Source organism: Phocoena sinus, chromosome 15, assembly GCF_008692025.1.
Source record: "Phocoena sinus isolate mPhoSin1 chromosome 15, mPhoSin1.pri, whole genome shotgun sequence".
In the NCBI taxonomy this organism is placed as follows: Eukaryota; Metazoa; Chordata; class Mammalia; order Artiodactyla; family Phocoenidae; genus Phocoena; species Phocoena sinus.
This window is the reverse complement of record NC_045777.1, coordinates 48,456,462-48,527,442: the sequence shown is the minus strand read 5'-3', so window position 1 is coordinate 48,527,442 and position 70,981 is coordinate 48,456,462. Positions and strand designations below refer to the sequence as shown.

The window sequence follows — 70,981 nt, the reverse complement described above, 5'->3', positions numbered from 1 at the left end:
TTCACATACCCATTAGATGTGGTTGCTCCATGTCTCACCAACACTTAGAACTTCAAGCACTGATTCTGATCCAGTTGGACTTTGCTGAGAAGCACATAGACCACTTTTCGTTCTCAAAAGTCATAGGATGCCTGGAGAGACACGTGCAATGTATGATGAGTTTGGCGCCTCATCCAGTGCTCTCATTCACTGGACTGGGGAGCTCAAGTGGAAAGCCCAACATATTTTATAGCTCAGATATAAAATCTGGAGATTTCATATAAAAATCTGGCTATTTTGCTTTGGGGAAAAATGGAAGATCCAGCAACGCACGATCTTCAAGACCACGTTCCTTCAAGACCATGATTGGCTGGAGTTGAGTGCAGGTGGCTCCCAGTCCACTGTTCCCACTGTTCCCTACCTGCCGTCACTGACCTGCGTCATTCGTTGACCTGAGCTCCCCAACCGACGGGGGTGGGTAACTGAGTTTCAACGTGCAGGGGGCTCCCCAGCTTCCCTCCTAGCCCTGATCAAGGCATCCAATATGACCAACTAAGGCACACCTTACCCTTCATAGGATACGAGGAATGTGTCAGAAAATTCTTCTCTGCCCGAAAACATCTCCACTATTACAACTTTTACTTTGTACTAAGAATTGCTCTCTTTTCACAGGCATATCTTGAATCGAGTAAAAGCTACTGAGAATGATGAAACAATAAATTGTCCTTTTGCTGGTGAATACTTCCCGTTTCAGGTATCTTTTGCTGTGCAACAAACCATCCCCACACTTAGGGGCTTAAGACACCATTTTGCTTGAACACGATTTTGTGGGTCAGGAACTTGATGGCAGCACAGTGGGAACAGCTCGTCTGTGTTCTGTGCTATCTGGGGCTTCATCTGGATGGGCTTTCCTGGTGGCGCAGTGGTTGAGAGTCCGCCTGCCGATGCAGGGGACACGGGTTCGTGCCCCGGTCCGGGAGGATCCCACATGCCGCGGAGCGGCTGGGCCCGTGAGCCATGGCCGCTGGGCCTGCGCGTCCGGAGCCTGTGCTCCGCAACGGGAGAGGCCACAACAGTGAGAGGCCCGCGTACCGAAAAAAAAAAAAAAAAAAACTGAGGTCTTGTTAGAACAATTCAACCAGGGTCGTAAAGTCTAGACTTCAGTCCTTGTTCTTGGCTGGGTTCCCTCCATTCTGCTCTGCGTGGCCTCTCCATGAGGTGATCTTGGGCTTCCTGACAGCATGGTAGCCTCAGGATAGTTGGACTTCTAACAGGGGGCTAACTTCCCACAGGCAGCAAAAGCAGAAGCTGCCTGACCTTCTTAGAACTTAGGCCTGGAATTGCATCACGTCTGCCCCATTTTATTGGTACAAGCACGTCACAAGACCACCCCATGTGAAAAGGGGGTTTGAGGGTCTCAGTGGGAAAACTGCAAAGAATGGGTGGCCATCTTTAACCCACCCCACCCCTTCTTGCCTCTCTTTCTCTGTCCCCCCTCATCCTTCTCTGTGACTCTGCTTTTGGCACATGTGTATGGGATGTTCCAGGCACTACGCTAGTTATAGAAACACAGAGATAAACACAGTGTTTGCCCTCAAGAAGCATACAATCTAATGGGCAAGATAAACCAGCAAACCGACAATTACAGTAGAGTGAAAAATGTAATGAAACACGTGCATGCAGGGGCTTTAGAAGAGAGGCCAATATATTGTTCATTTTGTAACCGCCCCACCTAGTTTAGAGCATGGATCAGGCCCCCTAAAAACACTAATTGAATTAGTGAATGTCATTAACACCTGAGTATGGATGAATTTCTTTAATCACTTCCTACAAAGAGAAAGAGCTAGATGGATGTTGTGAACAGTTTAATGAAATTAACTGGCTAGTTATTAATTTACCTCCTGATAACGATTTCAGGATTTTAAAAAATTCAATTGTTTGGCATAAGATAGTAATTCTTGTGTGCAAAGTCTTTGAAGCACCCCAAGAACCTGAAAATTCTCAGGGGGTACTCTTTGAAAATGGAGTGAACGTTCAGAGATCATGGGGACTCATGGAGGGAAAGCAAGTAGAAGGAGGGACCCACACGGGCAGGGCGTCCTGGAGAGCCAGTGAGATGGTCAAGGGTAATTTCATTTTTCTCATAGTTCTGCGTGGAAACATGCAGCTTAACTGGCACTTGTCACATTGATGCTTGAGAAAATAAACAGACAAACACTTGTTTGTTTAAGCTACTGCTTATCCGGTTTTTCTATCAGTTGTAATCAAATGTCCAGTTTTTCTAAGAAGACAGTAAAACAGAAAGCAGACCCTTTGGGGGCAGAGGACGGAGAAATAACCACAGCAAAGCTGTCTTGGGTCAGGGTCCCTAGAAGCAGAAGCAGAGCTGAAAATGGAGGGTTCTTGTCCATGTGCTTTATTGGGGGTGCTCAGAGGACAAGCCTGTAAGGCGATGAGGGGAGCAGGAGACACAAACATGAACGTGGTTTCAGGCGAAGTCAGTCTCAGCCCGATCCTGTGCGGAGCACTGAAGTATAAACTGCAGCATCGGCAAGGGAACCGGCCTTTTGCACCCCTGGCTGCGACCACCCCAGAGTGTATGTGTGTTTGGGGTGGAGGCGTGGTCGGGGGTGGGGGGCGGATGAAAACTGCGTGGCAGCTCTCATGATCCAAGGGCAAGCCCTGGATAAAGTTGCAGGTATGAACCTTTAGCAACAGCACCTGCAGCAGCGGGGGGACAGTAACAGGGATCCCAGGAGACCGGGGCAGGGCACCAAGAGCATCCGCTACAGAAGATGACTAAATCTTTCTATGATTTAGGACAAACTGTAAAACCTAATTTACATTCCCACCTACAAGAATGGCTAAAGCGTACAATCAGACTAAGCAGAATGTTCCCACAAGCTGGTGAAGACAGGGAGCAATCGGAATCGCCTGCATTGCTGGCTCCACCACTTTGGAAAAATATTTAGCTGTACCTACTAAAGTTCAACATAGGAAGAAAATCTGATCAAGCCATTCCACTCCTGCAAATACACCCAGTAGAAGTGAGTGTTGATGTCCACCAAAAGGCATGTAACCTGTCAGCAAATGAAAAGGGATGTACTGTTGATGGATATCAAAGTAATTACGTGAGTGAAAGAAGCCGGTCTCCAGTGGTTCCGTACTATGTAATTCCATCTGTATGACATTCTCAAATGGACACAACTGTAGTGGTGGAGACTAAATCAGTGGCTGTCAGGGTTGAGAGGTGAGGGGTAGCACAGAGTTCTTTGGGGTGATGGGACTGTATTGTGGTTGTATAAGTCTACACACATGTGAAGATTCATAAAATGGTACAAACACACAAAAAAGTCATCAAATAAATAAACAGAATTGTTAAAAAAGATATGTATGAGAATGTTCATAACATTCTTTATTTATGACAGCCTAAACTGGGAGCTTCCCAAGTGTCCGCTCAGGAGAATGGGTGTGTAAACTGCAGTATGTTCGTACTATGGAAAACTACTCAGCACTGAAAAAGCACTAAGTACTGGTACATGCAATGGCAAGGATGAAGCTCACAGAGTGGTAAGTGAAAGAGGCAGGACCCAAAAGAGAATACATTGTAGAATTCCATTTCTATAGTGTTCAAAAACAGGCAAGATTAATCTAAGAGGATACAAGTCATATCCTCTTGGGGCGACATAAAGAAGGCCTCTGGGGTGTTAGAAATGTGCTCTGTTCTGATCTGGGTGGTGGCTTTGCAAATGCATTCATTCGTAAAAGTTCATTAAGCTGCTAACTTAAGATTTGCACTTTTACTTGTGTAATACTCCCATGTTTTAAAATGCTTAAGATTTTAAAATTATTTTAATCTGACTTATATAATGGTGTACAAGGAGCTAAGGTTCACTGTCAACTGTTGGTTCCTTGGAAGCAGGTTTCTTATCTTGGCTCGACAAACACAGACAGGACACGGTGCTAGGCTCCAGGGGCACGAGAGCAAAGATGAGGTCCCTGCCCTAGATAAATATTTGCTGTTGATGATAAAGGGGGTGATGATGTTTGGAATCCACCAAATTCAGGATTGCGTTTTGTCCTGCTTGGTGAAAATGCAGCTGCATGAGAAGAACAAGTGACTGTTTTCCCCAAGAGGAAAAAGGTTTTTAAAAGGACCTATAACCCCCTCGTGGCATTGGGAGGGGATTAGACCTTCCTTACTGCAGACCACTCCTAAAGGAAAACCTTACCATGGACTGTAAAGAGCATAGATTAAAATTCATACCGGAGCCATCGTGAAGCAGGAGCTCTGTGTGCCATTTAGCTTCTAACAGACTTCCTGAGGACGTCTCATTCTTTCTTTTGTCCCCACGTTGGTTTGATTTATGCTCTCTTTGCCTTATGCCTTCGTGTTCCTCACAAAAAGTTCCCAAATAAGAATGTAAGCCCGTTCCTTGTAAGAAATATACTAAACCTTGACTCATTTTTTTGAGGAAGCTATTTATATATGTTAGGTTTGAATGATGTTCTGATATGATTTTTTTAATAAATTTATTTTATTTAAGTGTATGGTATTTTTATTTTATTTATTTATTTATAATTTTAAATTTTTATTTGTTTAATTTATTTTATTTTTGGCTGCGTTGGGTCTTCGTTGCTGCACACGGACTTTCTCTAGTTGTGGAGAGCGGGGTCTACTCTTCTTTGCAGTGCGTGGGCTTCTCATTGCGGTGGCTTCTCTTTGTTGTGGAGCAGGGCTCTAGGCGCGGGCTTCAGTAGTTGTGGCACGTGAGCTCAGTAGTTGTGGCTTGCGGGCTCTAGAGCACAGGCTCAGTAGTTGTAGCTCACAGGCTTAGTTGCTCCACAGCATGTGGGATCTTCCCGGACCAGGGGTTGAACCCGTGTCCTCTGCATTGGCAGGCGGATTCTTAACCACTGTGCCACCAGGGAAGCCCTGATATGACTTTTATACTTATCTTTTTCCAAGTTCCCAAATACTATCAGCCTATCCTTAAAATGCAAAACAACAACAAAAACCCATTCCAAACAGAAAGAAACTGAGACACCTGTACATGCCTTTAACTATTTTAAGAGTACAATGAATATGAAATTGGTTACTATTGGAAAAGGATAGGCGTTGCACACGTTTCCCTAATATTAACTCATTTATTCCACAAAGATCTGTCCATCATCTTTTTCACTTTAGCTCACTTTTTTTTTTTTTTTTTTTGCGATACGCAGGCCTCTCACTGTTGTGGATGCGCAGGCTCAGCGGCCATGGCTCACGGGCCCAGCTGCTCCGCAGCATGTGGGATCTTCCCGGACCGGGGCACGAACCCGTGTGCCCTGCATCGGCAGGCAGACTCTCAACCACTGCGCCACCAGGGAAGCCCACTTTAGCTCACTTTTACTGACCATGCGGGAAGCACTGTAATAGGTAAAGCACTGTCAGAGACAAATAATACACAGCTTTCACTTCCAGCAGTTTAAAATACAACAGGAGGGGCTTCCCTGTTGGCGCAGTGGTTAAGAATCTGTCTGCCAATCCAGGGGACACAGGTTCGAGCCCTGGTCCAGGAAGATCTCACGTGCCACGGAGCAACTAAGCCTGTGCACCACAGCTACTGAGCCTGCACTCTAGAGCCCGTGTGCCACAACAATTGAGCCCGCATGCCACAACTACTGAGCCCATGCACCTAGAGCCTGTGCTCTGCAACAAGAGAAACCACTGCAATGAGAAGCCTGCACACAGCAACAAAGAGTAGCCCCCTCTCGCCACAACTAGAGAAAGCCCGCTCACAGCAACAAAGATCAAAGGCAGCCAAAAAATAAAAAATAAAAAAGACAGGAATGGAGAGATCTACTGGTGTGGCAGATTAAATAATAACACAAGAATTAAATGAACTACATATGACTATATAAGAACTTATTAAAATTCCTACAAACACATCAAGAACAGGAAAAATGACATCATTAGACATGAGATGATTAAAAGCTATTTCAGTGCATATATTATGCTGCCTTTTTGATAAAAAGGAGGGAAAATATTTGCATTTGCTTGTTTACTTAAACTCTGGAAAGATTCATGAAAAATGAAGACAGAGGTTGTCCTAAGGCGGTGGGAAACCTGGACAAATGGGAAGAAGACCATCTTGTACTTGGAAACCTTCAAGTTTAAGGTCCTGGATTAAAAGAAATCCAGGATTTGTTTTAATCAGGTACGTTAAGACACACAGACACAAAAATGACCATGATGAAGGAAGAAACTTATACTTACAGACCACTAGAAACAGGAAGTACAATACACAGGGCCACATGGGGAAGCACCAGGGCTGGTCAGGAGGTAGAGGGAGGGGAGGGAAAATGTAGGAAGGAGGCTTCACTGTGGTTTCCAAGGGGAAGCAGGCTTAAGACTGGCTACTTTGACTTCCTGTTACAAGATAAATAAGTACTAGTGATGTAAGGTACAACATGATAAGCATAACTAACACTGATGTATGTTATATATGAAAGTTTTGGGTTTAAAAAATTTTTTTTGGCTACACCATGTGGCATGAGGGATCTTAGTTCCCCGACCAGGGATTGAACCCATGCCCCCTGCAGTGGAAGTGCAGAGTCCTAACCACTGGACCACCAGGGAAGGCCCATGAAAGTTGTTAAGAGAGTAAACCCTGAGTTCTCATCATGTGCAAAATTTTTTTCCTATTTCTTTAATTTTGTGTCTACGTGAGATGATGGATGTTCAGTAAACTCATCGTGATAATCACTTCATGATGTATGTAAGTCAGATCATCACGCTTACACCTTAAACTTTTCTAGTGCTGTATGTCGATTATATCTCAATTAAACTAGAAGGAAAATAATGAAAAAAAAAGATTGGCTAGTTTGGTGACCTCAGTGGGCTCTGGGGCATAGGGGCTGTTCCTAGTTTCCTCATCCCTGGCCTGAGTGTGAGAGCCTGACAAAGGGGTGGTTGGGGCATGGATTGGTGGTTTGCACATGAAAGGCACACTTCCTTGCAGGCAAGTCCTTTACTATCTCCAGGAACTGGCCAACCCTGGGAGGGGAAGTACAGTATCTCCAGGTTCAGCAAGGCCCCAAGATGTCAAAGCAGCAGGAAATATGGAAAATAAAAGACATGATCACTACAATGCTGCATGACAAAGATTAAATATTAACAGAAAGGTGCATTTTCTCCCTCTTAGGATATCTGCCTGACTTGCAGCTCCACCTTCATCCAAGATGGCCCCAGTGGTCAGTTCTTCAGTTTTACATCATGGTCCCTGGCCATGGCTGATTGGTCCAAAGTAGGCCCAAGATGAACCAACGAGATTCTATCTTCTGAAAACCTGATACTTGAAACATAGAGACACAGGCAAAAAAATTTCTGGAGCTGAGTCCCCTCAAAGTCAATAACAATGATTCTCCATACCTGACTGTCCAGTATTGTAGCTGCTAGCCACATGTGGCTACTGAAGACTTGAACTGTGGCTGGTCTGAATTGAGATGTACTGTAAGGGTAAATTACATGCCAGATTTTGAAGACTTAGTACAAAAACAAAATGTAAACTATCTCATTAATAATTTTTTATATTGATTACATGTTGAAAGGATATTTTGGATATATTGGGTCAAATAAAATATATAAAAATTGGACTTCCCTGGTCGTGCAGTGGTTAAGAATTTGCCTGCCAATGCAGGAGACACGGGTTCAAGCCCTGGTCTGGGAAGATCCCACATGCCACAGAGCAAATAAGCCCATGCACCACAACTACTGAGCCTGCGCTCTAGAGCCTGTGAGCTACAACTCCTGAGCCCATGTGCCGCAACTACTGAAGCCTGCACGCCTAGAGTCTGTGCTCTGCAACAACAGGAGCTACCGCAATGAGAAGCCCGTGCACCGCAACGAAGAGTAGGCCCCGCTCGCCACAACTAGAGAAAACCTGCTCACAGCAACGAAGACCCAATGCAGCCAAAAGTAAATAAATAAATAAATTTATTTTAAAAAAAGGTGGTCACAGGTGCCAACTGGGCTGATGACCTCCACCTTCTTCCTAAACAAACTGTCGCCTCTCTGCCTCATTTCTTCCTCAGCCCTGCCCACAAAACCTTCTCATTCATTGCCTCATGCCTCCACCCTCACCTGCACATTTGTGCCCACCATCTATTCCACTTTAAACCCAAGCCTCCCTATTAATACCTCCCACTAGAGTAGGTGAGTAATATTCCCTAAGACAGAAGTGACTTGGAAACCCAGCTCTCCCCCAATAGCTGCGGGGACCTGGCCCTGATTCAAGCCCACACAACAGAAGCCAAATTACACACTCAGTGGTGAAAGCATTTTTTCAAATCCCGCCCTTGTGTGAGTGCAGGTGGAACAAGCACTGGGTGACCACATTGTTCAAACACAGGGAGATGACTGTACCCCCTGCCACTTAGTCTCCATTGCGTGTTTCTTCTCCAAGCCGCTGGTCTCCAACTGTCCTTCTTTTTGATGTTTCCTCTTATTTTGCAGAGACTGCAGGGGAGTGCAGAGGGTAGTATGCTATTCTAAAGAGTTTGGGGCTTTATCCTATAGGACTGGGGAGCCACTGAGAGGTTTTTAAGAAGGTCAGAGTCATATTTTTGTCTTAGAAAATAAGTGCAATCTGATGGCATTGGTTAGGTCTCCCAGTGGTTTTACTTAGCAAGAAGTATCGTGCAAGCAATCAATTTCAAAGGGACTTCAAGGTTTGAAAACAACTCAGCAAGGGTGCGGGAGCCTGCAGCTCCCGGGCTTCCAGAGCACCTGAGCTCCTGAAGTTTGCATGTCATCATGAGCCTCTTCTCCAGCTCTAATCAGAGCTGACTTTAAAGGGACAGGAGCTGTGAATGGAGCACCGCTGTCCCCTCCAGGAGAGCAGTGGTCACTCTGGGCACATCTGGGTCAGTCCAAAGCTGAAAAAGGCAGGAGCTGACATGATCACTGGATAACCAGGATACTAGAATAAGGGCAGATACACAAGGTTCTGAAGTTCTGTCTGCAAAGCAAATTGTGTTAAATTAGCCATGCTCCCTAATCTTTGTCCCATCCTGATAAACATTTAAAAAAAGGATATTTGTGCATCTCACTGGAATCAACTTGAGGGAGCTTAGATAATTCTAAATGGAGCTTTGTGGATAATAATTACTTACATTTTCTTTACTGATATAAAAAATAAAAATAAAAATCTATGATACTATAAATTATTGGGAAAATAATAAAAACAAAGTATTGGGTAGATTTAAATTGATAACAATTCTGTGATTTTTTTTTTAAATGAAAAACTAGAGCATGCTTCCCTGCATCTAACTTTTTTATATCAAGTTTTCTGTTTAAAATGTCTGCACACAATTCCTGATTCAGACATTTTTTTTAAATTCCTTAACTATTTATTTATTTATTTTTAATTATTATTTATTTATTTTTGGCTGTGTTGGGTCTTCGTTTCTGTGCAAGGGCTTTCTCCAGTTTTGGCAAGCGGGGACCACTCTTCATCGCGGTGAGCGGGCCTCTCACTATCGTGGCCACTCTTGTTGCAGAGCACAGGCTCCAGACGTGTAAGCTCAGTAGTTGTGGCTCACGGGCCCAGTTGCTCCGTGGAATGTGGGATCTTCCCAGACCAGGACTCGAGCCCGTGTCCCCTGAATCAGCAGGCAGATTCTCAACCACTGAGCCACCAGGGAAGCCCCCTGATTCAGACATTTTAAATGATAATCTCTTCAATTTTTTTAAGCATAGTTAATTTACAATGTTGTGTTAGTTTCAAGTATATAACAAAGTGATTCAGTTATATATATACATAGCTATACAGTAGGTCCTTCTTCTTTACCTATTTTATTTGGTACATTGTGTATAGTACTGCACACATGTTAATCCCAAACTCCTAATTTATCTCCCCCACCCCATCCCTTTTGGTAACCATAAGTTTGTTTTCTATGTCTGTGAGTTTATTTCTGTTTTGCAAATAAGTTCATTTGTATCATTTTTTTTAAAATTCCACATATAAGTGATACCATATATTTGTCTTTATCTGACTTACTTCACTTAATATGATATTTTCAATCCTTGATAGTCATCATGGAGAAAAAACTTTCTTGGTGCACGAAGTGGTGATATAATGTGAAGCCATTCATAATTTTAGGTAAGATTTTGTATAGCAGTAGGTCATGCATATAGGTATGAGCACAGAATCCATGTACCACTTGATTAATCTTCACGGATACCCAGTAGCAGCACCCAGATCAGGAAACAGAATGACATCAGCATCCCAGAAGCCCCATTCACACCCCATTCTCCCAGTAAATACTCTCCCGCTGTGCCCCCCCGCCCCGCCCCCCCCCAAAGTAACCACTGTGCTGACTTGTGCAAGTGGGATTTATACAGATATGCTTGCACGTGTGTTCGGGTGCATACACGTAGCAGTTCTGCAGGGCCTCCATCTGGCGCCGAGGTTTCTGGGTCACCAGGTTCGCACCTGTTCAGCTCCAGCACATTCAGCTGAAGTGGTTCCAACAGACATTCCTACCAGGAGTACAGAGCGTTCCACCTGTTCTATGTCTTTGCCAACATGTGATATTGTCAGTTAAAGCCATTATTTTTTAACAATGATTCATAAATTCACAGCAGTCAAAGTTACATTTAAAGCTGTTACATTTAACAGCTCTTTTCTTCCATTAACAACCAGTAACGCTGACGTTTTTCTCTGACTATGTGACTGGATTTTGAATCCAAAAGAACTCAGCCACACCAAGTATTTTGAAACCACGAAACTCTAATGCACAGTCTGGGCAAGCAGGGCGAGAGCGCTCCCGCTGCAGCCAGCTGGGATGTCACCGAAACGCCCTCCAAGCTGCAAATGAACAGACTTTTCCTGAGGATGCAAAGACAAGGATTCCCCTCCCCCCAGGCCGAGGGGGGGGTCCCCATCTCATGACTCCCGGGGAAATACTGAAGGCTCACTGGCCGGGGCGTGGCAGGCATCACCGCCCCACACCTGGCTTGGTGCACTCACGCTGCTGATTCCTCCTCTCAACCAGCAAGCCCAGGAGGCAGCAGGCATATCATCATCCCCACAGTACAGAGGGGGAAACCGAGGCCCCAAGAGGTCAGGGACTGTCCCCACTGAAGCCAGAAGCCCTTTGCTGCTGTAGAGCTTCGCTCACAGATGCCACCTTCTGAGAACAACATCCCACTGGAGGACTGCAGGCTCCTACAAAGGGAGGAATGGGAGACCTGAAAACTGAACCCCAGAGGCCCACGTGAACGGGGCACAGAAGTCAGGTGAATATCCCGAGAGGCCAATGCTATGACCTCAGGACCTACAGATCACCTGTGTGTCCATTCTTAGCGGCCTCCCTTTCTTTCCACTCCTCCCTTTCTTTAAGTAGCTGAAGTATGGAATTGGAAGAGTCTACATATACACGTTTTCCCTATCCACCGAAGATATGTTTTCTGTTTTAAACTTTTAAACCAGGTGAGTTTAATCTTTTATGTCTTTTGAAAACAAAACAAAAAACCAATTAGGTCGCTCTGTAACTTTCAGGCTGTGGACCCTGGGCAAGTTACCTACTGCTCTGTGCCTCAGTTGCCTCATCTGTAAAATGGGGATAATAATAGCACCTACTGTGAAGATGAAATAAGTTGATACATATAAACGGCTTTATGTTTTTTCACCTTCTTTTAACAACTTTATTGAAATAGTAATTAACAAACCTTGAAGTTTACCCTTTTAAAGTGTACAATTCAGTGGTTTAGTAGATTTACAGAGCTGTGAACCCATCACCATGATCTAATTCTAGAACATTTCATCTCCCCAAAAAGAACTCATTAGCAGTCACTCCACACCTTCCAACACCCCCTGCCCTTGGCAACCAGTAATCTACCTTCTGTTTCTATGGATCTCCCTATTCTGGACATTTTATATAAATGGGATCATACAATACCTGGTCTTTTGTGACTAGCTTCTTTTACTTAGCATAGTGGGTTTAAGATATCAATATTCATCTGTGTTGTATTGGGTGTCAATGCTACATTTCTCTCTTTTTTGAGTGTGTATATGTGTGTGTATGTACATAATTTATTTTTCTTCTTGGTCCTTAAAATTTTGTCTAAAATTTCTTTTTTCCCCAACTTTATTGAGATATACTTACAAATAAACATTGTACATGCTTAAGGTGTACACTGTGATGATTTGATATACATTGTGAAATGATTACTACAATCAAGGTAATTAGTACATCCATCATGTCACATAGTTTACCTTTTTTTTGTGTGGTGAGAATACTTAAGATCTACTCTCCTAGCAAATTTCCAGTATACAAGTATTTTTAACTATAGTCACCCCTGTGTATATTAGATCCCCAGAATTTATCTTATAATTGAAATGGTCAACAGGCCCATGAAAAGGCACTCAACATCAGTAACCATCAGGGAAATGCAAATCAAAACCACAATGAGATATCACAGACACCTGTTAGAATGGCTATTATCAAAAAGATAAGAGAATTCCCTGGCGGTCCAGTGGTTAAGACTCCACATTTTCAATGCTGGGGCCCGGGGTTCAATCCCTGGTTGGGGAACTATGATCCCTGCAAGCTGAGTGGCTCGGCCAAGAAAAACAAAAACAAAAAACCAAAAAGATAAGAGATAACAAGCATTAGTGAGGATGTGGTGAAAGGGAACGCTTGTGCACTGATTGGTAGGAAAGTAAGTTGGTACAGCCATTGTGGAAAATAGTATGGAGGTTCCTCAAAAAATTAAATAGAACTACTGTATGATCCAGCAATCCCACGGTTGGGTATATATCCAAACAAAATGAAATCAGAATCTCGAAGAGTATCTGCATCCCCACATTCATTGAAACATTATTCAAAATAGCCAAGATATGAAAACAACCTAAGTATCCACTGACAGAAGAATGGATAAAGAAGGTGTGGGATATGTATACAACGAGATATTATTCAGCCATAAAAAAGAAGGAAATCCGGGAGGACATTTTATTATGCTAAGTGAAATAAGCTGGACACAGAAAGACACTATGCTGTCACTTATATGTGGAATCTAAAAATGTCAAAGTCACAGAAGCAGAGAGTAGAATGGTGGTTGCTAGGGGCTGGGGGGTGGGGCAAGTGAGGAGATGCTGGTCCAAGGATAAACAGCTTTAAAATGTGCATGGTGCCTGAATGTGCTGAGGGTTTGCACATCATGAAGTGACTCTTTTCACCCTCCCTGTGGGTGTGTGGGCCTCAATTTTAAATCTTCCACCCTATAGTAGAAGCTCTGCCTGTACTTATTTCTGTGATTACTTCAGGACCACCTCTCACGCAGTGGTTAAGCAGGACTTTTCCATTGAGTAGGCATTAGTGATGATTTACCACAGAGAGAAAGGGAGTGAAGAACTCAAGACAATCTGGCACCTGGCTCCCAGAGTGCTGGAAGGTCCTGACAGAGATCTGGGTCTTGAACCTTCTCCTGTGTCAGGTGATGCTGACTCTGGAGCAGTAGATCCACACCTGGACTTAACTTTGGGGAACAGATAATTGCTGTCTTAGTCAGCTTGGGCTGCTATAACAAAAATACCATAGACTGGGCAGCTTAAACAACAGACATTTATTTCTCACAGTTTCGGAGGCTGGGAAGTCTGAGATCAGGGTGCCTGCCTGGTCAGGTTCTAGTGAGGGTCTCTTCCTGGTTTGCGGGTGCCATCTGTTTGTGTGTCTAGTCTCTTTTCCTTCTTATAAGGACACTAACCCCCTCATGGGGGCCCCACCCTCATGACTTCATCTAAACCTAATTGCCTTCTAAAGGTGCCACCTCTTAATACCATCCCGTTGGGGATTATGATTTCAACATAAGAATTTGAGGGAGACACAAACACGCAGAACATAAGAACTGCTACTTGACTGATAACAATCACCTGTCTCCCTGTCTTTTTTATTGTGTTTATTTGATACTAGTCTGTCTTCCTTCCAGGTGTTCAGCTGTGTGAGGGATGGGGGCTGCCTTGAATCTACTGCTCCTGGTAATTTCAATCAGGGTCTGTTGGAAAAATATGAGCCAACCAGCAAGTCTGGACTTTCCATTTTGAAAATGTATTCATTGGTAGAAACTCTTCAAGTTGTCTCAGAAAACTGTTTTTATTCAAACATACTGGACACACTTAAAAATATACTGAGACTAGATGGAAATTGTTTAATGAAAAAAAAATTTGGTTTCAATGTTTGATGATGTGCAGTCACTCTCACAACTCTAATTTATGTGACAATAACCACAGAAAACATCCTGCTTAGGTTTACAAATAGTTAAACAGATAGTCCATTTCTGAATTTGATACCGTTAACACATAAAGGATTTTTTTTTCTTTTTGGGTGGTGACTGGCAGCTTGCGGGATTTTAAGGTGTTTTTTTGTTTTTTTTGCGGTACGCAGGCCTCTCAGTGTTGTGGCCTCCCCTGTTGCAGAGCACAGGCTCTGGACATGCAGGTTCAGTGGCCATGGCTCACGGGCCCAGCCGCTCCGCGGCACGTGGGATCCTCCTGGACCGAGGCACGAACCCACGTCCCCTGCACCGGCAGGCGGACTCCCAACCACTGCGCCACCAGGGAAGCCCGCTTGTGGGATTTTAGTTCCCCATACAGGGAATGAATCCAGGCCTGGGCAGTGAAAACGCAAATCCTAACCACTGGGCCGCCAGAGAATTCCCCATAACGGATTTTATTTTTTATTTATTTATTTTTTTTGCGGTACGTGGGCCTCTCACTGTTGTGGCCTCTCCCGTCGTGGAGCAGAGGCTCTAGACGTGCAGGTTCAGCGGCCAGGGCTCACGGGCCCAGCCGCTCCACGGCATGTGGGATCTTCCCAGACCGGGGCACGAACCCGCGTCCCCTGCATCGGCAGGCGGACTCTCAACCGCTGCGCCACCAGGGAAGCCCTTATTTTATTTTTTAAATTTTATTTTATTTATTTGGCTGTATTGGGTCTTAGTTGCGGCATGCAGGATCTTTGTTGCGGCATGAGGGATCTTTCGTTGCGGAGCATGGACTTCTTTCTAGTTGTGGTGTGTGGGCTCCAGAGTGCACAGGTGGGCTTCTCTCTAGTTGTGGCACAAAGGCTCAGTAGTTGCAGCACACGGGCTTAGTTGCCCCATGGCAAGTGGGATCTTAGTTCCCCGACCAGGGATATGAACCCATGTCCCCTGCGTTGGAAGGTGGATTCTTAACCACTGGACCACCAGGGAAGTCCCCCTATAAGGGATTTTAAAAAGTAGAATAACAATACATTTCAAGAAAACAAGCTGAAACATCAGTCATGATAGAATGAAAGGCCATCTCACTCTGACATACATTCTAAGGACATGCAGCTTTATTGAAGATGCACTGAGTTAGAGGAAAAAATACCTGGAATCTACCACAAGTAAAAAGCAGTCGAATATAGATTTTTTTTTCTTTAGAGAATAAACACCCAAATATGTCCTGAATTAAATTGCTTCTAACTCCAAGGTCAGCACAGGGACCCCGTTCTCCAATTCAATGGTGCTTCCTCCTCTGCTGAGAAAAATGCTGCAGACAAAATGACATTTGAAAAGGGCATTTGCGCTTTTTAAATTTATTTTTATCTTATTACATTTCTTTTTAAAAGTAATTAATTAATCCATTTATTTTTGGCCGCGTTGGGTCTTCGTTGCTGTGCACGGGCTTTCTCTAGTTGTGGTGAGCAGGGTCTACTCTTTGTTGCCGTGTGCGGGCTTCTCGTTGTTGTGGCTTCTCCTGTTGCAGAGCACGGGCTCTAGGCGCGCAGGCTTCAGTAGTTGTGGCACGTGAGCTCAGTAGTTATGGCTTGCGGGCTCTAGAGCTCAGGCTCAGTAGTTGTGGCACACGCGCTTAGCTGCTCTGCAGCATGTGGGATCTTCCCGGGCCAGGGCACGAACTCATGTCCCCTTATTGGCAGGCGGATTCTTAACCACTGCGCCACCAGGGAAGCCCTTATTACACTTCTTGAGAGCAACACTCACCTCAAGCCATTGACGCTCTCACAACAGACGATGGAACAGCAAGGCACTACAGAGATCAATGTCGAAGATGCCCTGGGGTGAGGCTAACGGAGACTCAGCCCAAATCAACAGCGTCCACAGTTGCTTGCCCAGGAGGAAGTTTGTCCTTTGGGAATTCTAGTGGGAAAGAATGACTTGATGATAATACCTTTTCACTGGAAAGCCCACCCTCTGTGTGCACCTTGCACAGTACCTTCTGCGGCGGTTCTCGACGCTATGCTTCGCTCGATCATTTCGGGCATCTGAGGGCGGGAACTGGGTGTAGAAGGGATGCCACAAGGATTATCTGGGCGACAAGGGAACAGCGCCTTTCGTGCCAGCAGGCGAAGACATGCCGCTGCCCAGAGAGCTTGCTCTGTAGCCAGAAGGCTTTTTGATGTCAAGAAAAACCAGACCTGACCCGCCACCCCACAGCGTCAAGGTGAAAGCAGGTGACCGTGTCTACAGCATCTAACGAGAAAAACTCCATCTCCTGGCACCTCCCCGCCGAAAGGGCAACGAGGGCTGCGTTTGGTGAGGCTGGCGTTGAGCGAGGCAGCCCCGCGCTCCGAAGGGATGCGCGCGGTCAAGGGTCCGCAAGGTACCGGGTCCGGCATCCCGCCCCCCGGACTCTCCCGCCGCTGGGGGCAGGTGATGAACTGAGAGGGCTCAGGCCTGGAACCCCGCCTTGGGTGGTGCTGGGGCCAGCTCTAGGCCGGGGCTCTTGGAAGTGTTATTACCCGCCCGCCCGCAGGGCAGGGAGGGGATGCCTGCGATTCCTTGGCCCTACCGGAAGCCGCGCTTTCCGCGGAACCTGGGCATTGCTCGGAGCTCGGCTCTCGACTGCTCGCGCCTGGCGGCAGCTGGGGCTCTACGCTCGAGGGGTCGAGCCTGGCCCGCCCCGGCAAGGGCGCGCGCTCGGCGGCGGCCCTGGGCCTGGGGCACGGGGACCGGAGGCCGCGGCGGCCGGCGTTGGAATGTCGGGGAGCTCGAAGGTGGTGCTGGGCGTCTCGGTGGTGCTGACGGCGGCCACCGTGGCGGGCGTGCATATGAAGCAGCGGCAGGACCAGCAGGTAGGTGTTACGTGCCCGCGCCTTCGGGCCCGCGCGGCGGCGGAGGCCTGGGGCCTGGGGTCCGGCTCCGCGTGGCGCCGCTTCCTCCTCGCCTTTCCTTTCTCCCCTCCCACCTCCGAGGCGGAGAGACCGCTCCCTGGGGCATCCGGGAAGTGTGGGCGGTGGTCCCCGGTGCTCTGGGCCGGCCCCGCCCCCGCCCCGCGGGTGTCGAAGAGTTGGTGAGGCTTCCCCCGCCTCTCGCTTTCGGGAATTGGGAGATATACTCGTGTGGGGGGTGGGTTTTTCCTTCTTAAGGAACAGTTTGCTATGGAAACTAGATTCTGGGGACGATAGAGATAGCGGCCTCCAATTTTTCTCTTTCCGGTGGTTTTATGTGGGGAAACAACCTTGACTTGACCGCTCAGGGGCCTGTCAGTCTTGCTGTGTCTCCTAGTCTTATTTTCTTCCTTTTCCCATCGGCTGACGTTACTGCCGGGCCCCCGTGCGCCACGCTCCGCCCCGGGCGCCTCAGGAAACAGAGATGAATATGCGCAGCTGCTCCGGGGGCGAAGGCCGAGCGCGAGCAGGGGCAGCCGGGGTGTGTGGGGCGGGGGGAGGGGTGCGGTGGAGCCCGGTTGGCCCGAGGTGGACGCAGGCCGCTGGGTAAGTCACTGTAAACAGGCTTGTTTGCGTGGGACCGCGCCGGGTGCTAGGTGTGCAGAGATGCAGCAGGTGAGGCCTTTGTCCCGTGTTCACACTCTGGAAGTCAGAGGAGAGGAAGCCTGTGATGATACAAGATTTTAGGGGAGGGAATGAAATGATTAATGGTGACAGGGCGCGGAAGAGATTAGAGATTGGGATTAATGTAGCCGTTCTAAGGGGTTAGCTTTTGGAACAGAACCGGGAGATTTTCTTCTCTAAGAAGGAAAAGATGGTGGCTGGAGAAAATTTGAGATAGGCTAGAAGATGCTATGTCAGATGTAGCTCTGAGGTCAGCGAGCAGGGAGTTTCCGAGTATGGAGTACGGCTGGGTGAAAGCTTGGTTCTGATCTCCAGCTACACGTGCGATTGTTCCTGGAAGTTTTTACCAGGTAGCAGCCTGGGCCCTGCTCCTGACCTATTGAATCAGAATCTCTTGGGGATGCGGATCCCACTTAGGTATGCTTTAAAAGCGACCCAGGGATTCTAACATGCAGCCAGGGTTGAGAACCACTGTCAGAATGGGACAAGTGTAAGGTTTAGGTATTTGGAAGTTAGAGGTTGAGATTGACCGGAATAACCTGTGTTTGTTTTACGTCCGATTATTCATTGCGGGGTTACTTTCTAGCAGCGGGAAAGAGGAGGACAAATGTTTGACACAGTGGGTGTGTTGGAAGGTTCAAGGAAGCAAGAAATAAAACGATGACTGTTGTCCCCCATTGTTTCCTGACTGACTGCCACATACCAGGCGCCGTACTAAGCACTTTACATACATCAGCCTTGATCATCACAGGAGCCCAGCAAAACCAGCAGTGAGTACTACAGGAGGAGCCGCGTTCTAGGTGTTAGAGCTGTGATGGTGAAGAGGTCTCGGAGCTTAGTAAGGTAGTCAAGTGGAAGTTGCAGGAGGGATGTGCGAGGCAGTTGGCACAGACTTTGAAACCTGGAGGAAACTAGCGAATGCTGGATGGAGAGCAAGATCCCAAGCCGAGTGCTAAAGTCCCTGAGAAAGGAGGGGAGGACCTCAGAGCAGGTGTGGACGGTGTGGGCTTTGGGGCTTGGGTGGCGTGTGTAGGTGTGTCCTGATGGAAGAAGCACAGGAGAGGATGAGCTGGGGAGGGAGGAGTGGAATGAGAGCCTCCGATTCTGCCTGGAGATCTTGCCAGGGGCACAGGGTTCAGGACAGTTGGTTTTCAGTTGTGTTATCAGTCCCAGGACTCTTAAATTACCCAGCTTCCCCTGTAATGGGGACTGGAGCCCTAGGCCTGGAGGAGGGCCAGCAAGTAGGTACTTGGTGAATTGTTAAAATAGACATAGTAGTAATTAAAAAAAAACCCTACCCAGGCCCTGCCCCCATTATTCTGCCTCACAAGGCCACTGTTAAGTTATTAGAGTATTTTATGACCTGTAAAATGTAAGTTATTAGTAATGACTGGATTGATGCTTTAGAAAGTCTCATCTTAGATGCCAGGTCCATATTCTGGAATTTTCTACCTGTCTTTAGTGTTTATCAAAGTAACGACCATCAATGGGCCGTTATTTTTTCCTGTGCTGGTAGCGTTCTTTTTCCCCTTCTCTCCCCATTATGTAATTGTAATTTTTACCTTTTCTCTGTACATAATAGAAGAAGCCGAGTTCTTTACTTTCTTGCATCCTTACAGTTTGTTCAAATTTTAGTAATTTTCTTTCTTGGATGTTTATTATTCAATTAGGACAATTGCTAACAGGAATGTAGTTCACAGTTACTCAAGTAACTCTCATCAAGTTGTTTTTTCTTTTTCTTTGGCTGAGCCGTTGCTTGCAGGATCTTAGTTCCTTGACCAGGGATAGTGTCCATGCCCCTTGAAGTGGAAGTGCGGAGTCCTAACCACTGGACCGCCAGGGAAGTCCCTCATCAAGTTTTTAAAGCACCATATATTAACTAAACTTTTAAAATTCAGCATAGTGGCAGTTTTTCTTTTTTAATTGTTATTTCCCATTTTTATATTAAATGATGCAAAATTTCTTAAAGTATGATGAGAGGTCTATAATAATACTATCACGCTACCAAGTTAATTTGATGGTTTATTACATTTACATCTACACAGAAAGTTAAAATAGAAATTGAGTACTTGGAATCTGAGAGTTTTAAGTGTATTTTGGTAACACTGATTTTAGGACTTGAATGACACAAGGAAGGGAACCACCTGTTCCGAGTTTCACTAAAATCTGTTTCTTAACATTTTTAGAGGCTTCGTGACGGAGTGATCAGAGACATTGAGAGGCAAAATCGGAAAAAAGAAAATATTCGTCTTTTGGGAGAACAGATTCTTCTGACTGAGCAACTTGAAGCAGAAAGAGAGAAGATGGTGTTGGCAAAAGGATCTCAAAAAACGTGACTTGAAATGCGTGTGAGATATTGATGGAACAGACAGCGTTAAGTGTGTGTGAGTGTTGATGGAGAACAGCTTAGTGAGATCTTCAGCCTTTTTGTGGTCACCGTCCTTTTAAACTTGATCAGGAAAAGGATGATGGATCGTATATTCTAAATAATTGCTTTAAGTGCCCCTTGTGTCTCAGTAGAGTCAGGCAGACGCTCTTCTGAGAGTTTGTTTGTGTGGTCAGCAAGGAGCCCCTTCAAGCTTAGTGTCCAGAAACTGGGATTGTTCCTGAGAGCACTGAACCTGCAAGCCGGGAAGGATGGAGAGTAACATCCATCTGAGCAGTCTGATCAGTCGGCACGACGATGAAGCCACAAGAACTTCCACCTCGGAGGGGCTGGAGGAGGGAGAGGTGGAGGGGGAGACTCTGCTGATCGTCGAGTCAGAGGACCAGGCGTCTGTGGACTTGTCTCATGACCAGAGCGGGGACTCCCTGAACAGTGATGAAGGGGACGTGTCGTGGATGGAGGAGCAGCTGTCCTACTTCTGCGACAAGTGCCAGAAGTGGATCCCAGCCAGTAAGAGCTTCTCCTTTCCTTTCCTTTGTCAATTCCTGCAGGAAGGTTTGTTTTTCTAACCTGTGAGAGAAACATGAATGTGAAAGAGACCCCAATAAAAAGATAACTCCTATATTTATTATTAGTGTAGTTGATTAACTGCAAATTTATATAAAACATAAACACATTTGTACTAATATATATTACTGCCAACCTCTATCACGTTGTTAAATTAACGTTCTCAATTGTAACCCAAATAAAAATTAGAAAATTGGAAATTCTGTGTTACTTAAAGAATTAGCCACATTTTTCTATCAGGGTCACGTTATTGTGGTTTTGGGGCCAAATTCTAGGCCCAGTGTAGAGCTAAACTTCAGACTCATAAGCATAACTGGTAGTGTCTAACTTACATGGAAAACAACTGCTATAGTATGTTGATATAAGGTCAGAATTAGGAGATTAAATATGTATTATGCCTTTTTCTAGGGCCATTCGTGTTTTCTCCTTGCTGGCCTCCTTGATCTGCTGGCCGTAGATACACACAATAAGGTGCTTTGCCAGTCATCAGGGCTCTTAACCAAAACAGGATGTTTCCATTAGGTGGAGAGTAGTAAAGACGTATGTACTAGAGGGATACTCTGTGTAATAGAATTTGTAACTAGGTCAGAGAAATTTACATATGTGTATGTGTATATATATTGTTGTGAACTGGGTCATTTTCTGGTATGTGGAGGTGTTTTTAAGATGGATTCATCGTTAATAAATTAACACCATTTTCACAGAAAGCAAACCTAAAATTTATTATAAGTTAGCTAGTTTTTTTTTTTTTTTTTTTTTTTTTTTTTTTTGGTACTCAGACCTCTCACTGTTGTGGCCTCTCCCGTTGCGGAGCACAGGCTCCGGACGCGCAGGCTCAGAGGCCATGGCTCACGGGCCCAGCCGCTCCACGGCATGTGGGATCTTCCTGGACCAGGGCACGAACCCGTGTCCCCTGCATCAGCAGGCGGACTCTCAACCACTGCGCCACCAGGGAAGCCCAGTTAGCTAGTTTTTGCTTTCCAGCTGTCTCTGCTTATAGATTCAGGGTTCTGCCTGAAAGCCTGGGTGGCTTTCCCCCATCCTCACAGCCTGCGCTGTAGATGCTCTGCCTCCTGGGGCCCCTGCTAACTGCTCCAGCCTTTCTCCTTCGTGCCCTCCTATCCCCACATGGAAACAGAGCTTTGCACTTAGGGTGAGCTTTTCCTTCTCCACAAGCAGTTCGTTCTTTTTCTTATAAATTTATTTTATTTATTTATTTTTGGCTGCGTTGGGTCTTTGTTGCTGCACGCTCGTTTTCTCTAGTTGTGGTGAGTGGGGTCTACTCTTCATTGCAGTGCGAGAGCTTCTCATTGTGGTGGCTTCTCTTGTTGCGGAGCACGGGCTCTAGAGCGCAGGCTCAGTAGTTGTGGCGTACAGGCTTAGTTGCTCCATGGCACGTGGAATCTTCCCAGGCCAGTGCTCGAACCAGTGTCCCCTGTGTTGACAGGCGGATTCTTAACCACTGCATCACGAGGGAAGCCCAAGCAGTTCTTTCTTATCCCTAGGACTTTGTGCATGTAAATTTCCTCTGTGGAACGCGTGTCTCTACAGCCTCTGTACTCCCCGCCCCACACACAAACACCTCTTCACGTGCCAATTCTAGCCATCCTTCAGGCCCCCGTCCACCTCACTTTTTCTAGTGCTGCTGTCTTCCTCATGTGGGTGGGCACCTCTTTTACGTGCTCTCACGTTGCCCCACAGCACCCATCACATCCCTCTCCAGGGTTTCCATGTCTCCCAGAGCATCAGCATCAGCTGGGGAACTTCAGAAAATGCTCTGCTTCCAGAGGTTGATTTATTTTGCAGGGGATAGACCCGGGCATATATTTTTTTTTTTTAATTTTAAAAAATGTTTTATTGCGGTACGCGGGCCTCTCACTGTTGTGGCCTCTCTCGTTGCGGAGCACAGGCTCCTGATGCACAGGCTCAGCGGCCATGAATCACGGGCCCAGCCGCTCCGCGGCATATGGGATCCTCCCGGACCGGGGCACGAACCCGTGTCCCCTGCATCGGCAGGCGGACTCTCAACCACTGCGCCACCAGGGAAGCCCCCGACCTGGGCATATTTAAAACACAAAACTTCCTGGGTGGTTCTGATGTACAGTCCGGGTGGAGAGCCTCTGTGCTGCTGTGATTACCTACTCTCTCCTCTGTAGCCCTCACCACATCTGTAAGCCTCTGAGAGCCAGCACCGCGTCTGTCTCAGGTGTTGTGTTCCTGGTTCCTAGCCCAGTGGCACAGTGGGAGCTCAGATGTTTTCTTGGAAGAATGTGTGAGGAGACCTCCTGTAGGGGTCGGGAATGTTAACAGTTGGAACAGCCAGTGAGAACAATCCTACCTGCCTTTCCAGTGTCTCTTCTGAAAGTCCGGGGACCACAGAGCTATCTTCGTGGGCATGCACTTGATGTTAGAAGAACAAAAACGTTCTCTACTCCCTTCCCCATCCCCATCCTGCCCTCACGGGCTGGCTGAAAGAAAAGGAAAAACACAGCCTGGGAAACTTGGGAAATGGCTGGTAGATTGATGAAAACTTTGGGTTACCTCTGTTCTAGATCCACCTGTGATGTGCCTTTTTGTTTTCCTCCTAGGTCAGCTGAGGGAACAGCTCAGTTACCTTAAGGGCGATAATTTTTTTAGGTTTACTTGTTCTGATTGCTCTGAAGATGGCAAGGAGCAGTATGAGCGGCTGAAGCTGACATGGCAGCAAGTGAGTTAAAGCTCTTCCTCTAGAATTCATGGGGTTGGTCCCCGCCCGCCCCTGCGAAATTTATTGGAATAAGTAATTAGGGAATGAGGAACCTACATACGAGCTTCTGAGTTGTTTTGAGGGTCACTTTATTTCACAATGAAAATCATACTGAATGTGTGGAGAAAGGAGTTCTTAGTAAAAATACTGCCACTTAGTGAATTGGGTTTGAGATTCTGAAAATCCCACCCATGGTTTCATTTATACATAATACCAAACTCTGATTTTAATCGAAGAGGTTCACATTTTTTTTAGCAGCTATTTTTAGAAAAATAAAACCATTCTAAAAAATATAAAGATGCTGAATCAATATGCTGCACACCTGAAACTAGCTACTAGTTGTATATTGTAGAGCAGCTGTACTTAAATTAAAAAAAAAGTAAAGATGGTCACCGTAATCCCAGCCAACTATAGCCCGAACAGTATCTTTTAACTGATCTCCAGGTTGTATTAATTTTTTGTTTTTATATTAATATGTTTATAACAAGGCACCAATGTTATATGCAGGCTTTAAGTTCTAAAAATGTATTAGACATCACTCACTCAGTTTTTATGTTTATTCATTCGACAAATACTGAGTGCACATGAGGAACCAGGCATTGTTCTAGGCCTGGAGAGTAGAATCTCGTGGAGACCAGCTGATCCTTCTAGCTGTTTCTTCGTGGTGAGTGAGACAGCCAAGACCCTAGCCCCAGGCAGTAGACATTTATTTTAGATGATAGGCAGACAAATAAGTTAATTACCCCTAGCACTTTTTGCTGTGAAGGAAATAAACAGGGTAATGAGAAAGATTTTAGGTTGTACCCTCCAAGGCACTTAGGGTGTTCCTTGTAAATTGTAGCTGTGTTTGCAGCCAGAGGCTATCGTGTTAATTATCAGTGCTTTATTAGGACATCTGTTGAAATCTGTCAGTGGTGATCTTAGGGAGCCTTTTTGGACTTGCCTGAAAATATGTAAGTAGAAAATGAACGGAAGTTTGTATTGAGGATACAGTCTCATGAATATTCTAACTGGGATTTTTTTAAAAGTGTGCATGGGATACTGTGTCTAGGCAAGGTCAGATTAATATTAGTAGATTATTCTGATGTGTGCACACGTAGGCAGATTTGCATTTGGCCTGCAGGTAGCTTCTCATAAAATTGTAAAATGGAAGAAGAGCAGATGTATGTAATTTGTTACTTTCAAGACTATGAGTTTTCTGTGGAGATTCTTTTTAGAAGAAAAAGTGGCTTTTGATTATATTGCTCAATATATTGGCAGTATTGGCTCAATTTGCTTTTTTTTTCTTTTTTTTTGCGGTACGCGGGCCTTTCCCTGCTGTGGCCTCTCCCGTTGCGGAGCACAGGCTCTGGACACGCAGGCTCAGCGGCCATGGCTCACGGGCCCAGCCGCTCCACGGCATGTGGGATCTTCCCGGACCAGGGCACGAACCCGTGTCCCCTGCATTGGCAGGCGGACTCTCAACCACTGCACCACCAGGGAAGCCCTTAATTTGCTTATTTAATCAGACTAACATCTCTTGAAAATTATTTTTTCACTTCCAAAAGACATATGGATAATAAATACCCTGGGATAATGAAGTGAAAACTGGGACCAGACACATCTGTTTCTTGGAAAACTACTGCCCATTGTTTCTAGTTGCATCTCTTTTTCTTTCTCTCTCTCTCCCCCTCCCTTTCTTCCTGTCTCTCCCTCTCTCCCTCTCCCTCTCTCCCTCTCCCTCTCTCTCTCTCCCTCTCCCTCTCTCTCTCTCCCCCCTCTCTCTTTCTCTCTCTCTCCCTCTCTCTCTCTCTTTCCCTCTCCCTCTCTCTCCCTCTGTCCCTCTCTCTCTCCCTCTCTCCCTCTCTCCCTCTCTCTCCCTCCCCCTCTCTCCCTCTTTCTCCCTCCCCCTCTCCCTCTCCCTCTCCCTCTGTCTCTCTCTCACAAGAGCTAAAAGAGGATCCGTTGGTGGAATAGACTCTATTGATGTCATATTCCAATTGGAGTGTGGGTTTTCTTTGTTTTAAATCTTAAATTTTGTTGATTTATCAAAATAAGAAGTAGAAATGCTTGTTTATATTACAAAATGCCAACAGTGATGGGGTGACTAAAAGGCCCCTTCCACACATTTTCTGTGTCCTCCTCCTTGGTGATGTGTGAACAACAGTCTGAAAAGTAGGGAAGCTATCAAGTAGGGTAGTTTTTACGTTCTCGTCCTAGACACGCTCATTATCTTTCTACATGCTCTTCAGCAGATACTTGGGAGGTGCCCTCTGGGCTGTGCCAGCCTGAGCAAGGCCTTGGAGCTGTGCTGGTTCCCAGGGCCAGCCTGTTACTATGAGCTTGGACTGGTGGTGTAAGAGCAGAAACGCAACTGGGATTCGTTCTTTAAGATTACAAATTCCAGAAGAGCGGGAAAACCGTGTCCTTCATGATTGGATTTTTAGTTTGCTCAGTAAATATGGTGATAATAGGAAAAGTTATTTGCAAGTAAGTATGTGAATTTTAACTTTCGAAAGTCATGAAATGTTTCCAAAAAAAAAGTACCGGAAATGAAACAACATACTTGTGTCTGTACCACGGCGATTAACAATGAATACATGTTTCCAAGTTACTCTAGGAGTCTGAGTGGGCAGAAGAGCTCATTCCATCCTTTTCTTAAGGTATTTCTTGAGCAATAGCGTTCTTAAATTGTAGTAAAATATATGTAACAGGGCTTCCCTGGTGGTGCAGTGGTTAAGAATCCGCCTGCCAATGCAGGGGACATGGGTTTGAGCCCTGGTCTGGGAAGATCCCACATGCTGCGGAGCAACTAAGCCTATCACAACTACTGAGCCTGTGCTCTAGAGCCCGCGAGCCACTACTACTGAGCCCACGTGCTACAACTACTGAAGCCCGCGCGCCTAGAGCCCGTGCTCTTCAGCAAGAGAAGCCACCACAATGAGAAGCCCACGCACCTCAGTGAAGAGTAGCTCCCACTTGCTGCAACTAGAGGAAGCCTGTGCACAGCAACAAAGACACAAGGCAGCCAAAAAGAAATTAATAAATTTATAAAAATGTATATATACATAACAAAGCTTACCCTTTCCACCGTCTTTAAGCATACAGTTCAGTGGCATTAAGCACATTCACATTGTTTTGCAACCATCACCACCATCATCTCCAGGAAGTGCTCATCTCCCCAAAGTGAAATCCTGTGTCTATTAAACAACGACTCCCTGTGAACGATAACTTTAAAGGGAGAGGTTTGTTGGCTGATGCAGACCCGATGCAAAAATGAGTGGAACGATTTGAAAAGTCTGTTCATGGGGTTAATTGGCAGACTGTCTGCAAATTTTACAAGTTTAAGGATGGGGGAAGTTGAGACTTGGTAGGAGCATCAGAATCACCGCGCCCCTTTGAGGGTGTGGTTGTAGGTCTCCCTGTTGGGCCATCGGGATTTGGGGCTGTGAACATCGATATCGGGGAGCGTGAACTGCAGTCTGTTAGACCCTGTACAGCCTTGGGCGGCTACTCATGGAAAGAAGAGTTATGGAAGGATTCTCTTCTTAGGTTCTGCCCCCTTTTCAATTGCGCTGGCCCAAAATTAATCATTATTTTTATTAGGTTGAAAACATGGTTTTGAATAGCATGTGTAGTTTCTTGTCCATTTATGATTACAAAATTGCATTTAGATGCAAAGAGAAATGTCTAATAGGATAATCACTGAAAATGTTAAAAAGGATTATTTCTTGATGGTGGATTTAAAATGATTTTTACTTCCTTCTTTGCTCTTTTCTCTTTTAGTGAAGTCTTTTACAGTGAGACTGTGTTATTCATATTTCTGCAAAGTACTTTCCCATTTGGGGCTGTGAATTCATTATCTGTTAAATACAAAGTTGGATTAGATGTGCAGCTGGGGGTGTCCTCCTCTCTGAGGATGGGCCAGGCAGCCAGGCCTTTCAGGTCCCTGCCCCTTGTCTATTCTGATTTCATCTCAGGAACAGTTTCCACAGCTGAGAAAGGCTAAACCCAGAGTGGATGGTACCTCATGTTAACTTCAGCTCTGAAATTCTGAGAGTCTATTGTTTCTGCCCTCTAAAGAGCTTAGAAAAGTATATGTGCAGGGGTGATGCTTGGAATATTTAGTAAAGGTCAGCACTGTCTGTCAGAAATGCCGGCTGGAGCAGGCCCTGTGGCCTCCTGATACCATTGGTTAACACGGTGTTCAGCGCTGACTTTGAGTGGTGGAGGGGGACTGGGATGGGGGCTGCTTAGGGCAGTAGTCACTCATCACCAGTTCAGCCACACAGCAGCCTTGCACATGTAACATGGGAGGAACAAGTGCATGTGATTAAGGGGAACAGTGATGCTCATCTATGGAAAGCAAAAAGGGAAGTAGGATTCTATCCTGAGAATATTCCAAGATACTATCCTTCCTTTTCCCCCCTCTATTCATACTCAGAGTATAAAACAACACACGTTCCCCCCTGAAGTTTACCATCCCTGTCTGTGCTTTTCTCCCAGCCTATTCTGCTTCTGTTTCAGGTGGTCATGCTGGCGATGTACAACTTGTCCCTGGAAGGTAGTGGGCGTCAGGGCTATTTCCGGTGGAAAGAAGACATCTGCGCTTTCATTGAGAAACATTGGACTTTTTTGCTTGGGAATAGGTAATGTGATTTTTAAAAAATCTTATACTTGAATGAAGATGTAAAGAATAAAGTATATGAGACTTGAGACAGCCTAATGCTGGCCTTTAGAGAATTAGAGTAATTACTTGTGGCAGTTACTGAGAATTTTTTAATCCAGAAAATGTTGTTACTTGAAGTTAAAAATCGAAGTAGAAGTTTACATAATGACGAGGGGTAGGTTTCCATACTTCTTATCCTACCTTCGGAGGAAACTGTTGGTTTCTACTGAGCAGGAAGACAGTTGAACAGATTCTTAGAATGTTAAAAAATAGAGACTTTGATTAAATGAGGCAGTTTAATAGTTGGATAGGTGACTAATTTGAGGATAGAGGAATATTATGTCCTTTAAAATCAGTGCCTTGTAGGAGGTCAGAAGACGAGAAATGATGGCAGTTATTGACGGCACTCATTTAAGTTGCTCTTGGTTAATTATTAGTATTTGTGTTTATTAACTCTGGGAGGTAGAAATCATTGTATACTGTTTGGTATTCACAGTGCTTGGCCAAGTCTGGGCACATTAACACGCATATGGTTTATTCCTTTGATACTCTTTTCATCATGATGCTTTGAATTTGCTGCTGAGTGCTTCTCCGTGACCCCTCCTTGGTTCATCAGACTTAGGGATGCCGGGGCACAGACATACACACCAGATGTTTTAACTAAGGGTCCATGTGCATCTAGCAAGATTTTTATTGCTATTAGAGGTTAGCAAGTTTGCAGTTGCATTGGTGGATTGTTTGAGATTCTTCCTTTTTTTAAAAAAAAAAATGTATTTATTTATTTGGCTGTGTTGGATCTTAGTTGTGGCATGCGGGCTCTTAGTTGTGGTATGTGGGATCTAGTTCCCTGACCAGGGATTGAACCCGGGCCCCCTGCATTGGGAGCATGGAGTTTTAACCACTGGACCACTAGGGAAGTGGTGTTTGAAATTCTGATTGTTAGTTGCCTTCTGAAGTCCTGTGTGAGATTCATAAATCTTGCATGATTGGGTCGGTGTGGACATGATAAAGGTCAGAGCAGGGAGTTTGTGCTTGTCCTCACTCGGAACTCCTTGCAGCCCGTTTTCTCGGGTGCTGAAAAGTCACAGCTCTGCCAAAGTTGCTGAGGAATCATGGAGGGGTGACCTTCTGCAGGCTGCTGTGAGGGAAAAATAGAATTGAAAAATAGAACTAAGAAAAGAATTGACAGCATAACTGGTTCTTTTTCTTAAAGAAAGGAAATCTGTTGTCTTAGTTTAATGATGTAGCTCTATTTATGGAACTTAATACACCCCATTTATAAGGGACAAGGAAGGGAAAAAAACTGATAAAATTAGATCTTGGAATGTTTTCATGATCTTTCAGTGCTGTTCCGCCTGGTGGATTGTCTTCTGGAAGAAGTTGGATTTAAATTGCCTGTTTTAAGGAAGTTGGCGTATTTTAGCAGCAGGTGTTCAGTTTCATTTGTTCATTTCTAGAGCGTGTTCTGAGAGGCATCAGCTGAGGCTCTTTTTCTTTTCAATACTTCTGCTGAAAGACATTAATTACTCTCCAGCTTCTTGTAATTTAACCATTAAACTAGTGGGTTTTGGCCATATTAGTGTATCACTTGAATTATCGTTTACTTATTTAAATCATGTCACTGAAAAAAAAGAAACTTCACACCACCATGGTAAGTGGAAAGTCTATATCACTTACATAAATAGAATGAAACTGTAAAAATAAGTGCACTAAAAATAAAGCAATGCTATTGACTTGTAGCTAGATCCCATGACCTGTAAAGGCAATCTGAAACACTCTTTTTTTTATCATATGATACCATCTATATATTTTTTTCATCCAGGTGTATTGATATGTAATTGACATACAGCACTTGTATGAGTTTAAGGTGTACAGCATAATGATTTGACTTACATACATCATGAAATGATGACCACAAAGTTTAATGAACATCCATCATCTCATAGATATAAAATTAAATAAATAGAAAAAATTTTTTTTCCTGTGATAAGACCTCTTAGGATTTACTCTCGACAGCTTTCCTGTATAACATTCAGCAGTGTTAATTATATTTATCACGTTGTACAGTACATCACTAGTACTTATTTATCTTATAATGGGAAGTTTATCCCCCCACCTCTGGAAAATCTGTTGTCTTTTTCTATGAGTTTGTTTTTGAAGTATAATTGATCTACAACACTACATTTGTTCCTGTTACACAACATAGTGATTCAGTATTTCCATATGTTTCAAACTGATCACCATGGTACGTCTAGTTACCATACGTCACCATACAAAGATACTACATAATTATTGACTGTTTTTCCGTACACTATACATTTCATACCTGTGACTTATTTATTTTGCAACTGGAAGTTTGTACTTCTTAATTTCCCTCACCTATTTCTACCCTCTCCCCACTCTCCTCCCCTCTTGCAAGCACCTGTTTGTTCTCTGTATCTGTGACTGTTGCTGTTTTATTATGTTTCTTCATTTGTTTTTTTTTTTTTTTTTTTTTTTTTAGTTTATTTATTTATTTATTTATTGCGGTACGCGGGCCTCTCACTGCTTTGGCCTCTCCCGTTGCGGAGCACAGGCTCCGGACGCGCAGGCCCAGCGGCCATGGCTCACGGGCCCAGCCGCTCCGCGGCATGTGGGGATCTTCCCGGACCGGGGCACGAACCCGTGTCCCCTGCATCGGCAGGCGGACTCTCAACCACTGCGCCACCAGGGAAGCCCTCTTCATTTGTTTTTTTTTTCGGCTTCCACATATAACTGAAATCGTATAGTATTTGTCTTTCTCTGACTTATTTCATATAATACCCTTAGCATAATACCCTCTAGGTCCATACATGTTGTCACAGATGGCAAGATTTCAGTCTTTTTTATAGCTGAATAATATCCAATTGTGTATGTGTGTGTATCATATCTTTTTTTTCACATCTTTATTGGAGTATTATTGCTTTACAATGTTATGTTAGTTTCAGCTCTATAACAAAGTGAATCAGCTATATGTACACATATATCCCCATATCCGCTCTATCTTGCATCTCCCTCCCACCCCTCTAGGTGGTCACAAAGCACTGAGCTGATCTCCCTGTGCTATGCAGCTGCTTCCTGCTAGCTATTTTACATTTGAGAGTGTATATATGTCAGTGCTACTCTCTCACTTCATCCCAGCTTCCCGTTCCAACTCCCCGTGTCCTCAAATCCATTCTGTACGTCTGCGTCTTTATTCCTGTCCTGCCTCTAGGTTCATCAGAAACTTTTTTTTTTTTTTGGATTCCATATATATGTGTTAGCATACGGTATTTGTTTTTCTCTTTCTGACTTACTTCACTCTGTATGACAGACTCTGGGTCTGTCTACCTCACTACGAATAACTCAGTTTCATTTCTTCTTATGGCTGAGTAATACTCCATTGTATATTTGTGCCACATCTTCTTTATCCAATTATCTGTCAGTGGACATTTAGGTTGCTTCCATATCCTGGCTACTGTAAATAGTGCTGCAGTGAACATTGTGGTACATGACTCTTTTTGAATTATGGTTTTCTCAGGGTATATGCCCAGTAGTAGGATTGCTGGGTCATATGGTAGTTCTACTTTTAGTTTTTTAAGGAACTTCCATACTGTTCTCCATAGTGGTTGTATCAATTTACATTCCCACCAACAGTGCAAGAGGCTTCTGTTTCCTCCACACCCTTTCCAGCATTTATTGTTTGTAGATTTTTTGGTGATGGCCATTCTGACCGGTGTGAGGTGATACCTCATTGTAGTTTTGATTTGCATTTCTATAATGATTAGTGATGTTGAGCATCCTTTCATGTGTTTGTTGGCAATCTGTATATCTTCTTTGGAGAAATGTCTGTTTAGATCTTCTGCCTATTTTTGGATTGGGTTGTTTGTTTTTTTGATATTGACTTGCATGAGCTGCTTGTATATTTTGGAGGTTAATCCTTTGTCAGTTGCTTCGTTTGCAAATATTTTCTCCCATTCTGAGGGTTGTCTTTTGGTCTTGTTTATGGTTTCCTTTGCTGTGCAAAAGCTTTTAAGTTTCATTAGGTCCCATTTTTTTGTCTTTATTTCTATTTCTCTAAGAGGTGGTTCAAAAAGGATCTTGCTGTGATTTATGTCAAAGAGTGTTCTTCCTATGTTTTCCTCTTAAGAGTTTTTTTTAAAAAATTAATTTAATTATTTTTGTCTGTGTTGGGTCTTTGTTACTGCGTGTGGGCTTTCTCTGGTTGCAGTGAGAGGGGGCTACGCTTCGTTGCAGTGCACGGGCTTCTCATTTCAGTGGCTTCTCTTGTTGAGCATGGGCTCTAGGGTGTGTGGACTTCAGTAGTTGTGGCATGTGGGCTCAGTAGTTGTGGCTCACAGGCTGTAGAGCGCAGGCTCAGTAGTTGTGGCACACGGGCTTAGTTGCTCCATGGCATGTGGGATCTTGCCTGACCAGGACTCGAACCCGTGTCTCCTGCATTGGCAGGCGGATTCTTAACAACTGTGCCACCAGGGAAGTCCCCTTCTAAGAGTTTTTACTGTCTGGCCGTACATTTCGGTCTTAAATTCATTTTGAGTTTATTTTTGTGTATGGTGTTAGGAAGTGTTCTAATTTCATTCTTTTACATGTAGCTGTCCAGTTTTCCCAGCACCGCTTACTGAAGAGGCTGTCTTTTCGCCATTGTATATTTTTGCCTCCTTTATCAAAGATAAGATGACCATAGGTGCGTGGGTGTATCTTTGGGCTTTTCTATCTTGTTCCATTGATCTATATTTCTGTTTTTGTGCCAGTACCATACTATCTTGATTACTGTAGCTTTGTAGTATAGTCTGAAGTCAGGGAGGCTGATTCCTCCAGCTCTGTTTTTCTCTCTCAAGATTGCTTTGGCCATTTGTATTTCCATACAAATTGTAAAATTTTTTTGTTCTAGTTCTGTGAAAAATACCATTGGTAGTTTGATAGTTTAATGCATTTAGACTGCATTGAATCTGTAGATTGCTTTGGGCCGTATAGTCATTTTCACAGCGTTGATTCTTCCAATCCAAGAACATGGTATATCTCTCCATCTGTTTGTATTGTCTTTGATTTCTTTTATCAGTGTCTTATAGTTTTCTGCATATAGGCCTTTCTCCTTTGGTAGGTTTATTCCTAGGTATTTTATTCTTTTTGTTGCAATGGTAAGTGGAAGTGTTTCCTTAATTTCTCTCTCAAGTTTTTCAATGTTGTATAGGAATGTGAGAGATTTCTGTGCATTAATTTTGTATCCTGCTTCTTTACCAAATTCATTGATTAGCTCTAGTAGTTTTCTGGTAGCATCTTTAGGATTCTCTATGTATAGTATCATGTTATCTACAAACAGTGACAGTTTTACTTCTTTTCCAATTTGTATTCCTTTTATTTCTTTTTCTTCTCTGATTGCCGTGGCTAAAATTTCCAAAACGTATGTTGAATAATAGTGGTGAGAGTGGACATCCTTGTCTTGTTCCTGATCTCAGAGGAAATGGTTTCAGTTTTTCACCATTGAGAACGATGTTGGCTGTGGGTCTGTCATATATGGTCTTTATTATGTTGAGATAGGTTCCCTCTGTGCCCACTGTCTGGAGAGTTTTTATCATAAATGGGTGTTGAATTTTGTCGAAAGCTTTTTCTGCATCTATTGAGATGATCATATGGTTTTTCTCCTTCAATATGTTAATGTGGTGTATCACATTGTTTGATTTGTGTATATTGAAGAATCCTTGCATTCCTGGGATAAACCCCACTTGATCATGCTGTATGATCCTTTTAATGTGCTGTTGGATTCTGTTTGCTGGTGTTTTGTTGAGGAGCTTTGCGTCTATGTTCATCAGTGATATTGGCCCGTAGTTTTCTTTTTTTGTGATATCTTTGTATGGTTTTGGTATCAGGGTGATGGTGGCCTAGTAGAATGAGTTTGGGAGTGTTACTCCCTCTGCTATATTTTGGAAGAGTTTGAGAAGGGCAGGTGTTAGCTCTTCGTATTTTCATCGTATTTTCATCGTAGGTCATCGTATTTTCATTGTCATTTGTTTCTAGGTATTTTTAAACTTCCTCTTTGATTTCTTCAGTGATTCTTTGTTATTTAGTAGTGTATTGTTTAGCCTCCATGTGTTTGTATTTTTTACAGTTTTTTTTTCCGGTAATTGATATCTAGTCTCATAATGTTGTGGTTGGAAAAGATACTTGATACGATTTCAGTTTTCTTAAATTTACTGAGGCTTGATTCGTGACCCAAGATATGATCTATCCTGGAGAATGTTTCATGTGCACTTGAGAAGAAAGTGTATTCTGTTGTTTTTGGGTGGTATGTCCTATAAATAACAAACTATCTGGTCTGATGTGTCATTTAAAGCTTGTGTTTCCTTATTTATTTTCATTTTGGATGATCTGTGCATTTGTGAAAGTGGGGTGTTAAAGGCCCCTACTATTATTGTGTTACTGTCGATTTCCCTTTTTATGGCTGTTAGCATTTGCTTTATGTATTGAGGTGCTCCTATGTTGGGTGCATAAATATTTACAATTGTTATATCTTCTTCTTGGATTGATCCCTTGATCATTATGTAGTGTCCTTCTTTGTCTCTTTATTGTAAAGTCTGTTTTTTCTGATATGAGTATTGCTACTCCAGCTTTTTTTTTTTTTTTTAGTGGTAGGTGGGCCTCTCACTGCTGTGGCCTCTCCCATTGCAGAGCACAGGCTCGGGACGCGCAGGCTCAGTAGCCATGGCTCACGGGCCCAACCACTCTGCGGCATGTAGGATCTTCCCAGACCGGGACACGAACCCGTGTCCCCTGCATCGGCAGGCGGACTCTCAACCCCTGCGCCACTAGGGAAGCCCACTCCAGCTTTCTTTTGATTTCCATTTGTATGGAATATCTTTTTCTATCCCCTCATTTTCAGTCTGTACGTGTCCCTAGGTCTGAAGTGGGTCTCTTGTAGGCAGCATCTATACGGATCTTGTTTTTGTATCCATTCAGCCAATCTGTGTCTTTTAGTTGGAGCATTTAATCCATTTACATTTAAGGTAATTATCAATATGTATGTTCCCATTACCATTTTCTTAATTGTTTTGGGTTTGTTTTTGTAGGTCTTTTCCTTCTCTTGTGTTTCCTGCCTAGAGAAGTTGCTTTAGCTTTTGTTGTAAAACTGGTTTGGTGGTGCTGAATTCTCTTAACTTTTGCTTGTCTTCAAAGTTTTAATTTGGGACTTCCCTGGTGGCGCAGCGGTTGGGAGTCCTCCTGCTGATGTAGGGGACACAGGTTCGTGCCCCGGTTTTAATGCATTTAATGTTTTCCTAGAGGGCTCTGAGACTGTTCCCAATTCTTTTCATTCTTTTTTCTTTATTCTGCTCTGCGGCAGTTATTTCCATTATTCTCCATTCTTCTGCTTCAGTTTTTCTGCTATTGATTCCTTCTAGAGAATTTTTAATTTCATTTATTGTGTTGTTCATTATTGTTTGTTTGCTCTTTATTTCTTCTAGATCCTTGTTAAAGGTTTCTTGAATTTTCACAATTCGATTTCTGAGATTTTGGATCATCTTTACTATCATTACTCTGAATTCTTTTTCAGGTACACTGCCTATTTCCTCTTCATTTGTTTGGTCTGGTGGGTTTTTACCTTGCTCCCTCATCTGCTGCATATTTCTCTGTTCTCTCATTTTGTTTAACTTACTGTGTTTGGGGTCTCCTTTTTGCAGGCTGCAGGTTCGTAGTTCGTCTTATTTCTGGCGTCTGCTCCCAGTGGGTGAGGTTGGTTCAATGGCTTGGGTATGCTTCCTGGTGGGGCGGGACTGGTGCCTGTGTTCTGGTGGGTGGGGCTGGATCTTGTTGCTCTTTGGGCAGGGCCTCATCCGGTGGTGTGTTTTGGGGTGTCTGTGAACTTAGTATGACTTTAGGCAGCCTCTCTGCTAATGGGTGGGGTTGTGTTCCTGTCTTGCTAGTTGTTTAGTATGGGGCATCCAGCACTGGAGCTGAGTCTTAGTGTTGAGACAGAGATCTCTGGGAGAGCTCTCTCCAATTAATATTACATGGGGCTGGGAGGCCTCTGGTGGTCCAGTGTCCTGGACTTGGCTCTCCCACCTCGCAGGCTCAGGCCCGACACCCGGCCGGAGCACCAAGACCCTGCCAGCTTCACAGCACAGAAGAAAAGGAAGAAAGAAAAAAATTAAAAACAGAGCCCCAAAACAAATGGTAAAAGCAAAACTAAACAGACAAGGGACTTCCCTGGTGGTGTAGTGGTTAAGAATCTGCCTGCCAGTACAGGGGATGTGGGTTCGATCCCTGGTCTGGGAAGATCCCACGTGCCACAGAGCAGCTAAGCCTGTGCGCCACAAGTACTGAGCCTGTGCTCTAGAACCCGCAAGCCACAACTACTGAGCTCACGCCCAACAGCTACTGAAGCCCATGCCCCTAGAGCCTGTGCTCTGCAACAAGAGAAGCCACCATGTACTGCAATGAAGAGTAGCCCCTGCTCGCCACAACTAGAGAAAGCCTGCACACAGCAACAAAGACCCAACACAGCCAAAAAATAAAAAATAACAGACAAAATCACACAAAGAAACATATACACACATACACACACACACATACTCACAAAGAGAACAAAAAAAAGGAAGATAGCAACCAAACCAATAAACCCACCAATGAAAACAAGCACTAAAATCTAAACTAAGAGAAACATAGCACCAAAAACAAATCAAATGCAGAAAGCAAACCCCAAGACTGCAGTAGCTCCCAAAGTCCACCGCCTCAGTTTTGGGAACATTTGTTGTCTCTTCATGCATGTATTCCACAGATGCAGGGTTTATCAAGCCGATTGAGGGGTTTTACTCCACTGCTCCTGAGGTTGCATGGAGAAATTTCCCTTTCTTTTCTTTGTTCGCACAGCTCCTGGGGTTCAGCTTTGGTTTTGGTCCCACCTCTACGTGTAGGCTGCCCTCAGGCCTCTGTTCCCTGCCCAGACAGGAGGGTGTTAAAGTAGCGGCTGATTAGGGCTCTCTTGCTCACTCAAGCCAGGGAGAGGGAGGGGTACGGTAGTCATAATTGGAACGTGGGACGTGCCTGTGGCAGCAGAGACCAGCATGATATTACAACAGCCTGAGGCATGCTGTGTGCTCTCCCAGGGAAGTTGGCCCTGGATCACAGGACCCTGGCAGTGGCGTGCTGCACAGGCTCCCAGGGGGGTGTGGGTAGTGACCTGCACTTGCACACAGGATTCTTGGTGGCAGTGGCGGCAGCGGTAGTGGTCCATGCCTGTCTCTGGGGTGCGAGATGATAGCTGCGGCTTGCACCCATCTCTGGAGCTTGCTTGGGCGGTGCTCTGCTGTCTGTGGGCACACAGAGCAAGAAGCCCTTCTCCTTGTGCACTCTGAAATTATGATCTCTTGCCTCTCCGGCAGGTCCAGACTTTTTCCTGGTCTCCCTCCTGGCTAGCTGTGGCGCACTGGCCCCCTTCAGTTTGTCTTCACGCAGCCAACCCTAGTCCTCTCCCTGAGGTCTGACCTCCAAAGCCCAAGCCTCAACTCCTAGCTCCCACCCACCCCGATGGGTGAGCAGACAGGCGTCTCAGGCTGGTGAGTGCTGGTTGGCACCGATCCTCTGTGTGGGAATCTCTCTGCTTTGCCCTCTGCACCCCTGTTGCTATGCTCTCCTCTGTGGCTCCGAAGCTTCCCCCCTCCAGCACCCGCAGTCTCCGCCTGCGAAGGGGCTTCCTAGTATGTGGAAACTTTTCCTCCTTCACAGCTCCCTCCCAGAGGCGAAGGTCCTGTCCCTATTCTTTTGTCTCTTGTTTTTTCTTTTGCCCTACCCAGGTATGTGGGGATTTTCTTGGCTTTTGGGAAGTCTGAGGTCTTATGCCAGCATTCAGTTGGTGTTCTGTAGGAGTTGTTCCACGTGTAATTGTTTTTTTGACGTATTTGTGGGGAGGAAGGTGATCTCCACATCTTACTCCTCCACCACCTTGAAGGTCTCCCCCTCACATCTTCTTTATCCTTTTATCTACTGATGGGCACTTGGGTTGCTTCCGTGTCTTGGCTACTGTAAATAATGCTGCAGTGAACATAGGGGTGCATATATCTGTTCAAATTAGTGTTTTGTTTTCTTCGGGTAAGTACTCAGGAGTGGAATTGCTAGATCATATGGTAGTTCTGTTTTTAATTTTCTGAGAACCCTCCATACTGTTTTGCATTGGCTGCACCAATTTACATTCCCACCAGTAGTGCACAAGGGTTCCCTTTTCTCTACATCCTCACCAATATTTGTTATTTGTTGTCTTTTTAATCATAGCCATTCTCACAGGTGTGAGGTGATAGCTCATTGTGATTTTGATTTGCATGTCCCTGATGATTAGTGATGCTGAGCATCTTTTCATGTACTTGTTAGCCATCTGGATGTCTTATTTGGAAAAATGTCTTTTCAGATCTTCTGCCCATGTTTTAATCGGATTGTTCATTTTTTTGATGCTAAACTGTATGAGTTTTTTGTGAGGCCTCTTTCTTGATCAAAAAGGGAGACTATGTGTGTTAGTGAGAATTTAAAGCAGCTAACTTTCTCCTTGATCTAACCAGAGGAGTGAAAGAGAATTAAAAATTACTCTGTGACTCCTTGGCACTCAGTTTCCTGCCTCAGTGCTGTCCTTCCCTTTGGGAACTCTGCTTTAAGCATCAGTGATTGGAAAAGCCCCCAAACCACTCACCTGAGGTGGTCTCCAGTGCTCAGATGTGTCCATGTATGAAAACACAGACTCACTGCCTCCGCAATTAAACATTTCTCATAGCTGCTAAAGATTTACAGTCTGCTATCCATGGAGCATACTTTAAAATTCTTAATGTTAACCATTTTTCATTTGCCATAGGATCTGAGAGAATAGTATACTGTATAATGAAGTTTTAAATTTGAATACATTTTCTTTCAGATCTTATATGTCCTTAATATTTTATTAAGGTTTAAACGTATAAAGGTTTATTAAGGGCTAACCTAAATAACTTTATGTACCTATTGTAGAAGCAAGTTAAAAAGTACACAAAAGCTTAATTACTACAGTTTAATTGCTATTTTATATGTGGTCATTTAATCTGGTTTTACAGTCCTGGCCTTGAATTTTTCCCAAAGTTATAATTTTGATTAGTGAAGAATAGTTTGGATATTTTTTCTATTACCATATTTCATTGATTTTAAGATAAACAGTTTTTCACACTTTGACATCTCTGACAGCTGGATACATCTTAGAAGTGATGGTGTGTCATAGCTTACTTGATAGCTAGTTTTCCTTCTTGTACACAAAACAGTGTGTCTTAAAGTCAGTGGATCTTATGTTTGATGAAATATGATAAAACACATTCATAGTATTTAAAATTAAAAATATTATACAGGCATATCTCAGAGATGTTGCAGGTTCAGTTCCAGACTGCTGTTGTAAAGTAAATATCACAATAAAGTGAGTCACGTGAATTTTTGATTTCCCACTGCATATAAAAGTTATGTTCACATTATGCTGTAGTCTGTTAAGTATGCATAGCATTATTTTTAAAAAAGCAGTGTACACACCTTAATTAAAAAATACTTGGGCTTCCCTGGTGGCTCAGTGGTTAAGAATTCGCCTGCCAATGCAGGGGACACGGGTTCGAGCCCTGGTCTGGGAAGATCCCACATGCCACGGAGCAACTAAGGCCATGCACCACAACTACTGAGCCTGTGCTCTAGAACTCACAAGCTGCAACTACTGAAGCCTGCATGCCTAGAGCCTGTGCTCTGCAACAAGAGAAGCCACCACAATGAGAAGCCCGTGCACTGCAACAAAGAATAGACCCCGCTCACCGCAACTAGAGAAAGCCCACACACAGCAACAAAGACCCAACTCAGCCAAAAATAAATTAAACAAAAATACTTTATTGCTAAAAGATGCTAACCATAGTCTGAACTTCAGCAAGTTGTAGGAGTAACATCAGAAGTCACCGATCACAGATCACCATAACAAATACAATAATAATGAAAAACTTTTAAATACTACAAGGTCTAAAATATGACACACAGACATGAAGTGAGCAGACGTTTTTGGAAAAATGGCACCGATAGACTTGCTTGATTCAGGGTTACCACAAACCTTCAGTTTTTAAAAAACACAGTATCTGTGATGTGCAGTAACATGAGCTGTGCCTGTATGATGAGGGTTCTGGGAAGATGGCAGAGTGGGAAGCACCAGAAATCTGTCTGCCCACCTAGGTAGCAGTTGCATTGGCAGAATCCAGTGTACCTTTATTGGAACTCTGGAGTCAGCTGAAGGCTTGCAACTTCCAAAGGAAGCCTTGGACCATAAATTACAATCAGTGTTGGCCAGTTTTAACTGTGGCAGACAGCCATGCACATATTCCTGGAGCAGCTTGCACACAGTATGGGATCCGGGGTGGACACAAAGGACGCTGTCCTCCAAATATCATATCTGTGCTGATCACTGACTGCTGCTTCTGATCACAGAGGTGCTGATAAAGGCGTGGGCGGCCTTTGTTGTTGCACCTCCTCCATTGTTGCAAGCCCCTCCGCGTCTGGCTGAGGTGACTTTAAAGGGACTTATAGGGCTGGCACCTACCTCCCCACTTTCACTTTCCTCTTTGTCCCCTTTTTGGAGCCAGACGTTGGAGACTAAGACATTCAAAAGCACCCACATATACAGGGGAATTAGCCACCCTGCATGTCCAGGGGGAGGCACAGGCTTAGACATGAACTGAGAGGACCTTGAGTTTCTGCTCCGGCTGATCTTTGGCACAGAGACAGCCTGCAGCTGTCAAAAACCAGTAAACCCCGGGGAAGGAGGAGAGTCTGGTGTTCAGAGTTAACACATTATTAGATTCAAATGTCCACTGTCCAACAAAACACAAGGAATACAAAGAACAAGGAAAGTATGGCCCATTCAAAGGAAAAAAATAAACTAACAGAAATTGCCCCTGAAAAAGACCTAATGGTGGACTTACTGGACAAAGACTTTAAAGCACTGTCTTAGAGATGCCCAGAGAACTAAAGGAAGAGGTGGAGAACATCAGGGAAGAGATGTATGGACAAAACAGAAATATCAATAAAGAGATAAGAAGTCCTGGAGCTGAAAAGTACAATAACTGAAATGGAAAATTCACCAGAGGGATTCAAAGCCAAATAGGACAATGGGAAGAAAAGTGAACAGATCCCAAGGGGCCTGTGGGACAGTGTTGGGCAGTGTAAGAAAGCAAGTGGGATGGGTTCGTTCTGGTCAGACCGCTGGGCAACAGGAGGGGGGCCTGGAAAGGTCAGAATGAGGTGAGACCTCGTTCTGCTCTGACCCAGAATGCTGGGGGTCATTCTCCTGTCTCAGATATGTGCTCATGCCTTTATAAAGTTTTTTTGTTTTTTGCGGAGTTCTTTTGGTTTGTATTTTTCTAGTACATCTCTGTTCCTAAGGATACTTTTTTCTCTTGCCTTCCTAGCAGTATTTTTCATCTGTTAGACTGACTTTCTTATGAAGAACTGTTCTTTAGGATTTCCGGTCATTGATTTATGTTTTCAAGGTGGAAATAGAACAGTTTCCTTAAAAAAGCACTTTTAACAGGAACCTGAATAGTTGACATTTTATATATCATTTAAAATTTTTGTTGTATACACTGTTGTGTAGTTACTTTGAAATGCTTGCTGTATTTTGGGGGGGTTTGGTCAGAGTTGGTAATTCCCCCAAGGTTCAACTCTGTGTTTGTGGGACATACCATATAGTTTTATTCCTACTTTACTATGCGAAGGCAAGTAGCAGACTGAGGGATGCATCCTCCTCCATGGGTAAAATGAACTGTTTACCAGGGCTAATGACTCTCCTGCTTTCTTTCCTGAGAGTTGTGTTTAACTCATACATAAAAGCAGCTCAAGTTAAATAAAATTAGCCTGTAGAACTCCATAATCATGGATAAGAAGTGTTTTATGAGCTTTGTTTGAATTAACTTCATTTAATCGCCACAGCCGTCTTGCACATTCTATTATCCTAATTTTAAAGATGAAGAAACTGAGGCAGCTAGAAGGTGATGGAGCTGGGATTTGAAGCCACGCAGAACCCCGAGCCTCTCCTTTATCCATTGTGCTCTGTTCCTTCAAAGAGGGGAAGTTCCATAGCCTATCACAGACTTGGAGGCAGAGACTGCACTGTCTATGTAAGGATAGAGTTGAAAAGCCAATAATTTTTACATTCTTGGACTCTCCAGGAAAAAGACCTCCACCTGGTGGAGCACGGTGGCGGGCTGCCTTAGCGTGGGGAGCCCCATGTACTTCCGCTCGGGAGCTCAGGAATTTGGAGAACCGGGATGGTGGAAGCTCGTCCACAACAGGCCCCCTACCCTGAAACCCGAGGGAGAGAAGCTGTCCATTTCCACTCTGAAAGTGAAAGGTACTGTCGTACACTGGCTGAGAGGTGCCAGTGTAGACAATCCGCTTTGACCAGGCACGGAGCCCTTGCCTCCCCGGAGCTGCTCTGCCCCACAGTTTTATTCTAACACAGTTTTTTATGCCGTAAATAAATATTATACAAAAAATGTTTTATAACTGCCTAATCAAGTTACCAGTTTAATAAATTTCCTTTAGTATCTGAAAGGTTCTCTATTTTCAATCTGTTTATTTATGGTTTTAATCTTTTTAGTATGGAAAATTTTAAATATACAAATGTGAAGTAATATAGTGAAGTAATATAGTGAGTCCCCTGGTACCTTTGTCTTTACTTCAGCAGTTATCACTGGCAATCTTGGTTTTTTTGTTTGTTTGTTTGTTTGTTTTAAATATTTATTTATTTATTAGGCTGTGTTGGGTCTTCGTTCCCCCTCAGCATGTGGGATCTTAGTTCCCCAACCAGGGATCAGACCCTCGTCCCCTGCATTGGAAGGCGGATTCTTAACCACTGGACCACCTGGGACGTCCCAGTCTCATTTTACCTTGGCCCCTGGGTCCTTTCTCCCAATCCTCCACACATCCCCACCCTCAGATTATTTAGAAGCAACTTCCAGGCATCAGCACTTCCTTCTTAAATATTTCATGATTTATCTCTTATCCATAAGGACTCTCTTTTGTAGCCTAACCATAATGCCATTTTCACACTTGTAAAAAGTTAACAGTAGCTCCTTATATCACACATTGATCTGATTTTTTTTATCTGAAAAATTTTTAATGACCTTTTAAAGTTTTCAAAATATAATTGGAAACAAATCTCATAGTATTGAAGGTGTAAAGTCTGAAAGTTCCCCACATGCCCACCCTGCCTGCAGCTTCATTCCAGCGGAGCCACTGCTGTCTCTTGTGAAGCTTTCAGAAGTCCTCTCTGCATATTGAAGCATTTTTTTTACTAAAAAAAAACCCCATAAACTGATTCATACTATATTACTTGTTCTCCATTTTTTTCCCCACTTACCAGTCAGTATACATTGGACATCTTCTCATAACAGTACATGTAGATCTATGCTATTTTTTTTATTTCATTGCATTCCATTGAATGGCTATGTGATAATTTATTAAACCTTTACCCTGTTGATGGACATTTTGGTTATTTCTGTCCTTTTTTGGTATTTAAACAATACTATAATTACACACATTTGCCAGTTTTTTGTGATAAATTCCTGGAAATAGGTTGCTGTATCAAAGGGCATATTTTTTCAAAATTTTAGTCATATTGCCAAATTACCCTCCAAAAAGTTGTAATAAAATTTATGCCCTATCAAAAAGGCATGAACTATCCATTTTCCCCCTACACTCTCTGAGCATTATCAAACTTTTAACGTTTACCAATTCCAGTAGGAGAAAGACGGTGCAGAAGTGTTTACATTTGCATTATAATTCCTTTTTCCTGGTTAAGAGAAGTCTAAGTCTTAGTTTAGGGCATTCATTGAACATTTTTCTCTTTCAAACATGGAAGTAGAGTCATAATAAGGTAGAAGAAGCAGCTAACGTTGAATAGCTATTAAAAAATTTAGATATTTATTCTTTTCCAGCAGCCTCGAAACCAACTTTAGATCCCATCATTACTGTCGAGGGACTTAGAAAGCGGGTGAGTCGGAATCCTGTGGAATCTGCCATGGAATTGAAAGAGAAAAGGTCTCGCACTCAGGAAGCGAAGGACATCCGGAGAGCCCAGAAAGAGGCAGCTGGCTTTCTTGACCGCAGCACCTCCTCGACGCCTGTGAAGTTCATCAGCCGAGGACGTAGGCCGGATGTGATTCTGGAAAAAGGAGAAGTGATCGACTTCTCGTCCCTGAGCTCCTCCGACCGCACCCCGCTGACAAGCCCATCTCCTTCCCCGTCTCTGGATTTCTCTGCCCCTGGGACCCCTGCCTCTCACTCAGCCACGCCCAGCCTGCTCTCAGAAGCCGATCTGATTCCAGACGTGATGCCACCACAAGCCTTGTTTCACGGTAAGACGGCCCGTCCTCGGGTCTCTTGGGTTGTGTGTGGCTCTGATGGCAGTGTGTGCGCTGTCCCTGTGGGCGGCGGGTCTGCATTCCCCTTCTGCTTTCTGCTCTGTGCAGATGACGATGAGATGGAAGGCGACGGTGTCATCGACCCTGGGATGGAGTACCTCCCGCCCCCTCCCGGCTCGGCCGCGTCGGGGCCAGGGGTTGGAGGCAGGAAGAAGGTCAGAGCCCCTGAGCAGATCAAGCAGGAGGTGGAGAGTGAGGAAGAGAAGCCCGACAGGATGGACATCGACAGCGAGGACACAGACTCCAACACGTCCTTGCAAACAAGGGCTCGAGAGAAAAGGAAGCCCGTGCTGGAGAAGGACCGGAAGCCCAAAGGGCCCAGGTTCACCCCCGTGAGCATCTACGAGGAGAAGCTGCTCCTCAAGCGGCTGGAAGCCTGTCCTGGGGCCGTGGCCATGACCCCGGAGGCCCGGCGGCTGAAGCGCAAGCTGATTGTCCGGCAGGCGAAGAGGGACCGGGGGCTGCCGCTCTTTGACCTGGATCAGGTTGTGAATGCCACGCTTCTGTTAGTGGACGGGATTTATGGGGCCAAAGAAGGAGTTTCCAGGCTTCCAGCTGGACAAGCCATGTACAGGACGACCTGTCAGGACTTCAGAATCCTTGACCGGTACCAGGTAAGTGTTGGCCTCGCTCTCCAACTCCTGGGGCCACAGCTCCAAGGAGCACGTGGGCATGTGGAAGAAAACAGCAAGGGAGAGAGGTACAAAAATGGCTGGGCTGTATTTTTTTTTATTTGTCCAATATGAACATCCTTTCATACATCTGAGTTCGGATTTTTGTTTTCCTTTTGGGGATTCCAGAAGGAACCTAAATGTTTTCTTTGTATCTCTTAGTCCCTGAGGGTGGCTGTACATGGTTTGGGTCGTGGCTTTGATGGACAGGTTTGTTGAGGACATAAAACATACTGGACACTGAGCTGAGCAGGAGTGAAGGCATGTGGACATCTGTGTAGCTAGGTGACACCCTGCAGAAAGAGCAGCTGGGGTCAGTGTGGGTCAGCGTGGCCGGAAGATGCCTGTGTGTGAGCGCTCCCGGGAACAGTTGATTCCACCCAGAAGTGCTGGAATCCGTCTTCCCACGGCAGGAGCAAGGCGGCTTCTCTCCTGTATCTTTGGTGGAGTTTGCTACTAACCATCCTTTAATTGGTTTTGCTAATCTGATGGCTGTAAAATGAAGCCTTGTTTTTTATTTACATTTCTTTGATGACAGGTGAAGTTAAACATTTTTCCTGTTTCCTAGTTGTTTGTGAATTGCCTGTTTGGACTCTTTGCACATTTTCCTATCTGCTTCTTTGGACACTAGTGGGGTCCGGTCTTTGTTGCCAGTGTTCTGATATTACCCAGTGATGATACCACATGTGGGGCTTTTCTTCCCTGGGGCTGGGCCTTTGCTCTGTGGGCCTTGCCATTTGAAACGCTCCTTCTTTTTATTTTTTAAAATAATATTTATTTATTTATTTGGCTGCATTGGGTCTTAGTTGTGGCACGTGGGATCTTCTTTGCGACATGCAGGCTCTTTAGTTATGATATGCTTGATTTAGTTCCCTGACCAGGGATTGAACCCAGGCCCCCTGCATAGACAGTGCAGAGTCTTAGCCACTGGACCACCAGGGAAGTCCCTGAAATGCTCCTTCTTGAGTTCTGGAATTTCCTAGCTTCTGTTTTCTCTGGTTTGTCTCTTTAGAGCACCCCTCTTGTTTGGATATTGGACGCTCTAGACCAGAGATTTGCAAGCCTTTTCCGTAAAAGGTCAGATAGTAAGTAGCTGTGGCTTTGCAGGCCAGCCCTGCTGTGCAGTGTGAGAGCAGCATACATGATACATGATGAATGGGCGTTGCTGTATGCCAATAACACGTATTTACAAAAGCAGGCTGGATTTGGCCTGTGGGGTCTGTAGTTTGCCAAAGACTCTTGCTGTAGCTGGATCCCCTTAATTTTCTTTATTTCCCTATTTCCCAGCTTTCCTTTCCTGGGAAGTAGTAACCTGCCTGCCTACATCCTAGAAGCCTCAAAGGGAGGATCAGGAGCTGACCACGCTATTGTTAAACTTCACCTGAATTTCCCTGTTTTCAGGACAGAGCTTCCACCCTTGGCTGCCTCAGAATCTCTTTGGAGCCGCCAGAGTCTAGCCTGCCTTAGGTTTTGGCTCTGCTGGTCTTAGTCACTTGCCAGTTACTCATATGCTTTCATTGCTGTCATCTGCTCACCTCTTCTTTGTGCTCATAGGTTTGTCTTTTTAATCCCTATACTTAATTTTTACAAGTATGAAATGCATTGTAATTTTTAAAAGTGTGAAATGCATCGTACCCATAGAAGAATGCATAGAACATATGGATATAATTTAGAGGTTAATAAGATAAATAACTATGAATCTAGCTCCTGGGTTAAGACACAGGGCATTAAAAACACCTTAAAGATCCTTCTGGGCACTGCTTGCTCCCCCCAGAGGGAGCTACTTTCTGACTTTCAGTGTTAATCATTCCTCTGCCTTTTTAACGTCTTTATCCCTAAACAATGTACTTTTAGTTGTTTTTTTGTTTGTTTATTTGTTTTGCAAACTAAGTAGGAAGCACAGATGGAGCTGTGCGAGGAAATTGCCGCTATTAGATGAAGGCTTCCAGGAGAAGATAAGCTTTACGGGCTTTTTGGGTCACTGATGTAGATTGAATTGTGTCCCCAAAAGTGTATATTGAAGTCCTGACCCCTGATGCCAGTGAATGTGACCTCATGTGGAGATAGGGCCTTTGCAGGTATAAGTAGTTAAGCTGAGGTCACACTGGAGTAGGTTGGGCCCTTAACCCAGTGTGACTTCTGTCCTTCCAAGAGGAGAGACACACAGGAGACATGCCATGTGATGACTGAGGCAGCTTTCACAGCTTTTAGAGTGATGTGTCTGCAGAGCTAAGGGGCAGCAAGCCTTGCCAACCACGCCAGAAGCCGAGAGAAGGACATGGAATAGATTGCCACCCAGAGCTTCTGAGAGACCACGGCCCTGCTGGCACCTTGATGGCTGGCTTCTGGCCTCCAGAACCATGAGAGAAGGAATACATAACATTTCTGTTGTTTAAGGCCCCCTGTTTGTGCAGTGTTGATACGGCAGCCTCAGGAAACTCATCCAGTCGTGTTCTGGCTTCAGCTGCCGTGACGTGACCCCTTCCCGGGGAAGTCGGTAGTTAAGGTCGTTAAGGAGTCCTGGGAGTCTGAGCATCAGCGGGCTGCAGTGTGTACCAGGGAATGTGCGGAAATCTGGTCGGGGTTGCCGGGAGGTGGGTCCCGGGGGGTTGGGTCCCTGTCCTGCATCAGGGCTGCCGTGCTTCCCTCCAGCTTGTCAGAGGTCAGGGCGGTTATCTGTGGGGTAAGTGTCCTCCGCTGACCCAGGGAGCCTGTGGAGGGAGCAGGGGAGCCTCACATGCGTTGTGAACCAAGCTGAGCACGGACAAGCCTCCTCAGGTTTACAAGACGGTCCAGTGGGGCAGAGGCTTAGTGACGGTAGCCTCAGGGTGTCTGCCCCTTGAGTCACACTTGTCGCTCTGTACTGGCCGTCATCGTGGTCCTGGCATCTCCCCTCGCCGGAGCCCCATCTTCCCCTCTGCTGGATTGAACCCCCTGTTTCCTGCTCCCCATCTTTACCTTTTCATAGGTTTATTCCCTTCTTTAGTGAAGCACATCCTAGTGGCTTCCAGAGGAAAGCTGCCCGGGAAGTAAACTTTGAGACCTTGTGTGTCTGAAAGGCCTTGAATTTAGAGCCAGAATCCCCAGCTAGCGCTGGGTAAAGCTGAGCGCCAGCTTAACAGCAATACTGGAAGGAAGCCGGCAGTGGAGCAGTGCTTTCAGAGTCTTCGGGAAAGCTAGGTTGAACTGGGAATTCTAGGCCAGTCAGTCCTCGGCCGAGGACCCCCAGTATAACTTCCTTTAGGCCCTTAGGCCAGTCAGAGTCCCTGTAGAAGACTCCTCAGTCTCGGGACCCTTGTGGCCACCGGGAGAGGGGGGTCTCAGCCTTCAGCTGGTGCAGGCCTCACCCTTCAGTGCCACGTGAGCTGCCCGTCCGGAGCCTGGTTAGGCCTTCTGTAGATCTGGGCCCCAGACTCCTGTGGGAGGGCAGCCACGCTGTGGGTGGGAGAGGGGTTGGAGGTTTGGGGCCTTCCTGCTTCACCCACAGCTTTTACCTGCTCCTTAGTTTTTCCCAGTTCCAGAGGAACCTGGTGCTGCCACCTGCGTAATTTAGGAGGATTCTGCAGTACAGGTTGGGCCGGTTCTCACTTCACTGAAAGCCAGCTTGGGATTTTGGCTTTAAATCTGCTACTTTGTGTCCATCTGCTTCCCAGTTACTTTGGTTTCTTCTCCTGATCTTTTTGTTCTTGCCTGCTTGTCTTTTTTTTTTTTTTTAAAGTCTGTTTCTTGTAGTTGGGTTCTGGGAGGAAATAAAATTGGATGTTTATGTTTAATCCCCCATCTTAACCTGGAATTTTAGTATCACTTTAATGCAGTTACATAGGGGAGCCGCCGTAAATGCATTTGTTCAATCCATTCTCTTTCTTGTCTTCTGATCAATATATTCATAGCTATAACTGTCCCTATGATATTTTAGCCATGATTCATGACCTTTGAAATGATGTGATTTTTTTATTAGTCAGTACTTTGTGTTTCATAATTTTTCTCAGCATTTCCTCTTTAACCCAAGAGTTATTTAGTGGTAAATAGCTCATAGTTTTCTTAGATACATGAGAATTTTTACAGTATCTTTTAGTAATTGATTTAATTTCTAGTCAAATTATATTTAATTTCTAGTCAAATTATCTAGTGAAATTTCTAGTCAAATTATATCTAGTCAAAGAAAATAGTCTGTGATGTTGAATCTTTTCTATAAAGAAAATTGTATGTTCTATTTTTATTCTTTTTATAGGTCCTAACTTAAGACATGTATTGATTTTTCTGTTAATTTTTTAATATTATCATGTGCTCTTCACCCTGCAAACAAAAAAATACCTTTGCGTGCTCTCCTTTGCCTTTTTTCTTTTGTGTTGCTTGTTTAGGTACCAGTAAATCTCACTAAAGTGTTCACTCAGTCTCACTTCCCATTGCTTCTTCTGGGTTAACTTCTTGCTAGAGTACTTCCTCTGATAGTTCTTGAAAATACGGTCTTTTTGAGGTTAATTTTTTTTTTTTTTTGCTGTACGCGGGCCTCTCACTGTTGTGGCCTCTCCCGTTGTGGAGCACAGGTTCCGGACACACAGGCTCAGCAGCCATGGCTCATGGGCCTAGCCGCTCCGTGGCATGTGGGATCTTCCTGGACCGGGGCACGAACCCGTGTCCCCTGCATCGGCAGGCATACTCTCAACCACTGCGCCACCAGGGAAGCCCTGAGGTTAATTTTTAAACCAGTATGCCTCAGAAGATCTTCACTTCACTCTTGCATTTAAATGCTAACATAGTTGGATATAAAATTGTCATTTTTTCTTTTAATGTTTTAGCATTATTACTCCATCATCGTCTTGCTGTAGTGTCGTTCCTGGAGCCACAATGTCAGGCTTACTCTTGTTTCTTTGTAGGTGGCCTCCTTTTTTATTGTCCCATGTCCTGGTAGCTTTCCAATTTTTCCCTTTGTTTTTGATCTTGACTTGTGTTCATGCGTTTCCAGTGTTTTTTGCTCTCATTTATCTTGCTTGGCACCTCTTCTTTTTCAGTTACACGTGTCCGACATGCTTCTTGGCGTTTATCCTCCTTATTCTATGAGCTCCTTGGGACTGTGGTTTTGGTTTGGTGTCTCATTAACTTGGGGAAATTCTCAGTTGTTATTGCTTCAGGTGTTTCTTCTGTTCCTTTTTCCTCCTTCTGCTATTCCCATTATGCATATATTACACCTTTTGTAGTTGTACCGCAGTTTTTGGATATTCTGTTCCGTTCTGTCTTTCTTCCCTTTGCTTTTCAGTTTTGGCAGCTTTTCTGTTGACATGTCCTCAAGCTCAGGAAGTCTTTCCTCAGCCACGTCCGGTCTACCAGTGAGCCCATCAAAGCCGTTCTTCATTTCTGCTACAGTGGTTTTAATCTTAACATTTCTTTTTTATTCTTTCTTATAAATTCCATCTTTGCTTAAATTACCCATCTGTTCTTTCATAACCTCTACTTTGTTCATTAGAGCCCTTAACATGCTAATCATACTTATTCCCAGTTCAGTAATTCCAACATCTCTGCCATATCTGAGTCTGGTTCTGATGCTTCTGTCTCTTCAAACTGTGTTTTTTCCTTTTAGCTTGCCTTGTAATTGACAGCCAGGGATGGTGTCCTGGGTACAAGGCACTGTGGGAATAGGCCATTAGTGATGTGGTGGGGAGGTGTTCTACAGTCCTCGGATTGGTCCTCGGTCTAAGTGAGCGTGTGCCCCTGGGCTGAGACTCCACAAGGGCTTCTCAGTTTTCCTCCCCAGTTAGGTGGGACAGGGTGGCTAGAGGGGGCAGGGGCTGGCTATTCCCTTCCCTCAGGTAGGTTAGGCTCTGGCAGAATAATTTCGCCTGAGGGCAGCCTTGTTAAGGAGCACAGATACCCTGACAGTTCAAAATGAGCTACTGCCAATGGCAGCAGGAGGGGATTTTTCTTTGATCTTCACAGTGAGCACCTGGTAGAGCCTCCTAGAGGTAGAACTCACGCAAGTGCGGGGCCTCCCTGGTCTCTGTTCTCTCAGACTTGTCCCCGCTGAGCCGCCAGCAGTTCATCGATTGCAGGTAAGGTTTTCCCCTCCCGGCACTGCTTCCCGAGGCTTCTTACTCCAGTAGGTTGTGAACCTCTGTATCCACTTGTCTGTCTCCAGTCTGTGAGGCAACGGTTTGCCCTGTGACCTTACTTCTCTGATGGGTCGGAGAAGAGTTGTTGATTTTCAGCTTGTGCAGCCTTTTCCTTGTTATGGTGGAGTGAGGACTTCCGAGCTCCTTACATGCAGGACTGGAACCCGAAGGGGAACTCATGCTTCTTTATTTTGGGAAATTCCTCATCATGCTCTTTAAATACATTCCTCCTTTATTTTTTTACTCCCCTTCTGGACTCCTAATATGAATGTTGACGCCATTACTTCTTTATCTCTTCATTTGGTTTTTTGAAGAGACCTATCCTTAACATTGTTTGTTGAGTGCTTACAGGCAGACCTCAGAGATGTTTCGGGTTCAGTTCCAGACCACTTCATTAAAGCAAATATTGCAACAGAGAGAGTCACGTGAATATTTTGGTTTCCCAATGCATGTAAAAGTTATGTTTACAGTATAGTGTAGTCTAACAAGTGTGTAATAGTATTATCTCTAAAAATCCAAAATATATACCTTAATTAAAAGATCCTGTATTCCTGGGGCTCCCCTGGAGGTGCAGTGGTCAAGAATCCGCCTGCCAATGCAGGGGACACGGGTTCGAGCCGTGGTGCAGGGCTAAGCCTGTGCGCCACAACAACTGAAGCCCGTGTGCCTAGAGCCCGTGCTCCGCAAGAAGAGCAGCCACCGCAGTGAGAAGCCTGCGCACCGCAACAAAGAGTAGCCCCTGCTTGCCACAAATAAAGAAAAGCCTTCATGCAGCAATGAAGACCCAATGCAGCCAAAAATAAAAATAAATAAAAGAAATTTATTCTTTTTTAAAAAAGATACTTTATTCCTAAAAAGTACTAACCATCATGTGAGCCTTCAGTGAGTTGTAATCTTTTTGCTGGTGGAGAGTCTTGCCTTGATGTTGATGGCTGTGGACTGATCATAGTGACTGTGGCAGTTCCTTAACATCAGTCAACAGTGAAGTCTGCTTTATTGATTGACCCTTCCTTTCATGAACAGTTTCTCTGTAGCATGAAGTGCTGTTGGATAGCATTTTATCCACAGTTAGAACGTCTTTCAAAATTGGAGCCAGTCGTCTTAAACCCTGCAGCTGCTGCTTTGTCAACTAAGTTGCAATATTCTGAGTCCTTTGTTGTCATTTCAGCAGTTTTCACAGCACCTTCACCAGGAGTAGATTCTAGAGTAGTGTTCCAGGCAGAAGCTGAGGATGTTTAAACTGGTGTGGAAGCAAGGGAGAGGAAAGGGGTGGGGACTGTGTGCATCCAGGTCTTTCACAGACCTCACCTTCCCATTTAACCTGATGCTGTTTCATGGGCTCAGGGGCTGCTGTAATCTCTGCTGCATTACAAACCAGCCCAAAGCTTAGTGGCTTAAAACAGTAACTATTGGGCTTCCCTGGTGGCGCAGTGGTTGGGAGTCCGCCTGCCGATGCAGGGGACATGGTTTCGTGCCCCGGTCCAGGAAGATCCCACATGCCGCGGAGCGGCTGGGCCCATGAGCCATGGCCGCTGAGCCTGCGCATCCGGAGCCTGTGCTCCGCAACGGGAGAGGCCACAACAGTGAGAGGCCCATGTACCACACACACAAAAAAAACAGTAACTATTTAATTCTTCTTCTGAGTCTGTGGGTTGACTGGCTCAGCTGGGTGTTCTTCTCCTTCATGTGCTGAAGGAAGGGGCACCCTGTGGCTCCACTCAGCTGGGAGCTGGGTCCTCCAGAGCCTGTCTCCATGTGGCCGCCAGCCCTTCAGTGGTTGCGCCTGGGCACCATGGCAGCTGGGCTCGAGGAGGGAGGAAGTGGAAGCCGCCGGCTCCCTTATGGCCTGGGCTCAGAAGTCCCAGAATGTTACTTTATGCCATGTTCTGACTGGTCCAGCCTGTCCCAGGCTCACCAGATTCCAGGGGAGGGGACATTGGCGCCGCCTTTCCATATGGGGAGACACTTGTACCTTCAGGCACAGGAGGAAGCATTGAGCCATATTTGGAAACTGTATACCACAACTTTGAATTTCACTTTGAAATGCAAAGTCCTGGAAGAATTTCAGAGTTGGCCTTTGAAAGTTTTGGTGTCCGGTTTGGGAAAGTAATCAGAGCAAATTATTAAGGAAAGAATTCTTGCTCTTCTTCCAACAAAGTTATTTTCTATGCTAAGAGCAAGCTGTTTCTACAAAAACAACTCAGGTTTCTAAACTTCATCCAACCCTTGGCAAACCACTTTATAAATGTGCCTTTTAATCTTTCCATCTGAGCTCTTTGCTATAAAACCCTAATTTTCTGTTGCGACATGACCGAGGGCCCTGGAGCAGCAGTGCCTGGAGAGCAGACGTCTGCAGCCCTTCTGTGGGGACATCCTCTGGAGGAGCAGGACTGCGTCCCCCTTGACCCTCTGGTCGGGCCTCTCCGCTCATGCTGTGTTTTACGGATGATAATCTGCAGCAGTCCTACTTTTGTCAGATTTACTTGGTAGAGACATATTGTAATAGATCCACATACAGATGCAGCAGTGATTGGCCCCCACGCCCCTGTGATAACAGAGACCACTCATGAGACAGGAAGCCTAGGTGTGTTACCCCTCCCCCCTGATGCTTGGACTGGTGAACATTTGATGAGTGGATTGACTGCCTTTATAGACAACATGAAACCTGGAGAGGCTGTAAATCCAGGGATCAATTCTGCATTTCACCTGTCTAAATCTCTTAAAATCTTTACAAAACTTTAAAAATTTTTAAATTATTTTGCTTTTAAACTATTAAACCGGGATTAGTTTTTCATATCCATTTTTATGTCAAGGTACCTATGAAGTTTGTATTGAACCTTGAGCTTTCCAGTTAAGTCCTGTGGAAAGACTTACTTTCTGACACATAAAAATGTTGTAAGTACGACTTATCTGTGGAAATTAAACCAATCCTTTGAGTAATTTTATTTTTATATAACTAACATGTCTTTCTCATAGACTGCCTTGCCATCCAGGAAAGGATTTCGGCACCAGACCACGAAGTTTTTGTACCGTTTGGTGGGGTCGGAAGATATGGCTGTGGACCAGAGCATTGTCAGCCCTTACACTTCTCGGATCCTAAAGCCTTACATCAGGTATACAGAGAAGAGCTGTGATGTTGAGTGTGTCGCGGGGAGTAATGTTTGTGGTTTTCAAGCCCTGTTCCCCCATTGGAGCGAATAAAGACCAAGACCTGTGAGCTGGCATCAGCAAGGACCGAGTCTGTGCTCTGTGTCCAGTCTCATCCTTGGCTTGTTTCAACTGTACATTTTTGCAGAAAGGATGGTCCTTTGAAAGAAACATAAAAGGCAAGGATAAGTTAACTCTGTTAGATTTCATTATGATTATCATACTCATTGTTTTGTTTTAAATTTCAAAGTTCTATATATATTTAGTCTGTGAAATGAAAAAATGGGATGATGTCTCAGTCGGGCCTCTCTGTGGACTGCTGATGAGTCTCCTTGTGTAGGCAGCGCCCTGGACGCCGAGCTGGCCGGAGAGGCCCCAGCACCGGGCTGTGCATGAGTGATAGTTGTCTCTGCTGACCACGCTTGCTCTGCAGCCCCCAGTCATGCGGTCCTCCTGGCACAGCCCCGCCCTCCCGGGCAGACGCGGGGAAGCAGCATGCGAGCCTCCTCCAGCTCCTGGTCCCCAGTTGTCCTGGCAGGGTTGGGCCTTCCTCTCCTGGGCTCTGTCCTGTGTCCCAGCACTCAGAGCGTTGAATTAGGATGCTGTTTCTGTTTACCCATTCTGTTCATCAAGGCTTACCAGCACTAGTAGAGTTCCTGGCAGGTACTGAGGGGTTGAGTCTGACAAATATTGATAGAATGAATTTTAAATTTCATACCAGAAATGTATTGTAGCTGTTAAGTCAGCCGCCATATATAAAGTAGTGCAAATTAAGTTAAAATTTCAAGCAGATCAAAGAGTTTTGTGAATCAAATGGCTGGGAATAATGGGTATTTTTCTTGACTTCAGTTTGTTTATTTTCTGGGTTCTGGAGGCGTGATTATGAAACAAAGCCACCCAAACTGCAGCTGCTGTCCCAGATTCGTTCCCACCTGCACAGGAGTGACCCTCACTGGACGCCAGAGCCGGACGCACCTCTTGATTACTGCTATGTCCGGCCAAATCACATCCCGACGATAAACTCCATGTGTCAGGAGTTTTTCTGGCCTGGTATGTTCTCCCCTCCTGAACTAGGCAGATCCATTTTCTGTGTCATTCATTTTAGCAGTTTTTAAAATTAGTGTATGTCGTGTGACCCCCAAAACCTTATATGATTTCATTCAGTTTGTCTCTACTAACATAGAAATATTAAAATATAAACATCTCTTTCTTTCCTAAGGTCAAGAAGAAGCGAACAGTTAAAGTAATAAACAGTGTTTTTGTTTGTTCCTCTTCCCTGTTTGTCTCTGGTTCCAGAATAAATGATTCACCCTCTTTTGCTTCCACATGTGTCTAGATCCCAGGTAATGTCCATCAGTACCACACAGGCTGGTAGCTTGGGCGTATTTGGACACTTGTGATTTTTGCGTAATAATTCTGTGTGTTTATTTAGCTGGTCCTTTTGAGAGTGTTAGCACAGCCAAAAATTGTTTTTATTTATTTATTTTTATTAATTAATTTATTTCTGGCTGCGTTGGGTCTTCATTGCTGCGTACGGGCTGCTCTTCATTGTGGTGCGCGGGCTTCTCATTGCAGTGGCTCCTCTTGTTGCAGAGCACAGGCTCTAGGTGCATGGGCTTCAGTAGTTGTGGCTCGCGGGCTGTAGAGTGCAGGCTCAGTAGTTGTGGCACATGGTCTCAGTGGCATGTGGGATCTTCCCGGACCAGGGCTCGAACCCGTGTCCCCTGCATTGGCAGGCAGATTCTTAACCACTGCGCCACCAGAGAAGTCCCAAAAGTTGTTTTTTAAAAAGCCAAACACCCCTTGGGCTTCCCTGGTGGCATAGTGGTTGAGAGCCCGCCTGCCGATGCAGGCGACACGGGTTCGTGCCCCGGTCCAGGAAGATCCCACATGCTGCGGAGCGGCTAGGCCCATGAGCCATGGCCGCTGAGCCTGCGCATCTGGAGCTTGTACTCCGCAACGGGAGAGGCCAAAACAGTGAGAGGCCCGCGTACCGCCAAAAAAAAAAAGCCAAATACCCCAACCACAGACTTTGAAAATAAGAATAAATCCAATGTGATTCGTGATTTTATCAGCCTTAACATATTGTCTCTGAAGCCATCGATCAAAGGAACACAGTTTCATTGCTAAATATAAACACGTTCTTTGTGGATCTGTTTTACTGCACTGCTTTGGAATGTAAAGGAAATAATACGTGTCTTCTAGGAGCTGGATGAGATTTTGTCAGGATGTCACGGTGCACGTGGTGGGGGCTGGGATGGGGCTGAAAGGAGCATTCTGGGAGTGTCTGCTACTTCCTGCCCCTACACTGGGTGCCTTCCAAACATTAAACATGGAGTTATGTTATATTTTACTCCTTTATTGTAAAATGTGGCATTTGTACTAAAGAGCTTGTCAGTTGTCTGTGTACGGGCGGTCTCGGGATCTTTCTTCAGCCCCCTGGGGTCTGGGTATCTCTCATCTTACCCAAGGCAGATACCGAGGCGGGGCGCTTAGGGATGCACCAGCTGGCACTCGCAGCCCCGGAGGCTGAGTGCAACACTAGGTGCGTCCAGTTCTGAGCTTGTGTGCTCTCTCCTACCCACCCTGTCCTGCTTCTCTTCTTGTAACATATGTACGTAGACCAGGCGATGCTAATTTTGATATTTTCTAAAATTCACTTTTTTATTTTTATGATCTGAATGTGTGGTGTCTATGGTAATGTCTCTGTCTCCAGTATGGGTGTTTTAGCACGCAGATGCAGCTGAAAGCACAGACTGAGTGGCCTGTTGCTCACTAGCCCCCGAGCCTGGGCTGACCCTGCTGGCCTCTCTCCGTAGGTGTTGACCTGTCCGAGTGCCTGCAGTACCCGGACTTCAGCGTCGTCGTCCTCTATAAGAAAGTCATCATTGCCTTTGGCTTCATGGTCCCCGATGTGAAGTACAACGAAGCGTACATTTCATTTCTGTTTGTCCATCCTGAGTGGAGAAGAGCAGGGATTGCGACTTTCATGATTTATCATCTGATTCAGGTATGTTGTCTCTGCTCACTGTCTGCCCACCTGCCTCTGGGTTTCCTTGAAAGGCTTGGAGGAGGAGGAGGCCAGCGCCAGGTGACGCCAGTGAAGAGGAGCCGGTCTGTGTCGCTCACGAGGTTATTAACACCCAGAGAGAAGCCTTCACCCCCTAAAAGAGGGTCACTCCTCAGACCGAGGTTTCAAAGAAATCAGTTTGTGACCATGTGTAGTAAATGAAATGAGGAAAGTACCACAAGTGGGAGCCTAAAGCACTTGTACCGTCCGTATCGTAACTGCTGCTGCTCTTGGAATCACCACCGCGGTGACTCTGAGAAGTGGAAGTGAGAAGTGACTTTTAGTTCTTAAGTAATTTTAAACATTTTAGCCAGACTGTCAGTCAGTGGTATGTGCATTCTGTTAATGTTGCTTGTTTTTATTTTACTGTTGCTGTGAACCTTCTAGGTAATTCATCCTTTGATATATCTGTATCACCTTTGAGGAAAATAGACCATATATTTATATACTAACACCAGAAAAACATGCAAGGATTTTTTTTTTCCCCCAGAATTTATCTGGTAGCTTATTTAGAAACCATTGGGTATGGAGCATTGTGTGTCACGTGGGCAAGATTCTTTTTAAATAGAAGATGGAGATGATTCAGTGTTTTTTTTTTTCCAGTTTTTAATGAAACTTGCTCAGTAATTCCCAGATGTTGGTGAGAACCCTTTATCGAGGAGTTGCATTCTCCTCTCCTCTCTTGGCAGTTAGTGTGAGGCTGTCTCCATTATCCCCGCCACACCCTGCCTTCACCCACCCCGTGCGCAGGGCCGACCTCCCCCTGTCCACCCTGTCCTGGTAGGATGGCCACGGGCTCCTGCCTCCTCCTTCACCAGCAAGGGCCAGTGGATAGGGCAGGGGTGTGATGTTCTGGTAGCACACCCAGTCCTTACTGAGCCTCCCTGGCTGGGAGGAGGAGTGTCCGTCTTTGTATGTGGGTGCCTGGCCCCCAGCCAGACCATAAACCCCGGCCCAGACACAGTACCACCCAGACGGTCAGCTGTGCTCGGCGACAGGGCTGCTGGGATTGTGCCAACTTGCAGCGTAAAGAGGACTGTCGTCCTTGGTGTGCTTGTCGTTCTTTCTTGTCCTAAAAATGCCTTTGGATGCAGAATGTGAGGGAAGCAGGGAAGAGAAGGTATCTGTCTGCCTTTGACCTGGGATTGTAAAATCTCAGGAACTCATCAAGTCCAGGATCTCAGTGGCTCTTCATTAAAGAGCAAGTTCTGAATTTATGTGACTTTTGGGGTACTTTCTTCTGTGTAGCTAATTAAAGAATCTAAGAACTTGCCTAGACTTGACAGAGCAAGCATCACTCTTTTCCCCTAGGATTAGGCCCATGCTAAATGCAGAAACCTCAGTTCTGAGAAGTTTGGGAGTGATGAGAGTGTCTTTGGGATTCAGAATGTCTGTATAAGGTATTCAAGTTGTATAATTAAACAGAAGTCTTAATATTTCATATCTGGCTACATAATTTAACATCTAGAAGGTCTAGGCAGGGAATTTTTACGATTCCCTTGTAGGATGACATCTGGTTTTTAAAAGCAGAATGTCTCCTCTTGTCCTCTCTTTCTTCAAGATTGTTGTGATGTTGGTATTGATATGCTTGATGTATTTAAATGCAATTGAATATAAAACAATTGACAGCGAAATATCCCTGTTGGCTCTTTGCTCCAAAGAGAAAAAGAACACATCCAGCTTACCGTCTGTTTCCTTGGCCTTGAACGTTTCGGCGCAGTGTTTTGGTGGTGGCAGAGACGGGTCAGGTTTCCTGCTGTTGCTGGTGCTGCAGTGTCTCAGCTTCAGGCCCCAGTGTCTCTGGTTTCTGTAACTGACTGCCTACACTTAAAAGTTACTTCACCCACTCATTTTCCCTCCGGCTTTTTCATTTTCACCTTGTGTTTTTCCACTCTTTCGGCAGACCTGCATGGGCAAGGACGTAACCCTTCACGTCTCAGCGAGCAACCCTGCTATGCTGCTCTACCAGAAGTTTGGATTCAAGACTGAAGAATATGTTTTAGATTTTTACGATAAATATTACCCCTTGGAGAGCGCGGAGTGTAAACACGCGTTCTTCCTGCGGCTGCGACGCTGATGTGAGTGCACCTCTTCACAGAGGGCACACATGCTCGCAGAGAAGGGCCATCAGTAGACCCCTAGCAGCAGGTGCTCGCTTCACCGCGGGTTCTGATCTCAGCTGAGCTGAGAGCAGCGTGGGCAGTGGCGTCAGTAGTGGGCGCCCCTTTGGCTGAGTCGCTGTCCAGCCCTTTCTGGACAGGCCTTTGTCCACACCTTGGACTCCACAGTCAACTAAGACTGGCAGGTGCGCTGTCCTTTGCCCAACAGCCTGTTGAGCCAGGAAGGTCCAAACTGATGTTCTTGGAGAGAGAGATTCCGTTCCGTTTAAAGTGTGAGAAATGTGATCGCGGTTAAGGGTTTCTGCGGTGCTTCCTTCAGAGGCACTGTACTGTCCTGGGGTGGTGAGATGATCACACGGGGGACGCCAGCCCGTCCCAGCCTGGCTGTGCTGTCACTGAAGCCAGGGGGACCCCTCGGGCACTCACTGACTTTGGTCATGGTGTTTGTGTGTGACGTTGCCTCAGCTGTGCCCCCGTGAGCATCCCCCACCGGGGCCCTGGCATGGGAGGCGGGATCCCGTTCTCCCCTCCTGTGGCCAGAGTAGCTGAGTGGCCTGGCATTTCAGTTGTGCCCCTGGATGGAGGCGAGCGGCGGTGGGAGGGGAGCCGGCCATGGACGGTCCCGTCTTGTCTGCGGAACGAGGCTGTTGGTGGGTTTGTGAGTGTTGGAGCTGGACTGTCAGGTGTTTTGGGATTTAGCAGGAACATTTCCAGAAGTATCCGATGTTCTCAAATAAAAATCTTTCCTTGTGACAACCCATGTCCAGAGCTTCAATCTCATCAGTTTACTTTCAAACTCTTTTTAATTAAGAGCGGTAGTTCTTATCTTTTGGGGACATGAATCCCTTTGAGAATCCAAAAAAGGCTGAACACTCTCTAGAAAACTCTGCACATTTCAAAGTTTGCATTGGTATTCCGTGGACCACAGCATCTCTGTTCTGGAAGCTGTGCTTAGAGGGAGCTTGAATCCCCTCGTTCCAGGGTAATGTGTGTCGTCCCTGCAGGAAGAGTCTGCAGCTGTCCTGTCGCTTATCTCTGTTAACCTAGCTGGGATCAGGGCTCCCTTTCCCCTCTCCCGCATGAGGCCCCAGGCTGGACATGCCGAGTCACTCAGGTGCCAGGATCAAAGCAGCGATGGTCAGCCTCCAAAAAGGAGTCTTCTGGGCTCCTCCTCACCCTCTCCCCTTCCACAGGGTCAAAATCAGCATTTCCCAACCTGACCCTGCGGGGACCCCCAACAGGCTGGGAGGGATCGGCTGTCACCTGCCGCCTGCTTGGCCTTTAAGGTTTAGGTTCTTAAGATTACAGGTGTGTTATATTCTACTATCTGAGTGTGTCTTTTTTATGGCTAAAGTGATGGATTTTTTCACCCCAGAGCTCGAGGAAGAGCTGACACTTGTGGGAGACGGGCGGTTTGAGCCCCAGCCCGTACGTGCCCCCGGGTGTGTGTGTGTCCGTGGACCTCCCCTTTCATACTTTTCTCCGCAGTGAAACTCCAGGGCTTCAAGACAGACCAACCTGCACTCTGAGTGACACCTTATAGTTCGTGTCATTTTGAGAGAGAACTTCCAGGTGAGGGTGAGTGGCGGCTGAAAAGCAGATATACTGCTCGTATGTTCACGTTTGGCCAAAATGTCTAGTATTCTAGTTAAAGTGAATGTGGCTAAAGGCTACATTAAATCAAAGGTATGTCTAGCAAAAGGCAGTGGGCTCCAAGTGGGATGGAAAACAAAGGCCTGATCTCAGAGAGTATCAGGAAAAACAAGAATTGCTGGCAACTGGGGCCTCTGGGGCGTAAGCCTGAGGCGGGGCCTCCTGGCTGTGCCACTGGCTGCCCTGAGCAGCACCCAGCACCCAGCCTGGTGGGCTCGGGGGTGGGCATCGTTGAGTAGACAAGGTACAAGGTGCTAGGAGTAGGAAAAACGTGAGCCCTGTTCTGAGCTCTGAATTCTCCCAGCGACTCCATGAGGTGGTCGTGCCGTTGCCTCAATTTTAGGGAAGAGAAAGTGGGCTTGAGAGGATGAGTAAGTCCGTGCCAGGGCACACAGACAGAAAGCAGAGGACAGGACCGCAGTCCTGGCGCCGGCTCCTCCCTGCCTGCGGGGTGTGTGACGTTGGGGAGGAACTCTCCCCGGGGCCTAAAGCCCCTGGACCCTGACAGGCGGCCTGGATTCAGAGCTGATTCGCTTCCCACTCTGACCTTCCATGTTTTCCTTGCTGGGCTCCCAGGTCAGGGTCCGTGGTCGTGTGCAAAGGCAGGTGTGTGTGAGTGTGAGTGTGAATGTTTTTTGGGGGGAGGGGCCTGAAACTTCATCAGACGTTCAGAGGCGTGTGTGAGCCAAAAAGCAGTAACTAGCCCTGTTCAGACTGGAGGGAAGACCTTTCTGGAGCCAGCTGGGTGGTTGGAACAAAGGTTCAAAAGGAATGACTCACCAAACAGTATCTTAGAAATGTTTTATTTTAATTTTGACATAATTTCAGTCTTGACAGAGAAGTTACAAAAGAGTACAGAGTTCCCAGGTACCCTTCATCCCAGTTCCCTAAATGTTAACATTTCACACGTTTGTGCCCCCTGTACACATACATGTGTGTGCACATGCACACTTTTTTCTGAACCATTTAAAAGTAAGTTGCAGATACTGTGCCCCCTTTACCCTTAATAAAAGCTAGGAATGTTCTTACCTAACTGCTGTACGGTGACAAAATCAGGGAAGTTAACCTTGATCTCTTGCTGTTACTGTACAGACCTAATTCACATTTCACTGATTGTCCTAATACTGCCCTTTATAGCAAAAGAAGATCAAGATTGCATGTCACATTCAGCTGTCAGGCTCCTTTTGTCTCCTGTGATCAGGAACAGTCCCCAAGTCTTTGTGAATGTGGACATTTCTGAAGCATCCTGACTAGTTGGTTTGCACAGTGTCCCAGGATTTGGGGGCGTCTGCTCTTTGCTCCTGTTCAGGTTCTGTAGGCACTCGGGCAGGAATACCATGGACATAAGTCCTGTTTCTGGCAAGGTTAACTTTTAGTTAAGGCAGGCAGGGTTCACTTTGCAAGTACGTGTCTTATAGAGAGGTTCACTGAGGATATGTCAGTACCCTGCTACTCAGACTTTGCACCCCTGGTCTTAGTATCCAGACAATGCGTCGTAGCCTTCTAGGTTCATATCTCCTTGAGGAAGCGGCTTTTAGAGTGGGTTCCGCAGTGGCCTGAGCTTAAGTGAGGGCCTGTCTGTCACCCTTCAGTAAGATGCTGGCAAGAGCTCCTGCCTCCCCAGGAGCACAGCAGGGTGTCCTGGGCAGGTGGGCCGGGCACTCAGTGTTACAGGTGGTGCTTCTCAACACTCACCAGGACTTCTCTGGTGACCAAGAGGCCAAAGGATGTCTGTGTTACCTAGTGCTACGTAAGGAACCACCACAGACTCTAGCCACTTAACACCATAGCAGTTTCTTTTCTCTTGGGATTCTGAGGGTTTTCTGGCTGGTTCTCTCCATGTGGTGCCGGCTGGGGCACTGGGGCAGCCCCTGTCATCTGGGAGCTCAGCTGGGGTGCTGGCCGGGGGGCTTCAGTTCTCTTCCCGCCTCCCCGTGGGACTGCTTACAACACCTCATGGCGAGGTAGCTGGGTTCCAAGAAGGAACATTCTTCCAACTTTCCAGGAAGACAGACCCCACTGCAAGTGCTTCTCAAGCCTCTGCTTGCATCGTGCTTACTGCTGACCCATCAGCCGGAGCCAGTGACGTGGCCGAACTCCTAGACCACACCGGAGGGAGCACTTCACAAGGACAAATACTGGGATATGTGGTTCCCGAGGGGAGGGGGATGGCAAGCACCAAAGTATAGTCAACCAAAAGGGTCATTATGGAAAAGCCTGTGAAGTTGTGACACCCAGAGGGCAGCTGCCCGGCTTGGAATTGTTCCCCTTTGGGGCAACTGGGTGGGCTGTAGCTGGTGGACACCTCATCCATGCTAGGAAGGCAGTGAGGGCGTACCTCGAGGCCAGAGTGCATGCAGGAGCTCTAGGTGGCCACGGTTTTTTGTTTTTTATTTTGTTTGTGGGCCAGTCTAGAGAACAGGAAGGGTTGAGACAGTTTCAGATAGATTTCTGGTGAGGCCTCTCCCTGAGGCTGGCTGAGGCTCCCCCTCAGGATTGGGGAAGGCTTCCCCTTACATCCATCCCATTTTATAGTAAATCATCCCGCCTTCTTTTTAAAGTTTTATGGAGGTGTAATTTGCATACTATAAAATTCACCAATTTTAAGTGTACAATTCAGTGGTTTTTAGTAGATTTATGGAGTTATCACTCAATCCAGTTGTAGAACATGGGGCCAGAGAGGCCCCTGGTGCTCATTTGCAGTCAGTCCCCACTCCTGCCCCAGCCCAGACGACCACCAATCTGTTTTCTGTCCCTATAGATTTGCCTTTTCTAGATGTTACATGTCAAATGACCCTTTTTGCTTTACTTCACGTTGGCTTGTTACCAGCTACCAGAGAGGCTTCTCTAACCCAGCATAGCCCATTGCTTTAGATATTTTGGTATAAATCCTACAAGGCCTTTTGTCTTATGCACATACATATGCCCTTGCATGTGTCATTTTTTTTCATATACTAGTTTTTAAAATGAACTGTGATCATATTGTATATCTTGTTCTATAAGATACACGACTTTTGGGGTTTTTTTTTTTACGTGATCACAGATAACATTCCACATTGTCATATGTTCTAAAAAATCATATATGATAGAATTATATTTTGTTATAGGCATGTACCATAGTTTAACAAATACCCCTGTTTCCAAATAATGCAATCATACCAACAGGCTAAAGAATAAAAATCACATGGTCATATCACATGATACATGACAGAATCCAATACCCATTCATGATAAAAATTCTTAGCAGGGGCTTCCCTGGTAGCGCAGTGGTTGAGAGTCTGCCTGCCGATGCAGGGGACACGGGTTCGTGCCCCGGTCTGGGAAGATCCCACATGCCGTTCTCTGGAGCCTGTGCTCTGCAACGGGAGAGGCCACAACAGTGAGAGGCCCGTGTACCGCAAAAAAAAAAAAAAAAAAAAAAAAATTCTTAGCAAAGTAGGAATACAGGGGAACTTCCTCAACTTGATAAAGGACTTATGCAAAACACCTACACCTAAACATCATACTTAACGGTGAGAAACTAGAATACTTAGAAACTAGAAGCCCTCCAGCTAAGCTGGAACAAGACAAGGGTGTCCTCTCTTACCACTCCTTTTAACATCGTACTAGCTAATGGAAGTTCTGGCTAATGCAAGAAAATGAAATAAAAGGTATACAGATAGGGAAGGATGATATAAAACTGTTTGTATGCAGATGACATGGTTGTCTATGTAGAGAATCTGAAAGAATTGATAAAAAGTTGACCCCAGGGCTTCCCTGGTGGCACAGTGGTTGAGAGTCTGCCTGCCCATGCAGGGGACACAGGTTCGTGCCCTGATCCGGGAAGATCCCACATGCCGCGGAGCAGCTGGGCCCGTGAGCCATGGCCGCTGAGCCTGCGCGTCCAGAGCCTGTGCTCCAAAACGGGAGAGGCCACAGCAGTGAGAGGCCCGCGTAACGCAAAAAAAAAAAAAAAAAAGACCCCAAAGTGGAACTAACAGGTGAATAGCAAGATTACAGGATATGGGGTTATTTATACAAAAGTCAGTCACTTTCCTATATGCTAGCAATGAATTAGTGGAATTTGAAATTAAAAACAGTACCATTTACATTAGCAGGTATAAATCTAACAAAATATGTACAAGATGTATATGAGGGAAACTACAAAACTCTGATGAAAGAAATCAAAGAACTAAGTAAATGAGGCAGTGTTCCATATTTATGCACAGGAAGACTCAACATTGTCAAGATGTCATTTCTTGCCAGCTTGATCTGTAGATTCAAAGCAATTTCAGTCAAAATCCCAGCAAGTTATTGTGTGGATATTGACAAACTGATTTTAAACTTTATAACCAAAAGACCCAGAAAAGCCAACACAATATTGAGGGAAAAGTATGAAATTGGAGGACTGACACTACTCAACTTTGAGACATACTCTAAAGCTACAGTAATCAAGACACTGGTATTGGTGGAAGAACAGATAGCTAGATAAATGGAACAGAACAGGGAGCCCGGAAATAGACTTCCGTAAATATAGCCAACTGATCTTTGACAACGAAACAAAGGCTATACAGTGGAGAAAACATAATCTTTTCAACAAACAGTAATGGAACAGCTAGGTATCCACGTGCAGAAAAAAAAAAAAGAATCTAGACACAGATCTTAAATCCTTCACAAGAATTGACTCAAAATGGATCATATAAAACTGCTAACATAGGAAAAAATCTAAATGACCTAGGGTATGGTGATGACTTTTTAGATACAACATGAAATGTTACCAAACCAAAACTTGGGTCCACTCGCCGGCGTTCAGTAAAGCCAAACAACTGACACCAGGTTGTGGCGAAAGAAAGAGCAGCATTTATTGCAGGGCGTGCTGTACAAGGAATCGGGATAGCTAATGCTCAAAGCACACGAACTCCTCGATGGTTTTCAGCAAAGCATTTTGAGAGGTAAGGTGAGGGAAGGGAGTCCCAGGGTAAGTGATCATCTCTGATTGGTGAAGTCACAGGGTGGTGTCACAGGGGTTCACATGATCAGTCTTTAGGCTGTAGTAGGCCTGGGGGGCTATGTACTCATGGTCAAGTAGTTAACCTCTTCTATCTAGTGGGGGTTTTGGCATCTGTAGAACAACTCAGGAAATGTGCATCAGGTACTGTTATTTGGGTACTTCAGAGAGGAGCTGAAGCAGAGGATGTGGGGGGAGGGGTCTGTCCCAGGGAAGACCCCTTAGGGTCCTGGTTGGTTCTACAAAGGCACAATTCATGAAAGAAAGATTTTCTAAGCTGGACTTCATTAAAATTAAAACTTCTGCTGTGTGAAAGGATACTGTCAAGAAATTAAGAAGACAAGCCACGAACTGAGAGAAAATCTTTGCAAAGCACACATCTGATAAAGGACTGTTATCCAAAATATACAGAGAAGACTTAAAACTCAATAATAAGAAAATGAACAACCTGATTTTTAAACAGGCAAAACCCCTAAACAGACACTTCACCAGAGAAGATACACGGAGGGCAAACAAGCATGTGAAAAAATGCTCCACATCATGTTATCAGGGAAATGCAAATGAAAACAATGAGATGCTACTACACATCTATTAGAATGGCTCAAATCCACCACTCTGACAACACCAAATGCTGGCGAGGATGTGAAGCAACAGGAACTCTCATTCATTGCTGGTGAGAAGGCAAAATGGTACAGCTGCTTTGGAAGGCAGTTTGACAGTATCTTACAAAAATAGGCGTACACACTCTTATCACATGATCCAACATTCACACTCCTCATATTTACCCAAATGATGTTAAAATGTATGTTTATACACAGACCTGCACATGAACCTTTTTTCATAATTGCCAAAACTTGGAAGCAACCAAGATGTCTTTCAGCAGGTGAATGAATAAACTGGTATGTCCAGAAAACAGAATATTTTTCAGCACTAAAAAGAAACAAGTTATCAAGCGTGAAAAAACACGGAGGAACCTTAAATGCATATTACTGAGTGAAACAAGCCAGTCTGGAAAGGCCGCTTGCTGTCTGACTCCAATTATATGACATTCTGGAAAAGATAAAACTGCAGACAGGGAAAGGATCAGATTCTGGGGGTTAGGGAGGGAGGGTGGGATTATTAACAGGCAGAACACAGGATTTTTAGGGTGGTGAAAATGTGTGATAGCATAATGGTATAACGATGGATATACGTCATTATTCATTTGTCCAAACCCATAGTATGCACAACACCAAGGATGAAATGTAATGTAAACTATGGAGTTCGGATGACAGTGACGTGTCCGTGTAGGTTCTCCTGTAACAAAGGTACCACCTTGGTGGGGGATGTGGATAATGGGGGAGGCTGTGTATGGGGGGCAGGGATATTTGCGAAATCTCTGTACTTTCTGCTCAATTTTTCTGTGAACCTAAAACTGTTCTAAAAAATAAAGTGTTAAAAAAAAAAAAGGTACTGCAATTAAAATGGGCAAATGATTTGACTAGACAGTTCTCTGAAGAAGGTATACAAATAGCCAGTAAGCATATGAAAAGATGCTCAGCATCATTAGTCATTAGAGAAATTCAAATGATATTCACAGAGCTGGCTAGAATCAAGAAGACATAAATAATCAGGTGGCTAAGGCTATGCAGAAATCGGGGCCCCCATACATTGCTGGTGAGAATGTAAAATGGTGCAGTCGTGTTGGAAAACAGCCTGGCAGCTTTTCAAAATGTTAAATATAGAATTACCATATGACTCAGCAGTTCCTCTCAGGAGAAATGAAAACATATATCCACACAAAGACTTGTACATGAATATTAATTATGCACAATAGCCTCCAGGTGGAAACAGCCCAAGTGACCCTCAGCTGATGAATGGATAAACACATGTGATAGATGTGTACAGTGGAGTACTACCCAGCAATAAAAAGGAGCAAGCACTGATAAATGCTACAACAGGGGTTAAACATCACGAATTGAAACATTTCAAAGAAGCCAGACAAAAGAACACATGTTGTATGATTCCTTTTATATGAAATATCCAGGAAAGGCAAGTTAATAGAGACAGAAACTAGATTAGGGATTACTTACTTGTGTCGCTTCATGTTACATCACAGTCCTTTTTTTCAAGTTGCTAAATGGTTTTCGTGACCATTCTTTAATGGTTCTATTTTCTTATTCTTTTAGTGTTCCTCATTAAGATTCCTGCTTTTATATATAACATTGCAGTGAACACATTTGTGCTTAAGGTTTTTTGCCATGGATTGGATTTTTTTCTTCTGGTTAGATCCCAGAAATGGTATTCTTAAGTCAAAAGATGTGAACATTTTCATTGTCACTTTGTCATTGCCAACACTGTCATTAATGTGTTAAGGTACCAGTCTCACCTCAAACTACCAGGATTAATTATTATCACTTGAAGTACTTGTTGCTAATTTTTACATAGGCAGTAATTTGCTCTTTAAAAAATTATTAGTGTGGTTGAACATTTTCCATTTTTTGTTTCCTAGTGGCATTCCTTGTTTTATAAATTGTTTGCATCCTTTGTCTGTTAATCTCCAGGGAGTAGGGAGATCTTGGTGTTTCTCATCATTTATTCATATGAGTTCTTCCCGCAGTTGAAGTGGTGATTCTCAACCCAGTCTAACTGGCTGGTCCCATCTGGGGAATTTGTGGAGAGGGTCCCTCAAAATTCCCCTTCATGTGGTATTCAGGAGGGAGGTGGAGGAGGGGGTAAGAGAAGGGAAGGACCAAGACAGAAACAAAACAACTCAGAGGCAGGTAGGTCCTGGTCCTCAGCCAACCCCGTGTCCTTGTTTCCCCCAGTCCTGGGAGAGCAGGCTGCAGGGAAGAATTGGACATCTGTTCTCTGCCTCTGGGGCCCTTGGCCTGGTTCCCTCATTTATCTGCTCTCATTAGTCGACGAAGGCCTGGTCTCCCCAGACTGGCCATCCCAGGAGCCCCGCTTCCCTCTTGGGCCCCCCTCCCCAGTCCGACGGCAGTCCCCTCTTTCTGCCCACCCAGCCCGGATACCCTTTTGGGCCTTTTGGAAATTTCTGCCCTCTCCTAGTTCTCAGGTCATTTGAATCACTGAGGTGTGTGGCATGGCTGTAAGAAGCTTGGCTTCTGGTCCATTCGGGCCTAAGTCCCGCACCTGCTGCTTGCTGGCTGTGCCTCAGTTCCCTGTTTGCTAAAAACCTGTGATTTGTTGTAAGGAGGACCCGTGAGAACATGAGGAGTACTCGGCAGGCTGCCTGGTAGCTGGGGGCCACGGAACAATGGTGGTTACCCTCAGGGGAGGGGGGAGACCCTAGTTAAAATGAGGCTGTTGCTTAGTGTTTCTCAGCCTCGGCCACAAAATCGCCCACACCTGGGTCCCGTCCTCCGAGAATTTGATGTCGTTGGGCTGGGGTGTGGCTTCCCAGCCCAGGCGATTCTGATGGCCAAGGTTGAGACGCACAGGCTGGGAGGACTAGTCCGGGGGGGATCTGCCCGTCATCTCCCGCCGCCACCCCGGGCCTCCCAAGGGGAGGCTCCTCATCTCACTTTCCAAAATGCATCCCTTCTCCAAGCCCGAAGGCCTACCTGAGCTTCTGGTAACTGACCTTCCCTGGATGAAGCCAGAGCAGGGCCCACTTCCTCTCCTGACTCGGGGTTTAATTCCATTTTATTGTCGCACCACTTTTTCTTTTGCACATGTTGGTGTTTGTTCTTTTCCTGCCTGCACGTCTGTGGACAGAAAACCAGACTCGTTGTCTTTTGTGACCCTTGGGGCATCTTGGAGGCTCCCGACTGTAAACTAGTGTTTGGGAAAAGTGCATCTTTCTCCCCAAGCTCGTCAGACATCCCCGGGGCTGGAGAGGACAAGGCCGGGGGAGTGAGGCAGGCTGTGCACGTGGGCTTGGCAGGATACTTTCGGCTGCAAGTAGGAGAAGCCCCGGCTCAGACTGGCTCAGAGGACCACCAACTGTGGTCTCACCCAGCAGACATCCAGAGGAAGTGCATCCCATGGTCACGCAACCATTAGCGTGTTAACCATTAGCGTGTTAACCATGTGAGCTTGGGCTGGCAGCTTAAACTCAGTGTCCTCGTTTGTGAAAAAGGACCGTTGCCCATGCAGCGAGTTAACATTAGTAAAGGCCTTACAATGATCCCTCATGTGAAGGAAGTGTTTTGTATGTGTCGGCTACTCTACGATCAGTCATCGCTGCGTAACAGATGGGAAATTCTCGGTGGTCCACAGCAATCAGCATTTCTTTCCCGCGCATCTGCAGGTTGGCAGGGCTTGGCTCGGCCCCTCCCGTTCAATCTGTGCATACAGCTCAGGTCTGCCCCACAGGTGTATCCCCTGGGTCACAGGGAAGCAGTGCAGCAGGTGCTGGAGCGATGCTCTTCACATAATGGTGGCAGTGACACAGGATAGAGGAAGAACACCAGCGTCGGTCGGGAACTGGCACGTTCTCACTCTGCCCCCTTTCATTTGGCCCAAGCAAGTCCCATGTCCCAGGCCAGTTTCAGCAGGGAGGGGAGGTAAATTCTACTCACGCCAGTTAATGGTAGTATCAAGTCACATGTCAAAGGATATGAAGAATTAATAAACAGTGTGTCATCGGTGGATTAGATCAAAGATTGTATT

The 70,981-nt window shown here is 45.3% G+C and overlaps 2 protein-coding genes across 7 annotated transcripts; both read left to right on the top strand.

Annotated features, from left to right (window-relative positions):
• The first annotated feature begins 16,876 nt into the window (after positions 1-16,876).
• Positions 16,877-21,456, top strand: LOC116740020 (protein PET117 homolog, mitochondrial). Its single transcript, XM_032605130.1, has 2 exons — positions 16,877-17,082; positions 19,989-21,456. The coding sequence occupies exons 1-2, from the start codon at positions 16,987-16,989 to the stop codon at positions 20,136-20,138; spliced, it is 246 nt and encodes an 81-aa protein (XP_032461021.1). The 5' UTR covers positions 16,877-16,986; the 3' UTR covers positions 20,139-21,456.
• On the top strand, positions 20,161-60,481 carry KAT14 (lysine acetyltransferase 14). Of its 6 annotated transcripts, none has more exons than XM_032605128.1 (10): positions 20,161-20,698; positions 23,344-23,462; positions 28,008-28,129; positions 42,354-42,535; positions 44,124-44,543; positions 44,658-45,223; positions 54,364-54,500; positions 55,409-55,584; positions 57,354-57,544; positions 59,508-60,481. In XM_032605128.1, exons 1-10 carry the CDS (start codon positions 20,440-20,442, stop codon positions 59,679-59,681), a joined length of 2,346 nt encoding a protein of 781 aa, XP_032461019.1. In that variant the 5' UTR covers positions 20,161-20,439; the 3' UTR covers positions 59,682-60,481. The 6 variants fall into 6 exon arrangements, with proteins under 6 accessions (XP_032461019.1, XP_032461018.1, XP_032461016.1 ...); XM_032605127.1 differs by having other exon boundaries at positions 20,411-20,698; positions 55,400-55,584; XM_032605125.1 differs by having other exon boundaries at positions 20,411-20,698; positions 44,127-44,543; positions 55,400-55,584; positions 57,354-60,481.
• The last annotated feature ends 10,500 nt before the right edge of the window (positions 60,482-70,981 follow it).

Bases quoted from the DNA above. Each gene is read 5' to 3' on its own strand.
- LOC116740020 (XM_032605130.1), top strand. From the start codon at position 16,987: ATGTCGGGGAGCTCGAAGGTGGTGCTGGGCGTCTCGGTGGTGCTGACG. The intron at 17,083-19,988 runs GTAGGTGTTACG...TAACATTTTTAG, and splicing joins AGCAGCGGCAGGACCAGCAG to AGGCTTCGTGACGGAGTGAT.
- KAT14 (XM_032605124.1), top strand. From the start codon at position 20,440: ATGGAGAGTAACATCCATCTGAGCAGTCTGATCAGTCGGCACGACGAT. The intron at 20,699-23,343 runs GTAAGAGCTTCT...TTTTCCTCCTAG, and splicing joins CCAGAAGTGGATCCCAGCCA to GTCAGCTGAGGGAACAGCTC. The intron at 44,544-44,657 runs GTAAGACGGCCC...TGCTCTGTGCAG, and splicing joins ACCACAAGCCTTGTTTCACG to ATGACGATGAGATGGAAGGC.